Genomic DNA, 72,089 nt, shown 5'->3' on the forward strand with positions numbered 1-72,089 from the left:
GTGTGTGAAAATGAAGGCACATTAGAGCAAGGATCTGCCACCCATTTCAAATTTGAACTTTCATGTAAAGCCAAATAAAAATACAATGATTGATACAAGACGTTTGTGCAAACCACCTGCCTGTTGGATCAGATTCGAAATCAGAAGCATAATAACAGAGTAGTTTATTCAGAATTTGGCAGTGTTGGATGATCATCCTTCCTTTAAAGGCAGCAATAGTGGTCTTTCAAAATTTGCTATCATTTGATTAGTTGACTTAAGCATGCATCAAAGTTAACATCATGTCATTTCTGACTAACAACTGCAAATATTATATTAGAAACCATACAGATCTACGACCCTTTTGAGGAAGGACAAGATTAGGCTGACATCATACAAAAACTGTGATCAAGATGCCCTGTCGATTCATTTGGCGAAGTTTTGCCGACAAATAACCTTCAACTTGAAGCTTCTCTGGGTCCCATCGGTTTCCCCATAGAGCCAAAATTTCAAATTTTAAACCACAGCTAGTTGATTGATCTCAGAAATAATTTCGTGTATGTTGAGAAAAGTAATTAACTATAACTTAGTTTCACAAAGCAAAACAAAACGCGTCCATTAACCTAAGAATTTCAAGCGATACAGATGTTACAGCTGAAGCCTAACAGTGTCGTCATACATCAAAACTGGTTCTAATAATATTACAAATTTCTTCCACAATGGGTATAGTTGATATTTATAATAAACCACAATCTGAAACTCAAAATGCAGATATGAAGAGAACCCATGAGATAGATAATTGATTCCTGGAGATAAAGCAAAACAATCTAATCACCTAATTCAAGTAATAAAGTGAGATCACAACCATACTCTCAACAAGGAAAACATATTCTGCCACCTCTAAATCTGGATGGATGATTTTGATTTACGAGTCTTTAACAGCAGGAGATTGTCGCATTCTGCGCTGATGCACATCCCAGTTAAAAACACGAGCAATGGTGACCTGTTCAATGGTTGCCAAACAGTCAAGCGCAACTACTAATGTGTTTATAAAGAACACAGTAAGAAGTGAGTAATAAAACAAGCTTAAGCATGCCTAGAATTATACAAGATTATTACATTTGCCAAGTTCATAGTGAATAAAGAAATAAGTAAAACACTAATCATTCCCAGGCTCACTCCCCCATGCCTATATGCATGCAATGCCCTGAATTCAATTGTTTGTATGCCAAAAACGCAAGATGCATGGTAAACTAGTATACTTCAAAACAAGCTCTTTTTTTTATAGGTAGTATACTTCTAAACAAGCTTTAAGCCATGTAACTACCATTCAAACAGAAAGGGAACTTCATATTCACACCAATAGTACCTGAGTTATTGTCACTTGATCCCTCAAGAATTGTAGATCAGCAACAAGAACTTCTAAACTTGCTTTAGCATTATCTAAATTTTTTTGCAGAAGAGCAGTAGCCTGCAACACAAGGAGAGACAAGAATCTTTAGCATCCTTAATGCAGAAAAAAGCAACCTAAAAAACATCTAAGATTTGACAGCAACGGACCTCTTCACATGAATACTCTAACATGACGTTTGCTCCCAGCCATAAACATACTGAGTCACTATCCTCAATGCTAGCCCGGGAGTATATGCCTTCAGCTACTTCAAAATCAGCAACAAGTGCCTGCATTCAAACACCGAACCAGACAAAATTCATTAAATTAAGGAGCATAGAGTAGATAAATAATCAATCAATAATTATATGAAGCACTGAAAAAGAAAAGGGAAAACCCATGAGTTTAATGTGTGTGCATCCCACACTATTTTTTCTTTGCTTGAAAAGGAGACCATATATAAACCAAAACAAGCGAGTAATTATGAGAGTCAGATGCAGTCACTTTTCCCATGGTGGGTGGAGGGATTAAGGATTTCTCGCCAAAACAATCTAACCCGACCACTAAGATATATTTAGTTTAGGTAGTATGCATTGTTATTTTATTGGCTATTGAGATTTCTATCCTATCTTTTTTTGATGTGTACCAGCCTTATCTTTACATTGACTCTACTTTCTAGAATCTATATTCACCCTCTCTCTCTCTCTCTCTCTCTCACACACACACACCCCAATGGCCACTTTGAACCCAAGGCCAAGAGCATGACTATGCCCGCTGATCGATGTCTCACCCACCATGAACCCACAAGAGTTTTGATTTTGAGAGGTTCTACATGGGTTTGAGATATTGAGTTTGAATGTTTAATTCCAATATGTTTGACCCTTTGTTGCTAAGAAAATGAAAGAAAAGAAGAGAAAATCTTGTCTTGTTTATTTTTCTATTTTGTTTGATTTAATTTATTTCTATTTGGGGATTTTTTGTTTAGCTCCCAAAAAATGTCTAGAATATATATATGAGTTGGATTCAAGTTGCACATGATATAACTTTAAGCAATATTACACAATTCAATATTTTTTTTATTGAATGTTTGTTGGATTACATTTTCTTCTTGTACCCTTCATGATTACAAAATTTCAAGATGATTAGAGATCAACAACTCTCATCTATTAAATGTTTAAATTTCAAGTTTTGGTGCTTAAAATTATGCATAAAAGATGAGTTTATGAATCTAATAATAAATATAATATGATGGGCATGAAATTTGACAAGTATGACAAGAACATAGAGAACATATAATCTAACAATGGAATTTTCAAAATATTAATTCAGTAAAAATGTATTAGGTGGTGTAATATTGTTTAAAGTTACACCGGGTGTAACTTGATCTCGACCCTATATATATCTTTATATTTACAGACAATTTCCTCCATCTAACCCATTTCCAATCAACACATGGCTGCTCAACTGAAACAAAGCACAGGCGGATTCAACTGCTTACTCAGTCGGGAGTTGGTGAAGCAGTTCTGCAACTAAAGGTGTCCAGTTGAGTGACAGGTTAATCCTAACCTGACCTCGACTGGCCTGTGGAAACTCCTAATCTAAATGATGTGGGTGACCAAGGGAAACTTGGTGATGGAATAAAGAGGTGTGGTAGTTAAATTAAAGAGAAAGAGAGCTATAGAAGCCTATCTAGATATATAAAAAAAAATGCAGCTTATGAAAAATATAAGGTGGCAAAGAGGAAGTGAAAAAAGATGTCCAAGATAAATTAAAAGGTTTATGATGAATTATACTGTAACTTATCAAAAAATGATAAATTATACAGTAAATTGTGATGAAGAACCACGGAAGAAACTGGCATCTCAAAGCCAATTTTAATACTAAAAAAATGGGGGGGGAAAAAAGCTAATTTTAATTCCCCAACAATAATTAGCAAATGTTAGGATGATGCCAAGGGACTTGGGGAAATTTTTTATTTATTTTAATCAGTAAGAAAGTAATTAATTCATTAAAAGAAGAAAACTAAGATATGCAGTATAAAGGGAGTCTACTACTAACATAAAAACAAAGAAAAAGAAAGTGAGATTCAGCAGACAGAGATGCTATCTATCAATGACAACAATTTTTTTTTTTTGAAAAGTAAAAATCATATTATTTTTAATAATTCAATAGTTATAACGGGGAGGAAGGATTTGAACTCTAGATGTCTTAGAAATACCAAGAAGTGCCAACAAATTGGAAGCACAATCAGGGGAAATGGAGTGGGCCTGGTTCCGCGAGAGTAATGTGCCCACTAGCTGTGATTTAAGATGGAGAAACAAAGATTCTTTCATCAAAAGCACATAAATTCTTTTTTCTCCATATGATCCACATAAAACAAGAAGGAATTGGACTCCAAATAGGCAGCTTGTCCTTCTTGACTGGATGGCCAGTCCAGCAACGCAGCAAATCCAACACCCTTTTAGCATCACCCAACTCAAACCCAAAAGACACCACAGAAATTCCCCATAACTCCCTTGCCACCCGACAATATATAATACATGATCAATGATTGATAGTTACAACAAGGAGGAAGGATTTGAACTCTAGATGTCATAGAAATACCAAGAAGTGCCAACAAATTTGAAGCACAATCAGGGGAAATGGAATGGGCCTGGTTCCGCGAGAGTAATGTGCCCACTAGCTACTTATCAAAAAATGTGCCCACTAGCTGTGATTTAAGATGGAGAAACAAAGATTCTTTATCTTCAAAAACACATAAATTATTTTCTCCTTATGATCTACATTAAACAAGGAGTTGCATTCCAAACAGGCAGCTTGTCCTTCTTGACTGGAAGGCCAGTCCAGCAACGCAGCAAAGATCTACATATAATTCTATTAACCTTGAGAAAGCATATGATAGGGTACCTAGAGAGATTAGATTATGTGGTGTGTTTTAGAAAAGAAATGAGTTCCTAAAAAGTATGGTAAAATGATTAAAAATGAACATAATAGCTCAGCATGAGAACAAGTGGAGACATCACAAGTAAGGTTTGCATCAAGGATCAACATTAAATCCATATCTCTTTACACAAGTGATGGATGAACCCACTAGAACGATTCAAGATGAAATTTGTTGGTGTATGTTTTTTGCAAATGATATAATTTTAGTACATGAAATTATATGTAAAGTTAATGTCAAGTTAGAAATTTGGAAATATGCTCAAAAATCTAAAGGCTTTCAGCTAAGTCAAAGAAAATAGAAAAAATATAATGCAAGGTTATTAAAATTAGAAACGAAGATAAAGGGGTTGTGAGACTTGTGGCGTCCAACTGTGGATGGACTGGATTTTGCTTGCATTAGAGAGGATGAAAGGTTGGCCTTGGAGAGGGAGTTCTCTAAAGAAGAGGTGTCCCAGGTTTTGATGGAGATTGAGGGGGATAAAGCACTTGGACCAGATGGCTTCACCATGGCCTTTTTAAAAAAATGTTGGAGTGTGGTGGAGGTGGATGTCATGGCAGTTTTTGAGCACTTTCACAGGTATTCAGTGTTTGAAAGGTCTTTAAATGCCTCGTTTCTCACTCTAATTCCCAAGAAAAATAATGCTATTGATGTTAAGGATTTTTGGCCCATTAGTTTGGTTGGGAGTGTGTATAAGCTGTTGTCTAAGGTTATGGCAAATAGATTGAGGGTTGTGCTTGATGGTCTCATCTCTGAGTCTCAAAATGCTTTCATTGGTGGGAGACAAATTTTGGATTCAGTGCTTATCGCTAATGAGTGCCTAGATAGCAGATTGAAGAGTCATGTTCCTGGGGTGGTTTGCAAATTGGACATTGATAAAGCCTATGACCATGTAAATTGGGATGCATTGTTCTATCTGTTGGATAGGATGGGTTTTGGGGCAAAATGGAGGGGGTGGATTAAGGCTTGCATTACTACTGTTTGCTTCTCTATTATTGTGAATGGATCCCCAGTTGGATTCTTTGGAAGCTCTCGTGGGTTGAGACAAGGAGAACCGTTGTCTCCCCTTCTCTTCATCCTTATTATGGAAGTTCTAAGTAGGATGTTGAAGAAAACCGAGGATTGTGGTCTACTTTGTGGTTTTCATGTGGGGCCAACTAACTCTACAAGGGTACGTATTTCACACTTGCTGTTTGCAGATGATACCATATTGTTTTGTGATGCGTCTAGAGATCAGTTGTTGTCCATTAGGCTGGCTTTGACTTGCTTCCAAGCATTTACTGGTTTGAAAGTGAATGCGGGGAAGAGTGAGATTGTTCCAGTTGGGGAGGTTGGAAATATAGATGCTTTGGCTACCATTCTTCGGTGTAGTGTGGGTAGTTTGCCTATGAAATACTTGGGTATGCCGTTGGGCACCCCATACAAAACAGCGTCTGTGTGGAATCCTATTTTGGAGAGGATGGAGAAGAAACTTTCAGGTTAGAAGCGTCTTTATTTATCAAAGGGGGGGTAGACTTACCCTAGTGAAGAGTACTCTCTCGAGCCTTCCTACATACTATCTATCATTATTTGTCATTCCTGTAGCTGTGGCTGATATATTGGAGCGTATTTAGAGAAATTTTTTATGGGGCTCTTCAGAGGAGTGTTTCAAATATCCTTTGGTGGCTTGGGAGAAGGTGTGTTTACCGATAGATGTGGGTGGGTGTGTTTACCGATAGATGTGGGTGGTTTTGGGATCTGGAAGTTAGTACATTTTAATAAAGCCTTGTTAGGGAAATGGTTATGGAGGTTTGGGTGAGAAAGCGCTTATCTTTGGAGGAGGGTTATTGCATCTAAATATGGAGAGGGTCAAGGAGGGTGGACTACTAAAATATGTAGAAGGGCTCATGGTTATGGTCTGTGGCGGGGTATTCATGATGGTTGGGAGGGGCTCTCCAACCATGTAGCCTTAGTGATGGGTGATGGCACTTGTATTCTTTTTTGGCAGGATAAGTGGGTTGGAGATAACTCACTTAAAAGGCTCTATCCTCAGTTGTATGTGTGTTCTAATGACAAGGAAGCTTGCATTTCTGATGTATTATGCTACCAGGTAGGGGTGTGCAAAACTTCACCGGAACCGACCCAACCGACCGGCGCCAACGACACCGTCCCGACTGTTGCACCGACCGAATGAGCCGAGGCCGGCGTTCGGACTTCGTCCTCCATTCCGATGCTGGTGCGGTGAAATCACCGGATTGACAAATCCGAAACCGAGCTGTGGCCGAACCGAACCGATACAAGATCTGTTCTGTCGTTCTTTTTTTTTTTTTTAATGAAGCTGATAAATGACATCGTATGTATGGGTGTTATTAAAAAAAAAAAAAGAAGCAAAACGGTGCGTTTTATGCTAGGTTTTCAGATTCTCAGGGGTATATAAGTTCGTATGTTTCTCTCAGTATCTTTTAACTCTCCCTCTCACTCTTGCCTCTCTACTCAAGTCTCGCCTGATGCAGAACACCGGTAAGCCGTAAGCTTCTTCGTGTTTTCAGTTTTGTAGTTTGTCTTCGTGTTTTACTGTTTTTTCATTTTCATTTGTTTGGGAAAGCTGAAAGCAAGAATGATTTTATTGCCATTGCTGTGTGACTGTGTCTCTCAAAGCAAAGCTTGTGTGAGTGTGACTGTGTCTGTATTGTGTCTTTCTATTTTGTGGGGGGTCCAAGTTGGACTAATGTGAGCTGCTTACACTTCGATATATGTAAGGTTGGATGGATGTAAGCAGCCTGAAAGTTTTATCATTCACGAAGCTGGATACACAGTGTAATCATGTCCAACTCCAAGTAATATAATATTATATTAATATTATATATATATATTATATATAATACACAGTGTAAGGTTGGCTGTTACACGAAGCTGGATACACAGTGTATTCATGTCCAACTCCAAGTAATATAATATTATATTATATATTATATATAATACAGTAATACACAGTGTAAGGTTGGCTTGGCTGTTTGGATCATTATGTGATCATTATAAAATGAAAAAATACATTATTTGGCATAGGTTTCTTGAACAAGTTGATATATTGATATTGGGCTTGAAAGCCCAATTTTTTTATTATTAAAATTTTTTTTTTTTTTTAATATTTCAAACTAACCAAACCGACTAAACCGCACCACAAAAAACCGCACCGCTATAGGTCGGAAAACCGACCCTAGATAGTGTGCATCGGTTTCAATTATGAAAAAACTGATCTCTATCGGTTCGGTAATAAATTTGGAAAAAAACCGCCCTTACCGAACCGCGCACACCCCTACTACCAGGAGGGTGGTAATGATAAAATCTGGAATTTAAGATTTCATAGGGATTTTCATGAAAGGGAATTAGGGGCTGCCTGCTCTTTCCTTGAGTTAATTCAATCTCGGATCCCTAGGGGTGGTGGGAGTGACACTTCTCACTGGTGTCTCAAAGGGAATGGCAAGTTTGAAACCCGGTCCTATTACAATATCATTAAGGGGTGCAGATGCCTCCAATTTCCCGTGGAAAGGTGTTTGGAAAGCTAAGATCCCTAGCAGGGTGGCCTTTTTTGTGTGGACAGCTGTTCATGGGCAAATCCTTACATTGGATAATCTTATGCTTAGGGGGCGCACTTTGGTAAATAGGTGTTGTATGTGCCATCAGAATGAGGAAACTGTGGATCATCTTCTCCTCCACTGTCTGGTAGCTCACTCTCTATGGGTTTATATGCTTCAGATCTTTGGGACACAATGGGTCATGCCAGGCTCTGTGGAAAGCTTGGTGTATTGTTGGAGTTTTGGGTTGGGAAAATTTAATTCAGACATTTGGAATATGGTTTCTGGTTGTTTGATGTGGATTGTTTGGATGGAAAGAAATCGGCGCTCTTTTGAGGATACTGAGAAATCCTTGGTTCAATTACAAGCTCTATGCCAGAAGACATTATTTGATTGGTCTAGGTGTTGGGGCTTTTCGGATTGCTCCACTATTTTCGAGTTTATTTCTTCTCTTAGTTTAGCTCTTTTAAGTTTGTTCTTGTTCTTTGTTGCTGTTTGTGTGTTTGTTGCTTTTCCTTGTGTTCACCATCATGAACACCTTGTATTGGCTTGATTTTGTTTTCAGTTTGTTTTAATAATATTCTTATTACCTATCAAAAAAAGAAGAGTAAGGTAGATGACGTGGTGAAGTGCTCAGGAGTATTGTGCAAATATAGAATACCTATTAGCTCCTTTAAAATTTAAAGTAGGGTTTTAGTAGTAAGTAAGAGGTTAAAAAGGGGACATCTGTTTCATGCATAGTTCATTGAATGTTCTTACTAAAGCCTACTATTGGCAGAAGCTTGCTGCAAGCTTGTATAGGAGAAGTGGATAAGTGTGATTGAAGACGTCTATATCTAATGCATGACTTCAATTCTATTCCCCTACCCTTCTCCATGGAAGATTAGTTTGTTGCTACTTCACAATTTTCTTTTGATAAGTTCAAGACTTAATTTATGGGTTCACATGTAAAGTCCAATTGAAATAAAATCCTTATAGTTTTGAAGAGCTAGTTATATATGTCCTTATGTTAAAACAATTTTGAATGAGTTTTTATTAATAACTTATGGTCAATTCTTGTGAATTAAGGTTGCGTTTGAATACTTGAATTTGGATTTAGATTTGAATTTTAAATCAATAGATTTGAAATTTCTTGATTCAAATTTATAATTTTTAAAATTTCTAGTTTGGATGCATTTTATAGATAGTAAGATTTGAAATTATAAAATTTAAAGTCTATTGAAGTATAGCTAAGGATTTCTAAAATTCCACGGGGCTAGATTTTTTTTTTCAAATCAAGGTTTAAAATCATGGGTAGATTTGGCCAAATCCAAATCCTTGACCTTTTTAAACTATCCAAACAAGGAATTCCAATTTAGATTTTTGGATTTTAAATCAATAGATTTGAAATGTCTTGATTCCAAATCTATAATTTTTAAAACTCCTTGTTTGGATACATTTTATACATAGAAGGATTTGAAATTATAAAATTTAAAGTTATTGAAATATGGCTATTGGCTAAAGATTTCTAAAATTCTATGGGGTTGGATGTTATTTCAAATCAAGGTTTAAAATCGTTGGTGGATTTGGCCAAATCTAAATCCTTGACCTCTTTAAACTATCCAAACAAGGTGATTGGATTTTAATCACCCATACCCAAATCCACATGACCCAAAGCCTGCTATCCAAATGCACCATAAGGGTATTTTGGTAATATAGTCAAGTCTATAATTTTCTAGGAGATCTTAAATCTCTTAGGTTTTATTTCCTTTGAGCCCAATTTAGCCTTTTATTAGGTTTTTAGTTTACTAGTCAAACTAGGAGACCGAATACTACTAGTACAAAAAAGATGTGTGTATATATATATATATATATATAGACACACACTCAATGTACATATATGACCGACCCTAACTAATATGTTGAGGATCCATATCCAATCTCAAATGTTGGGACTAAGGCTTTGTTTGTTGTTGTTCTATTCAATATACATGAAGACACAGATTTTCTTGATGAAAAATATTGATCTTTTTGAACATTGAATCATGTTGGCCTTCGCATGTTCATTTCTCCGTATCTCTTCTCCTTTCCTTCTTCTCTTTCTTGTTCTACTGTTTGTACAGCTCCTTAACACTATCAATTTCTCTTTCTACCATCTTTCTTATAATTCCAATTGAAGCCATTCCTATAACCTTTTTTTGATGAACGCCATTCCTATAACCTATCAAAATTATAAAGCTCCACATACTTTCTCTATCAAGTAGACACGAAAAACTCATGAAACCCTAGCCTTTATTTTTTGGAATAATTAGCATAACTTTTTTGGAAAAAAGTAGCCCAAAAACATAGGCAGTATACTATGAGACCGTCACAATCAAACTCTCAACTTACAATGAAACCCAAGCCAATTTGAGCCCCAACCCACTCTTCTACAGCTTTCAATCCTAGATCCACAATTCCTCCTCAACCTTAACCCGCCATAAGTGCACACAAACAATTTCCCTACATCACACACACAAAACAAAAACATATTCAACTGGCAGGCAGCACGAATAAGGTTCACTTTTCTTTTCCATATAAAATATACCACAAGTTATTGAAAACATCCTTTAGAGCTAGTATATATATAGGTATGAACAACACTCTCCATGATAGTAATCGAATCATAAGCAACATTTCAATTCTTCATTGCCCCCATAAAGAGTGTGCTAGCATAAGAAAGAATTAACATAAATCCAGCAAAAGAATAAGCAAATTCTGGAGGTATCAGGTGCAACAAGTAATTACCATCCTAATGCCATATATCAGCTAACCTTACAACCAGGGTGTACTACATAATTAAAATTTCATTTCAAAGAGACACAACAACATGTATGAATAAAATGTTAAAAGTAAAAAAAAAAAAAAAAAAAAAAAAAAAAAAAAAACGAACCAACCTCACCAGTGCCCTTCTTAGCTTGCAAAGTTGCAACAACATCTAAGCACTTTTCAATGTCAGGGATCTTTGCCTAACAACCACAACAAACAAACAAATGTCACTCAAAATGATCACATATCTAAATTACACACAAACATGCTATACAAGTCACGAACATGAACAGAAAAACAAATTTAACCCCATAAAAAACGAAATAGAAATATAAAAAAAGATGGTATAGGACATATTTTAGAATTCATAGACAAACAACTCCGTAAGTTTGGTAATCAATATGGTGATCAAGATTCGTGCCTAAGGTTTTATGGTGCGTTGATTGATAAAAATGTCGTATCCAATGCAGAAAGGCTCCCACTTCTGCAGGGTTTGATAGAGGTAGCTGGTTGCTAAGCAACTCACAGCCTTATCCCCAATTTTTGGAAAGGCTGATTCCTACACTCAAACCCGGGACGCATTACTCAAGTAAAGGACACTTGCCATTGCACCAAGGCCCGACCTCTTCAAATCATATGTTATAGATAGAGGCACTTTGGGAGATTAAAGAAGCGTCTTTAAAACCCAAAATTCTGTTTTGCAACCACAACTCCTCGTAGCTTTTTTACAAACACTCATTTTAAACTCAAAACACAGTTTTCCAACCGCTTATACAAACGCAACCTAAAGTTATTTATCATTCTAGTTTAACACAAGCTAAAGCCTTCTGTTCCATTTTAACACTCAGTAAATAAACATGGAATAACAATAATAAAAAAACCGAAATGAAAGCTAATAATAGTATGGAACCTGAAGATCCCTTTGCTGAGCAAGAAGTTTCATCTCAACCAACTTATATTGCTGAAGTCTGCAGCAAAGAGATCATTATCACACAATGTATAAGCAAAAAATAACACACACACAAAAAAAAAAAACAAAACTCAAACAATCTTCTTATAATTTAAATTCTACATGAAAATGATCTAGGTTTAAAAAAGCCCAGGGTTTTGAGCAAACTCAATTGAAAAGTGACCTTTCTTGGAGAACAGCGAGAGCAGAGGTAACATCGAGACCTAATTGATTGAGATAGGTTTGAACGTCTTCTACGAATTGAGCTCCAGGGATTCCTCGTCGCTCTGTGATTCCTGAACCTGACGATGACGGTGATGCTATTGTTGTTGCCGATGACGAAGCCATTTTTTTGCTCAGAAGCAAATCACAGAAAGAGAGAGAGAGAGAGAGAGTATTGGAGTTGTAGAAATTTGTACTCTCTGTACTGAGTTTTTGGGGGAAGACAGAGAGTGTTGGAGAGTCGTCGCTGCGATGCGAGGGCGACGATGATTGGGAACTAGTCTCTAGTGGTGAAATGGTTGAAAAACGACGCCGTTTTCTATGTGTGTTGGGCTTGTAATGGAAGGTTGGGAATTTGATTTCTAGGCCTAACCTCGTATGGATTTGGGCCAATATGGGGCACTGATATTAATGGGCTTAGTCGAGATTAATGTATGGAGCTTTAGTGGGCCATATTATTTTTGAGATCTACTGGGCTATTTTTTAAATAGCCCAAAACATACTAGTCAAATTATAATTGAGATTTCTTGTAATTACTTATGAACTCAAGATCTTCTTAGTAAACACAAGACGTGGGACTCAGCACACATTTGTACAATTTAGGATAGCATACTACCTTTTTGCTTCTTCTATTATCCTTTATCACGTTTTAAATGATACGGATTATTTCATTGTATATTTGCAAGTTCATATGCAGTGTGAATTTGGGTCATCAATTTGAACTTCATCTTCATTTCTAGGTTTTTAGACGCAATGAGCATTCTATGGGCTATTTTTATTTTTTATTTCCACGCTTTATACCCAAAAGAGAAAAGTCAAATAATAATAATTGAGATTTCTTGTAATTGCTTATGAACTCAAGATCTTCTTAGTAAACACAAGATGGCATACATTCGCACAATATACATTTAAACAATCAAATCCAATCCAATCCAATCCAATCAAATTTGCAGAATTTAGGGTAGCACAATACCTCTTACTTCTTCTGTTGTACTTGATCACAAATGCTATGGACTATACCGCGTAGATTTGCAAGTTCATTTTCAATGTGAATCTCAATTTATAAATTTTAGCTTAATTGTGGGAATTTTTGGCTCATGATGCTCAGCTTCCCACTTTCATAGCAATACCATAATGTTTACTAATAATGATGTTGAGTCGTTGACTATCTAGCACATAATTATTTTAACTATCTAACAATTAAGAAATACGTTTGAATTTTTCTTTCTTTCTTTTCACTTTTTGGAGAAAAACTTGATTGAATGTTTTGGCCTTTATATTATTGTGTGGTTTGGAATACATTGAGTTTGAAAATTTGATTCTGCACCGTCCCTATATGATTGCGATATTTGTAAAATCAACTCTTCAATGTTATGGAAGAGTTAAAAGTGGAGAGCATCGTGGTCTCTTGCCTTTGTTTTCTTTATTGTGGTCGAGTGGAATCCACACAAAAAGCCTATTAATGTGGCACTGTCTTGATTGAATGGCGGCTTGAGCTGGGCAATATGAATTTTGCTAAGAGATATTTGTTTTCTTTCCTCAAACACCATATAGTTTTCTATGTTATCTGTAAGTCACAAACACCATATATAGTTTTGTATAATGTGAATTATCTGTAAGTCACTTTGTCTAGGGCCACTAAACCTTTTCTAATTATCTTATATATCAAAGTAATCTTCTTCTTTTTTGGAAAAGAAGAGTAATTTAATTATGTGTCCTGTTTATGTACAATAATCTTTTACGATATGGGAAAAGGGCCCCCCAGGTTTTACAACAAGAGCTTCAATTAGCTAGCTTGTGGGCTAGAAGGTGGGGGGATCAAACTGTTTTAGGCTTCAAAGTTAAAACCATTGGGTTTAAGGTTTAAGCTTTATAGGTGTTATGCTTATGAATTTATCCCTAGGCCCAACAAGAAAGTATTCTTACCAATCCAACTAGGGATACATTATTGTGTCTTTGATTTTTAAGTAAGTTCTGCTTCTATTGTCAACTCTCTTGCTAGTTGGGCATGTGTTTGTAAACTTAGAGGAATTCCTTTCATTTCCTCCATCCCTATCTGCTTGTTGGGAGTTAGTGATGGGGATGGAGGGGGGAGGACAATGTTCATAATCATTCTTTGTGGAATAATAAAAAAAGGAAAGAAAGTAAGTTTTGGTTCTAAAGGGAAGGTGAATTTTCCATTATTAAGATCCATTTTATGAGGTGTGGTTCTATGTGATTGGGAAAATTCTTAGGTATTCTCAGACAGGGATAGAACCAAGTGGGGGCCCAAGGGGGCCTGGGCCCCCCAGGTCTTTATTTATTTTTATAGTTATTATATATTTCATTTTGTAGTTGGGCCTCCCTTCTCCTCAATAAGCCTAACTAGTCTCACCCAAATAAGAAAGTATTCTTACCAATCCAACTAGGGATACATTATTGTGTCTTTGATTTTTAAGTAAGTTCTGCTTCTATTGTCAACTCTCTTACTAGTTGGGCATGTGTTTGTAAACTTAGAGGAATTCCTTTCATTTCCTCCATCCCTATCTACTTGTTGGGAGTTAGTGATGGGGATGGAGGGGGGAGGACAATGTTCATAATCACTCTTTGTAGAATAATAATAAAAAAGGAAAGAAAGTAAGTTTTGGTTCTACAGGGAAGGTGAATTTTCCATTATTAAGATCCATTTTATGAGGTGTGGTTCTTCTATGATTGGGAAAATTTTTAGGTATTCTCGGATAGGGATAGAACCAAGTGGGGGCCCAAGGGGGCCTGGGCCTCCCAAGTCTTTATTATTATTATTTTTTTTTATAGTTATTATATATTTCATTTTTGTAGTTGGGCCTCCCTTCTCCTTAATTAGCCTAACTAGCCTCACCCAAATAGCAACCATCTAACCCAAAAACAAAAAAAATATTCACAATAGTGATTGTATTTTAGCAATATATATATATATATATATATATATATTTTTTTTTTTACTACCAAAGAACCAAAAAATCATGTGTTTTTAGAGAAGCTAAAACTAAATTTTTTGCAACTATAATAAACTGGTATAAATACCAGTTGACTGTAGCAAGTTGTTAAAAATAAAATACATTATTTTATTAAGTTTATATCTCTTCCTTCAATTAAAAAACTCAAATTCTCTCTCTTCCTTTATTATTTTAATGAGTTGTTTATATTATTTTAAATAAAGTGATAAAAAAAAGAACATTTGATATTGGATGTATTATAAAGTAAAGTGGTAAAATAGAAAAAATAGCTTTTTGAAAAAAATCCTAGCTAGCCTAATATTAACAAAAACACATTATTTTGTTTTTGTTTTTGTATTTGTTGGTAAATAATTGCATCTTAATGTATTTAGAAACAACGATTTTAACTATTTATAAATTTTTAATACTATATGGATATTTATTTGGAGTTTTTTTTTCTTTATATTCTAGCCCTTACTATTTTAAAATTTTGGGTTCGTTTTTACTCTCAGATTACGGAGAAATGATATTCCCTCATCTCATATTCATGATGGACCTCACCATAAATTTAATGAATGAATCTTACCATAAATGTGAAAGGAAAGAGCACCATTCTCGGTGCTTCATGAGTTTCTAAGAATTACTCGAGTAGGTGCATTAGTGAGTTACCCTTTACATTATTGCATTTTTCCTTAAAATGCTCTCCTTGTTTTTTCCTCTCTTTTGCTACATAAACGGGGACTTTCCCCCAACAAGTGTAAGCTTTACCCAATGAAGAGAGCCTGCGCTAATGGACATAGAGATCGATTGTCTAAAATGATCTAACTGTATAGATTTTTTTCCCTTTTTGTTAGGGAGGATATGGTACTTGTGATCATGTCACGCCACACCGATCCAAATTTGAGACTGATGTTCATTCACCATATAAAGTGGCAAAAACGCATGGCTATAATTCAATGCTCCCTTAAGGATGTAGATTAATAATAACATCTATATGAATATATCCTTTCAAATAATTGAAAGTCTAGTTCTAGCGGTCGTCAAGTGCATCATCACCAAAGGAACTCTACCAACGCTATGATCATCTTGGGGACAAGGGGGAGGGGGAAGCTTAAACTATAGGTTTACAAACCAAGTTAGAAAAAATTACTCTATATTTTACAAATCTATAATTTAGGAGGATAACAAATAAAACCTTGAAATTATAAAAGATAATAAATCAAATAAATATTAAAATTTCAGAAGGTAATAGATTAAATCTCAAAATTTGAAAAAAAAAAAATATGTTAAGTTAAATTTGTTGTTTGGATAGCTTGAGTCCATGCAAGATAATATTTTCAAATTAATTGATTCGGTTCTAAAAGTGGACTAATATCATTTGTGGCTCACCTAATTAGGATTGTAAATCAACCAAGCGGTTCATAAAGAGCATAAACTCACTCATTTTTGTTTGTTTATAGACAACTCAAGCCTGAGCATTAGTTTTAGGCTTGCTTAATAAACGAGTCATATCCATAAGTAACAAATATATATATATATATATATATATATATATATATTCATGAACAGGTTCATGAACAATAAGGCTTAACAAAAAACAAGTCGAGCCCACACTCATTTATGGGCTTGAAAAATAAAACCATATCAAACTAAGCCTTTAATTAATTGAAATTTGGGATCACTCATCCAAACCAAAATGGACTTGATAATATGCTTTATATGAGCTTAATAATGTACTTGGATTTTGAGCTAAAGAGCTTGATATTGAGCTTAAGTTTAAGGCTTATGAATTAAGCCGAGTTCAAGCTTTTGAATTTTGTGACAAATTCAAGTTTAAACATTGTTTGTATTCTTGGTTCGTGTTTGAGCCAAGTTTGAACATTTTACTTTTATTGTCTAGCTAAGCTCGAATATTCAATATTTGGGCTCATGTACAACCATACACCTACCAGTGTCTAGGTGAGGTGAAACCCCTTTTCTAGTAAGAGAGAGATACATAACTTTAATTATATATATAAACACACACACACATGACGCGAGAGCCAAAAAAAATGTTATCAAAGGTTGCTTAAGGGCTCGTTTGGTAACAGTATTTAGGTATTGGTTTTTAAAATAATGTAAAAATTGTGATCTAAAAAGTGTAGTGAGAAAGTGTATTTTGAGTACTCATAATGCAAAAAAAAAATATATATATATCTTTAGTACTTTGTTTCTATTACATTTTTTCAAGTCTAGAAACACCCTTGTTTGGTATGAGTATGTATTTTTAAGGAAAAAAAATTGTGTGTTTTGTGTTGTCAATATTATGTGGGTCCACGTTTTACAAAATAGTGACACGTCTCTTTAAGCAATAATTTTGAGTAGCATTATTGTACAATAATGCTACTCAAAATTATTGCTTAAAGAGATTTATCAAAACACTGTGTTTAAATACTTTAAATTTAGAGTTGTGAGTAATTGGCAAAAAAATTTAGAATTGTGAGTTAAACACTCATCATTAAATATTGTTAATAAACACTGAAAACTATGGTTTAAACTCTAGTACCAACAAATATTCTGAATAAGAAGGACACTAATCTCTTTGTATATTTAATCACTCAATTTAAGATATAGGCATATATAGAGAGGAGGGATTAAAGACCAGTAAAGAAAAAAAATCAAATCATTTTATTTTTCCTTTTCAGTAGTGGAAACGAGTATATGTTTTGCTTTTATTTAGTAGCGGTTCTAGAAATTTTTTCCAATGTGGTCATTAAAAAACTTAAATTATTCAAAATCTAATAAAAAAAGAATTTAATATATTGACAAAAAAAAAAAAAGCACATGCAAAATATATAATGTTTTACAATTTCCTTTTATACAAGTTTTCTTATTTTGAAAGTGTTACTTGATAGTCTCATTATCAATGCTGCAAGTTAAATCTCTTTCAAAATTTTAGTTAAATAAAATTTTTAATTTCTTTTTGTTTGTAAGGGTCTAATATGCTGTTAAGGGGACCAAAGTTTAAGGATAATGACAATATTTGGCTACAAACTTAATTATAGCCTAAGGTTTCAACTTTCACTAAATAAATTAACATGACTATATATTTTGAAAATCTAATCGTTAAATTACACGTTCTTAAAATATATGTCAAATTTCATGCTAATCGAATGTTATTTAATATTATATTCATATACATATTTTTTACGTCCAATTCTAGACTACAAAAATTCAAAATTTAAACATTTAATTGATTTCATAACTATTGATTTTTAATCTTCTTGAAATTTTGCAAGTATGGAGGATTTAAAAAAAAAAATGTAATATTGAATGGAGTTGTAGCCTTAGTCTACAACCAAGTTTGTTGCCAAATTTTGTCCAAAGTTTAATTATATTAGGTCTAAAAAAATTTAGGGTGGTCACAAATTTTTTTGAGGATAAAAAAATCATAAATTTTATTACAATTTATATATAATAATAATTTTTTTTACAGGTTAGACTGGTCCTATGACTACCTTGGCTACAATGTGGACCTCCCCTGCTGCTCTTTTTCTTTTTCTTTTAGATATATTTTTTAAGGTAATCTTTTGCTTTTCATTATTTATAACAAATTTATATATATATATATATATATATATATATTGTCACAGTGCCTTTCTTTATATATTTTTCTTGAAAAAGAAAGTTTGTTATCTTGCAACAGCATCCCATATCCTACACCAAATAAACAAACAAATGCTGTCCCTAGATGTCTATGCATTGCTGGTTTTGGGTCTCTAAAGAATAAGAATGGCAAAGCTACTCGGTGAGAATAATCGAATGTGTACATTATTATTTGTTTGGTCCCCAACCGCCCTCAAATTATTAACGCATTTTAGCATCTCTTTCTTTTTCGAAAGCAGCGCCCCCCACTCTCTTCAAAATGAAAATGACACATCTTCTTCCAAAGAGACATAAATTTGTTTACAGAATTTAAAGGTGAAGATACACTTCTCTTATCATTTTTTTGGCCACCGAGCTTATTAGGTCAAATAGAATTTTGGCCTTATTTTGTGAGGGACCAAAAGGTGACCCAATTATATGCTGCCTGTAATGCTTAAGGTCCCCAAGCTTGGTCTCCCCATGACCCATCTGCATTAATTGAAATTTTGGTTTTGCGGGTAAGAAAAATATTTGTCCTATGTTTAGCCTCTGCAGCTACTTGGGATAACTATGAAGAAAACCAATCACAAGTCTCTATCAGAATGTGCTAGGTTTTTTGGCTAGTGACTATTATCTGACATTTTTGTTTTATTTATTTATTCATATTTGAATGTAAATGTTTGCAAAGAGAAAACAAAGAACTTAATAAAACTTCTTTATTTGCATACCTTTCCATTAATCAAACTTTACAATCAGTAAAAACTTTTGTACATGTTTTATCCTGTCTAATACTGCCTCTCACAAACAGATACGACAATGATCTGTAGTATTGTCCTGTTTATAGAAACATACCCCATCTTTTCATTTCATGAAAGGTCACAACTCTCCGAATAGTTGTAACATTTCATCAAAGTCATGTCTATTCACCGAGAGTCACACCGATTAATCAAAATCACTATTTTTTACGTAGACCGGATCCAACCTATGCATACTTATTTGAGTTTGCCTTAATTAGGGTTATATTTATATTCGTTTGTATAGAAAACAAGTCAAACTTAAGCCTTAAATTTAGATTTGATTATTAAACAAGCCAATCTCAAACAAAATAATATGTTCATGAACATGAGGGCTTGATTTAACTCTATACAATATTATAGTTTTATATGTATACTTGTCTAAAAATATATTTATATAGACTTGAAATAGATTGTATAAGTTTGTCAATAGGTTCATATAATATTAAATTATTATTTGTAACTTATTAATAATATAAACAATATATTCATAGTTAAAATTTATAATTATGAAGAGGTAAAACATTTTAGTTATGGTTTCCCCCTATATAGGAAAAGAATAGATTAATCAAGTAGTTGGTAATAAAGTTTGAGCTTGTTCAACAAGAAAATGAGTCACGTTTAAATATAAAATCTTATTTAAATACAAACTTGAACTTGGTTCATATTCGAAAAAAAAAAATTAAATGAACAAGTTTGAACATTTAATACTCAGCTCAAATCGGCTTGTTTACCGCCCTAGCCTTAGTCCAATATTTCCAACGGTAAAAGTTTAGTTGCGGAGATTAATCATTAAAGATTACAAATTAACTTTTTTGGATGATAAACTTTTGTAGGAAAAGACAAGCCCGGCATGTTTTTCAAGTTTCAAGTTTCAACTAGATGTAGCTTAGCTCTTCTGATCAATAATGCATCTAAGCCTAATCTATAACATATAAAGATGCTTTCAATAATAATTGGTGTTTACACTTAGGACTTTATTCAAAAATCTTCATTCTTCACCCGTGATTCAAGCAAAGGTACTCAGTTAATATTAATAATAAAACAAGACATCATTTTTTTTTTCTTTTTAAAGTTTAAACACAAGACTTGGTTAATTTAGGAAAAAAGAATTAATAATTTATGTCAAGGACCACAAGAATAGGTTAATTTGGTTCACTTTATCACCTTTAAATAATAAAAATATTAATTATAATGGGTAGATAAACTCCTCAAGGGCGCTTGATGCATTTAGGGGCCTAAGGCGAAGATTGATTATCTTGTTTTAGATGCAAAATTACTACTAATTAACATGAACTATGTAGAATTCTTTTTTTTTAATAGAAATTTTAGTAAAAGTTTGCTAACTCAACTCTTATTATTATTTTATTTTTTAAAAGTGCAACATTCACAATATTTTTCACAACAAATCCTAAGTTTTAAGTTGCTTCTTGTTTTCTATTTGAAAACACCACTATAATTATTTTCTTGTCATCAATAATAGGCGGTAACAATCTGCTACTTAGCATTTATTGTAAAAGTGTTATGAAAAATATTGTAGACTTAGCATTTTTCTCACTTTTTTGTTTTTTTTTTTTCATTTAATAAAAAAATATTATTTTATCTATTGATTATATATAACCCTATTGGTTAAAATTTGGGGGCCTTTTTTTTTACTTGGGGCCTTAAGCGACCGCATCTATTACTCTACCATTCAACCGGTCCTGAAACTCCTTAATACAAAAAAAAAAAAAAAAAAAAAAAAAAAAACAAAAAAAAAGGATCTACTAAAATATCTCTAATAATGCTAAAAGAGTCAAGCCTTTAAAAGTTATTATGATAATTAAAAAGAGGTTAGGACCACCGTAACAACTTAATCTGAACAAGGAAAATATAATAATAAAGAAAGAAAAGATCGAATATAATTTAGTGGAAATCTTAATATATGCTTTTCAATGTGAGAAGAGAGTTACTGCAAATTGAGGTAGGAAAATGTCATATCATATACTTTTGATACAAAATGTAGGAAAGCACTGAGAGGTAAATACCTATAGTTTCTTCTATAGAATCATAGATACAATTATACAAATTTTGTTCCCACAGAGAAATGATGTATTCTATTGAATATATATATATATATATATATATATATATAATGTTAGTTAGAATAAAAGTTTAGTGATTAAATTTATTATTTTCTAATAGATTAAATTATTAAAAAAAAGTGTGCTAAGTTGCTTAACTTATGGGAAAAAGTATCTTCTAAAAAAACAATTATTGAAAAAAGTAATAATATATATATATATATAAATATATATATATCTTAGAAATGTTAATTAGAATAAAAATTTAGTGATTAAATTTATTATTTTCTAATAGATTAACCTATTAAAAAAAAGTGGTGCTAGGTTGCTTAACCTATTGGAGAAAAGTATCTTCTCAAAAAAAAAAAAAAAAATTATATATATATATATATATATATATATTTATCAGTTATGATCATATACCAGCCAATTAGAAAGGAGAAGGATATGGATGAACCTCTCCATCACTACACTAGTGGTGACAATATGGGTTCCCATACACAACATGCACCTTTTAATTTCTTTTTCTCTTCTATTTTTTTTTTAGGACAGTCATGACCTCTTGTCGTGAACCTATAAAACCATAACCAAATTCTAAGCACTCATAATTTCCCAGTACTTTAACCAGGGAAGGGTATATATGGTGTCACCCTCACACTGTCACAAATGTGTGTATATTTATATATTTAAATCATTATTATATGATAGAGCTCATTCTCGTATTATTGGGCTAGTCATCCTCCTTTTTTTTTTTTTTTTTTTTTTTTTTTTTGACAATTAGTCATCCTCTTGAGACCAGGACCATCCCACAAATATATCATACTCATAGGCCAAGGTGCTGTCCTCGTCAAAATAAATTACCAAAAAAAAAAAAAAATTGATTTGACCCCACAATTTCACGAGAGAAACTAGGGATTTCAATTAATAATAACATAGAAAATTTGATATTTGTTTTTTTTTTTTTTTTTTTTTTTTTTTGAGAGTTTCAATCTATGGTTGAACAAGAATTGAACCCTAGATCTCTTATACAACAATTAGAGATTTTATCAGTTAAGCTAACTGGAACTCTTTTTTTTTTTAAATTGACCCCACAATTTCACGAGAGAAACTGGGGATTTCAATTGACTATAACATGGAAAATTTACATTTGGTTTTGTGTTTTTAAAATTAGGGACAGCACACGTTTTTAAATTTTAGTTCATGGCTTTCTCCAAAAAAAAAAAAAAAAATTTGTAGTTCATGGGATGCTTTTTTAAAAACATTTTCAAAACAAATTTGTATTTCTGCATAGTAGTTTCTTTTTTTTAGGGCAATAATATTTTGTTTTTACACTTTTTATTGAACATTTAAGAGTTCGGTTAATTGACGCCTTTACGACATTTGTTAATATACTATTTTAAGAAGGTTTTGATACAATTTTTATAGAAAATATAAAAAAAAAATTAATTACTTTTTTTTTATATAAAAAGTTTTTAAAAATTTCTTAAACCAATACCCTTAAGGTATCCGTTAACTTTTCCTAACATTTAAATATATTTCTTCATATTGTGTTTTGACATTTTTTTTTTCTTTCTTTCAAAATGTATGTTTCAAACAACTGATCCAAATGGAAAAGAAACAGCTACAAGATCTAAATCATCTTGTGTGTTATCGAAGAGAAAGCCTTCATCTACGTTGCCTCACCATGTGGGGAGGAATTCTTTTTCTTCTTGTATCTATAGAAGATGTATTTTGCTAATTGTATCTATAATGGTGTTAGGCTTATAAACACAATAATTTATAAGAGATAATTGGATCATAAATATGATTATATGAATATTCCGAAATTTTGAAGCATATTCTAAAGTGTGTGAATTTTTATATTTATTTTTTCTCGAATAGAGTAAGTGATTAGTTTCATGTATATAGATGATCAATTATCTTGAATAAGAAATATTCAATATTTTAAGAGCAATAATGCCCCGTCTCACATAAAAGTCAGATACAGACATGAAAATCATGATAGATTCAATTTTCTGTCTTGAATAATTTGTCACTACATAGCTTGATTTACTTCTAAGGATATGACTCTCAATTGGCTACAAGGTATGGCACCACATTATCCACAACCACAACGACAAGTTGCTTGATTGGACTCTCCACAAGAAAGATGAAATTTGTCTTTTATATTAGAATTTTAGATGAAGGAGGCTATGGGATTATTGAAAAATGGCGATGAATTAACCTTGCCGGAATGTTGAGTAAAAGGCTTGAAGGTCCGGTGATAACCTCTTAATTGCAATTTTTCCTTTTTGATGAAATGGACAGTCATATCATTATCACAAGATTCATAATAATTATATTATTTTATTAATTATCTCAATAACCACAATAATTTTAATAAAATTTGTAATATATTGCATTACGGAATTACACCCATTCCATTCATTTCAATAATTTGGATCTTATTCTACTAGTCTACGTTATAGTATTAGAATTGTATAGTTAAATAATTAAATTTATCATATCCCAATAGTTCAAACTGGAAACGGCTATGTGGAATTTGGTCTACTAATAACACTCAAACAGATGATATATCGACAGTGGTTGCTATGCAGCACCGCCGGGAGTAATGATCGCTTTAGGCTGGAACTGTCGGGAGCTTGGGAACCCCCAAATAGTTAATGCCCTGCGTGATATTGTGCAGAGGTGGGATCCCCAAATTGTCTTCCTATCGGAGACAAAGCTCCGAAAGAAATCTATGGAAAGAGCAAAGACAAGAGCTAGTTTTGTTTATGGTTTGGTAGTTCCTAAATCAAATAGAAGTGAAGATTTGGCAATGTTGTGGAAGAAAGAATTCAATCTAGACATCATGGGGTATGAGGGCAATTATATTGATGCCATTGTTATCGAATCAATCTTAGGCCTCAAATGAAGGATTACAGGGTTCTACAAACACCCAAAAACCCACAAGAGAAAGGAATCGTGGGATCAATTACGTGCCTTGAACAAAAAATTCCAGCTTCCATGGATGTGCTTTGGAGATTTCAATGAGGTATTGTCTATGACTGAAAAGATGGGGGGAATGCAAAGACCTCAACGCCATATAGATGAATTTCGAGCTGCAATTAATGAGTGTGGCTTCAAGGATTTAGGGTATAATGGCCCTGATTACACTTGGTGCAATATGCAAGAGAGAGAGAGGAGAATGTACCTAAGGTTGGATCCGGATTTTGCTACTTTGGATTGGATTGATCATTTTAAGGAAGCTTAAATACATTACATTGTAGATTCCACCTCTGATCACTATGCGTTACTACTGTCAGATTCTTTTGCTCCTTAACCTCCTAGAAAGCGTTGCTTTCATTTCGAAGCTATGTGGACTAGGAGAGAGGATTGTAGAGACATCATTACAGTAGCCTGGAATAGTGGTACGAATTTAAGCTCCCCAACTAGTATGGCTTCAGGTCTTAAGTAGTGTGCTGTGGAATTGTCTAGATGGAACAGACTAGTTTTTGGACAGGTCTTAAAGAAGATTCAAGAAAGAAGGAAGGCTTTATGCAATATGGTAGAAAGGGATAGAGATAGGTGTATGGGTAGAGAAATCAATGATTTACTGGATAATGAAGAAATTATGTGGCAGCAAAGATCAAGAGTTCAATGGTTGGGTCTAGGGGATCGCAATACAAGATATTTTCACTCCAAATCATCGTAAAGGAGGAAGAAGAACACAATTTTTGGCTTAAAGGATGAGAATGGAATTTGGAGTGACAATATTGAAAGTATAGCAGTTGTAGCAGTTTCTTATTTTGAAAAGTTGTATACTACATCTCTCCCAAGCCATATTTCAGAGGTTATTAACACAATTCCTACAAGAGTCACTAGTGAGATGAACCAGAATTTGATCAAAGAATTCACAAAGGAGGAAGTAGTGGCAGCCTTACAACAAATGCATCCCACAAAAGCTTTGTGCCCATACGATATGTCTGCTATTTTCTTTCAGAAGTATTGAGATATTGTTGGAAATGATGTTACTAATATGGCTCTAAATGTCTTAAATTCAAACATGTCCATGGTTGAAATTAACAGAACCAACATAGCCCTTATCCCAAAAATTAATAACCCTACAAAAATGACAGAGTTCAGGCCTATAAGCTGGCTTGCAAGCACCTCGAAATCCCAATGAGGTCCAGAAATTGACCAGGATAACTACTGCTTTGAACCGATTTATCTCCAGGTCAGCAGATAGGTGCAGACCCTTTTTCCTTTTGTTGCATAAATGGAAAGGATTTGAATGGACCGAGGAGTGTGCTGTAGCATTTCAACAGCTTAAGGAGTACTTGTCTCGCCCACCCATCATGTCCAGTCCTGAGGTGGACGAGGTTCTGTTTGCTTACTTGGCGGTAGCCTCTCATGCGGTGAGCTTTATTTTGATACGAGTTGACAGTGGCATCCAAAGACCAGTCTATTACGTAAGTAAGTCGCTTCACGAAGCCAAAGTTCGGTATTTATCACTGGAGAAGGCCATCTTGGCAGTAGCACATGCTACACGAAAACTCCCCCACTATTTTCAGGCGCACACTGGGGTTATTCTAACTCAATTACCGCTCAAGTCAATACTTCGGAGCGCAGATTATACCGGGAGGATTGCTAAATGGGGCACGATTCTAGGGGCTTTTGACATCAAGTATATGCCTCGTACCTCTGTAAAAGGCCAGGTCCTCGCCGATCTAGTAGCCAAGTTTGCTGAATTTCCTGAAAAAATAGATGTGAAGCAGCATGGCATGGATGAAAAATCAGTTGGCTTAATCTCCGCACAATATCCCTCACCCTGGAAAGTATATATGGATGAAGCAACAAACCAGTAGGGATCAGGAGTGGGACTGGTTCTGGCATCCCCTGAAAAGATCACCATTGAAAATTCCTTGAGGTTGGAATTCTCGGCTACAAACAATGAAACAGAATATGAAACTTTGTTGATGAGAATGGCGATGGTCCAGAAAATGGGTGGAAAGACAATGGAAATGTTCTCAGATTCAAGACTGATCGTAGGCTAGGTAAAAGCGGAATTGGAAGCTCGGGATACAAGAATGCAAGAATATTTGGGTCAAGTTAGGCGTATACAAACGAAATTTGAATTCTTTAACTTATCGCATATCCCCAGAAGTGGAAATACCCATGCAGACTCTTTGGCTACCCTTGCCACTTCTTCGGCACAAGATTTGCCCCGAGTGATACTTGTCGAAGACTTATGCACCCCTACCCTAACAAAGAAAGACTTGCTCCAAGTCCACCAAATCAAGTTAGGGCCGAGCTGGATGGATCCTATACTACTATTCCTTGAAAGGGATATATTGCCTGAAGAAAAGTCAGAAGCTGAGAAAATACGAAGGAAAGCTCCTCGATTTTGGTTGTTTGAGGATAAAAAGTTGTATAAACGTTCTTTTTCTGGACCATATCTGGTTTGTGTACATCCCGAGGCATCAGAGTCATTCCTAGAAGAACTACATGAAGGAATCTGCGGAAGTCACATAGGGGGAAGATCCTTATCTCACCGGGCCATTACTCAAGGATACTGGTGGCCAGGCATGCAAAAAGAAGCACAAGAATATGTTAGAAAATGTGATCAGTGTCAGAGATTCGCGCCAAACATTCACCAGCTTGGAGGAGTTCTTAATCCTCTTTCTAGCCCTTGGCTTTTTGCTCAATGGGGTTTGGATATTGTAGGTCATTTCCTTAAAGCACTAGGAAATAAAAAGTACTTGCTGGTTGACACAGATTATTTTACCAAGTGGGTCAAAACTGAACTTTTGGCTAATATCAGAAATGTGGATGTCAAAAGGTTTATCTGGAAGAATATCCTTACTCGATTCGGGGTTCACCATACCCTCATCTCAGATAATGGCCTTCAATTTGATAGCAAAGCCTTCAGGCAATACTGTTTTGATCTGGGGATAAAGAATAGATATTCCACTCCAGCCTATCCGTAAGGAAATGGACAAGCTGAAGCTGTCAATAAGGTTATAGTGAATGGACTTAAAAAGAGGTTGGACGATGCAAAGGGAAAATGGGTGGAGGAATTACCACATGTCCTTTGGACGTATTGAACAACGCCTCGAGGGTCAATAGGAAAGACTTCTTTCTCAATGACATATGGAGCCGAGGTTGTAATCCCTCTGGAAACAGGTTTCCCGACATTGAGAACAAATGCATTTACCCTAAATGGTAATGATGGGTTGCTGGAAAAAAGTCTGGACTTGATTGAAGAGCAAAGAGAGAATGCAATGGTCTAACTGGCCTACTACCAGCATAAGCTCAAGCAAGGTTATGATACCAATGTAAAGCTAAGACCATTGGCCCCAGAAGATTTGGTGTTGAGAAAAGTTTTGGGGACTACCAAGAATCCAGCTTGGGGAAAATTAGGGCCTTATTAGGAAGGGCCATACATAATCACTTCGGTGGCAGGAATAAGTGCGTACTATTTGGAGGATCTAGACGAAAAAACTGTACTTTATCCTTGGAATGTAAACAACCTAAAGAGGTATTATTATTAATAAAAATATCCCTGTTTAGTTTCTTCTTTAATTCGTTCCAACTATGTATCATGTGTTCCCCCATCTATTGAAGTATTGAACAGAAACTAAGTCATGTCAGGTTCCTCAGACCACAGACTTAGTGAAAATTAATACCCTTTGACATCTATTGAAGTATTGAACAAAAACTAAGTCATGTCAGGTTCCTCAGACCACATAATTAATGGAAATTAATACCCTTTGACATTTATTGAAGTATTGAACAGAAACTAAGTCATGTCAGGTTCTTTGGACCACAGACTTAGTGGAAATTAATACCCTGTGACATCTATTGAAGTATTGAACAGAAACTAAGTCATGTCAGGTTCCTCAGACCACAGACTTAGTGGAAATTAATACCCTTTGACATCTATTGAGGTATTGAACAGAAACTAAGTCATGTTAGGTTCCTCAGACCACAAACTTAATGGAAATTAATATCCTTTGACATCTATTGAGGAATTAAACAGAAATTAAGTCGTAGTAGGCTCCTCTGACCACAGACTTGATGGAAATTAATGCACTATGACATCTATTGAAGTATTGAACAGAAACTAAGTCATGTCAGGTTCCTCGGACCACAGACTTAGTGGAAATTAATACCCTTTAACATCTATTGAGGTATTGAACAGAAACTAAGTCATGTCAGGTTCTTCAGACCACAAACTTAATGAAAATTAATATCCTTTGACATCTATTGAGGAATTAAACAGAAATTAAGTCGTAGTAGGCTCCTCTGACCATAGACTTGATGGAAATTAATGCACTATGGTCCCTATTAGAATGCTAGTCCAACATAAACTTAAGCATTTAAAGGGAATGAACCCCTGATTCCTTTCCTCGGATCACAAGGTTCATTATCACCTAATAAATATATATCCTGCAGTAAGCCCATGAGCATCACTTAAAGTATTCAGGGGTGCCCTGGACTTAGCCTTATTTGATCAAGCATTAGAACATTTTCTTGAAGTTAAACTTGTTAGGATTGATAGATTCAAAATATGTCTTAATAGCGCTACGAGTTCAGTGGTTACAATCCACTCTTATTACCAATTACAATCCATTCTTATAATCAACTTTACGCTTTCCTGGCATATGATCATGTTCAAACAAAGGACAACCAAAATGAAAATTACTTAGAAAGAAAAATACAATATAAATAATAAAACAAAGAAAATAAAAATAAAATAAATGGCAACTCATACGAATTTGAGAAAGTAAAAATGCATATTTCATTAAAACATGTCTTGGAGAAAACAAATTCCATTACAAAATCATAATTACATTACAAAATGAGGATTCAATGTTTCAATTTTATCTAAAGCTTTTCCTTAGGGTTTTTGTTAACTGGCTTGTCCGCTTCAGTAGGAATTGCTTTCTCTTTTTCTTTGGGGGCTCCCTCAGCAGGCATAGTAATTAAAGCTAAAGCCTGTTCAAAACCTTGGGAAGCTGCCCCGTCTTGTGGAACCTCTGTGGCCTTGTCCGAGGATGTTTCCTTCGAAACTTCAGGTTCCTTTGACTGCTCCTGCTGATTGGGAGGAAGAAGATTCTGAGGTTGTGCTTCCTCGACCGGGTCAGCAACTATAGAGGCCACCTCATCTTGATTAGGAGGAAGGTCCGAGGCACGTATGGCTGAAGGGAGGTAGATGTTTTATGGCCTTCTCAGTTCAGAAGAAGTCTCAACCCTGGCTCGGTTGAGAGCTTCTTCCCAAGTCTGAGCACAGTAGGCTCGACATACGGCAGGGACCTCTGCCTGGAGGGTATCCCCTGTCTCGGCTATGCCAACATCGTAACCATGCTGTTCAGCCTCGTCTCTAGCCTTCTCGACCTCTATTTTTGCCTTCTTGGCCTCAGCTCTCAATTTTTCAGCATGATCCTTAAGCTTTTGGGCTTCTTCCAGTTTCTTCTTGAGGGCTGCTATTTGCTCCTTGTAAGAAGCCAGCTGGTCATTGGCCTCACGAAGGCCCTGCCTCTGATCCTCAGCCTGCCACTCAGCGCTCTCCAAAGCCGAGTCAGCACTCTTCCGAGCCTTCTCCTCCTCGGCCAGTTTTTTTCTTAAATCTGCACTGCTTTGATCAGCAAAGTTGAACGATTGTACAGCTGCTACATGCCTTCTCTTCTCATCGTCCAACTGCTGATAGTAAGAGTTGGTTATCTCCTCAATCCTAAAAATGGCTTGGACAGCCTGAAAGAAAAAGGTTAGTAACATGACAAACAAAAAACAAAAAAAAGGATAGCATCATACCATGCCCAAATATCACTTGAGGTTGAGGAAAACTTCATTCTTCCTGATGTTCCTCAGCTCGGCCATATCATTAGGGAGTAACAGAGCCCCTTCTAGAGCTGAGGCAATATGGCATCCAATACCCCTATTGAAATCCCTGAGTGATGCATCATCCCTCAGTGGTTCACCATTTAGCATAGGTGTTGGAGGCCAAGCCTGAGGCTCTAGAGGCTGAGTATTCCCTCTCTCCACGCCTCTATGCGAGGTCTGGCTGACCCTTTGCTGCTTCGCAGCTCTCTGGGTCTCGTCTTCATGAGCAGGATGAGACCTCCCAACATCTACCACATATTTTCCCTTATGCTCTCTCTTCCTCTTCAGATCAGCAGGACCAGGTCTGGATGGCAGAGACGGCTGAGGAGGAGGAAGGGGTGACTTGGGAGGAGGAGGAGGAAGTTTTGGCTGTGCAGATTTCCCTAGTTCACCCTTTCCGGGCTGGGATTCTATTAATTCCATCAAACTCTTTTGGGGCTTGCTCTAGATACCCATCTCGTCTGAAGTGGTGACTTCTGCTTGATGCTGGAAATTAACGTCAGCCGGTATGCCCTTGGGAGATGGAACTTGGTTGAACACTTCAAAGTCCTCTGAGGAATCTGACAAATCTATGATCCCTTCTGGACTTTTCTCTTCTTCTTCTTTTTCCTCTTCCTCTTCTTCAAGGATGGGTTGGGATGAGGATGCTCTTACTGAAGGGGTGGCTATGAAGAGTGGCCGAGTAAGGGGTGTACCTTTAAGAATGGGAATACCCTCTGGAACAACGAATCCTTCGTAGGCAAAACTGATGCAGTGGAGCCGAGGATCGTTGGCCTTTATCACATACTTGGGAGCTTGAAACGCGAGAGAAATTGGTGTGTACCCAAGGATTAAGTGCGCCGCTCGCAGTTGATCGTCGATTTCGTTTACGTACACCTCGGCCCGTAAAATCCTATCTAAGCTCTCTTTGTTAACTAAGCTGAGCTGGGGTTTAGTAGAACTCTTATCTGCAAAATCATTAAAATGGAAGAAAATTTTGTCAGAAGCAGAGATATTGGGAAGTAAAAGAGAAATATAAACCAAGACACATAAATCTATGGCTATACCCCCACCTGGTTTTCCCTCCTTAGTCGAACAGGGTAGGCCATCGTGCCATTCCCCAGAAAAGATTAAGAAGTCCTCCTTTAAGTTTTTGTTTGATGTGGGGAGGCACTAGATTAACCTTACTGCGGGATACCTCGACTTAAGGTAATATCCCTGTCTCGTCAGATGGTGTAAGTTGTATACCCAATTCACATCATGGTGGGTCAAATTTAGGTTCATTCTCTCGTTTAGAGCTTCTATACTTCCCAATACCGTAAACATATTTGGGACGCACTGTGTGGGAAATAGTTTAAAGAACCTAAGATAGTTCCTAGTAATGGGGCCCATGGGAATGGTCATCCCTCCCTCTATGAAGGCGATCATGGGGATGACCACCTCTCCTGTTTTCCTAGCATTTACCCATGCCCCTTGGGCGGTGTACCTCATGCCCACTGTTGGTGGGATTCTATACTTAGCCCTAAAACTTTCCATAACCTCCTCGGACTCAACTAAACGCTTGAACTTACCCATTTTTCTAAGAAGTTTTGAAGAAAAATTAACAAATTTGAAACAAAAACGAAGAGGATTCAAGGAAACTTACAGGTTTGAAAAGAAGGTCCTTGGACAAATTTTTAGTATTTGTAGACGCACAAGGTGAGAGAGAATGACAGGTTCAGTGTATGAGCTCTAGGACTATGTGATTGTTGAAAGTAGGGAAAGGAATTGATTTGAAAAACTATTTATAGTGGTGCAGAACTTACAAGCGGGAAAATTCCCGCTCGTAAACCTAAGACAATCCTCCACCGTTGGATTTACATCCAGCCGTTGAACGTGGGGGACAAAGGAGTCGCCAAAATTTAATGATGGCACGCTCTGGACGCCGAAGCGTCAGGAGCGTGCCTTGAGCAGGTAAAAAGGAATTTGGGAGCTCAGGAGGGTATGACCATAAAAGAGATGGGTTGAGGATATCAAAATCCTCCTTTCCTCCAAAGGAGCCGGAAAGCAAGATTTTGAGAGGCTATTTTGGGGGCCAACTATCTAGAAGGTAATATTAAAACTATATGAATTGGGCCTATGGCCCAATCCAAGGATATCAACCAATCCGAGGATGGTTAAATAAGGTTATAATGGGAATGGTATAAAAAGAAGAAATAAAGATTATATGTAATAGTCCAAAATACGTCCGAGGAGAAAATTCATTTCGGAATCGGGGATCCGAGATCAGTAAGAATGTTTTATCATCCCAGGCATCCTTCAAGGTTGCATCATAACTAAGATTCGGGCATTGGATAAGGAATGAGCAAAGGGTGGCAACAAATATTTTCAAAAGCTGCTACCTCCACATTAAATGCCTCTCAACTAACTCTCTGGTCGTATTAATGTGGAGGTGATACTTGAACAGTGATCAAGCAGCCTTACAGCTACTAGTTTTTGGTTCTGGGAGGTGTTGGATGGGACAAGAAGGAGTTCCTAGAATCCAACCTACACGTGTATGGTAAGGATGATACCAAGATTGTAGTATATAGCATGGGAAGGTGGCCTAAAGGAAAGGGGGCGAAAAAAATCAAGAAATCTTTCTAATAATACTATGAACTCTTGTAACTTTGTTCATCAACGAAACATTATAATATAAGCACCTCAAGCCATGCCGAGGATAGATTTTCTTATCTTATTTGTGCTTAATGCTCTTAAATTTCATTGTCTTTTTTCTGGAGTAGATCTAATTCTTTCATCCACGCTCTATAAATTCATTGTTTGGGTTGGTTGGGCTGAAACCCAATCCTATACTAGGTCCAATCCAAATTCAATCCTTACAATAATAATAATAATAAAGTCACAACTTTTAAGATTCTTGGCGCGCACACCCCAAAAAATAAATAATAAAAACCTTTAACAGCAATAGGAATTATAATAAGCACGATTATCTAATTTTTATTTTAAAAGTCATGGAATTATATATATATATATAAGATATGATTTATTATGCAATGTTAGGTGGCATTATTGTAATGAAGACTGTGAGTTTAAAGAGAACTACTTGATCTGTAACAAAACCAACAATATATAGCACCATGAAAAGATTTTTTTTCCCGTAATTTCATAAATTTTTTAAAAAGCATGTAAGAACTAGTTGTTAAGTGCAATTTAAAATTTTTGTTCAAAAAGTAAATTATCAGCATTTAAAAAAAAAAAAAAATAATTCAATAGTTCCAATGGGGGAAGGGATTTGAATTCTTAACTCTAAACATAACGGTGTCCATGGATTGAATTGTAGGATTTTTTCAACCTAACCCAAGCTTGTCGGGTTGAGGAATTCTCAACCCAACCTACGTGGGTCGGATTGGATTAGGTTAATGAATTATGCTTGTATGTTTATGAATTGTAAAAATATAGACTTTCATTAATTATTTTATTATTTTTTAAATAAATTATTAAAATTTATATAATATGCCTAAATTATATTATAAATTTCCAATTTCATTACAACAAATTCTTAAATACCAAAAAACAACACTTAAAATTTTTTCTCGCCCTAGTTTCTCTCTAAGACACTAGAACGTAGAATTCTCCTTATCTTCCCCGGAATGATAAACCCTCCCCTCTGTTAATTCTACACAGCAGTAGGGTCCCCTTTGACCTCCGTCTCCTGTACACATGGTCTATTCTCTCCTCTCTCTACCCTTTCTATACCGCCTAAACCCCATGGAAGAAATTTTATACGACTGGAAAAAATTATCGTTGACAGACGAGGAAGATGTCAAGCTTAGTCTTCCAAGATCTAAAAATCTACGAAGCAAGGAGTACGTGTTGGCTGCCAAATTCCTAACAAAAAGAGCTCTTAACATGGAAGCAATTGGTCGCACGTTCAAACCCCTATGGAGAGCCAAAAAGGATTTCAAAGTTCGCGAAGCGGGAGATCATGTTCTTCTATTCGTCTTCGAACTTGAAGCAGATGCAGAACGGGTTCTTGCCAATGAACCCTAGACTTTCGACAAACACGTAGTCCTCCTACAGAGGTTTGATGGCTTAATGCCGCTAAGGTACTTGAGGTTCACAAAAGTGAAATTTTGGGTGCAAATATACGGTCTGCTGATACGTATGTTGGATGCAGAGACGGCAATCGAACTAGGAGAAACTCTCGGCCAGGTAATACCATGTGAAAATCCTAATGAGTTGGTGGGGGGTGATTTTTTACGTGTTCATGTGGAGATTGATGTCTCCAAGCCACTTTGTCGTGGGCGAAGAGTTGTGCTAGACAAAAATGAAGAGATTTGGATTTCATTTAAGTACGAAAAACTATCAAATTTTTGTTATTGGTGTGTTCTCATTTCACACGATGGGAAGGATTGCGACATCAGGTTAGCAAGGAAAGACACAAGGAACATTGAACCTCACCAGTACGGACCATGGCTGAGAGCAATGCCATTCAATCCAGGGAAAATCCCTTTCACAGTGGTTTCCGGTATGGGCGATGGCTTGGGAGGAGTCTCAAAACCATCAAAAACGCCAACTGAAATGGCGGTCCGATCAACGGTAACAAACATGGCTAAGAACGATCTCGGTGAGAAGGACGGGGCTGAACAAGTGCAAGCTTCAAATATGGAAACTGTTGAAACAGTGGCGCAGATCACGCCAAAATCCCATAATAATAGCACCATATTTAATGAGGTAATTTCTTCTAATCAGAATTTATCCACTTGCCATATTAATTCCACTGATTTTGATGTGCAGATTCAGGAAATAGACGTTGCCCTTGGAAAATATGACAACTGTGAAAATTACATGGCCCCCAATTTAATTGATACCTCACTCACTTCAGCAAATAATGTAGCCACGATAATACCTTCCTAGCCAGCTCATATTCTAATTACTCATGAACAAGTTCCCCATGTGGCAGAGACTTCATTCAATCCAGCAAAGAGAACCCTGCGCACATGGAAAAAATTAGCACATGAGAGCACTATGGAGAGTGAAACTTCTCAAGGACCTACGACCACAAAAAGAAACAGAGAAAAGGATTTGGAATTACTTCCCGAGTTACCTACAAAGAAGCTACAGGTTTCAACGGAAGTGGGTCAACAAAACACAATGGCGGAGGCTGCTCAGCAGCCCCGCCAAGCATAATGAGTCTCTTAGTATGGAACTGCCGTGGGCTTGGGAACTTGCGTACAAGGAAGGAGCTTGAAGTACTAATTCGGGCTAAAGATCCCTCTGTCGTTTTTTCAGCCGAAACATGGGCAGATGAAACTAGGCTAAAAGAAGTTCAAAGAAATATCAAGTTTGATAATCTGTTCTACGTGGAAAGAAATCACAAAGGGGGTGGGGGTTTGGCTCTATACTGGAAGAACTCCATTGATGTCCATGTAGACTCTTTTTCCAAGTATCACATAGACTCTATAATCAATAAAGGCAATGATGAAGCTTGGAGATTCACAGGTTTTTATGGAGAGCTAGCAACACACAAGAGAACCGAAGTATGGAACAAACATCGGTTACTCAACACAAAACACAACCTCCCTTGGCTCTGTGCTGGAGACTTTAATGAAATTACAAGACACTCAGAAAAATTGGGAGGCAATAACAGGAGCCAAGCTTAGATGCAACTTTTTAGGGATGTCATAGACGAGTGTGGTTTCCTTGACCTCGGATATGTGGGAGACCAATTTACATGGAGAAAGCATTTTGCTAATGGTCACTCACTGTGGGAAAGATTAGACCGAGGGTTGGCCAACCATGATTGGTTCATGAAATTTTCGAGTTCCAAAATTCATCATTTGCATTCAGACTCCTCTGATCACTCGCCACTATGGATCACCTTGGATGGACTGGATATCCCTTCTTTCTCTAAACCATTCAGGTTTGAAGAAATGTGGCTCTCGGATCGTGGATGCTCGGATATTGTTGAAGCAGTGTGGTTATCAAAGGAAGATGGAGAGGTTCAGGATCATGTCATTCGTAAAATAGACAAATGTGGTAAAGAATTAAGAGCATGGAACCGGAATTGTTTTGGCAATGTCAGAATGGTGTTAAGTCGAAAGAGAAAGGAGTTAAAAGAGGCTGAAAAAGTAGCCATGAGATCCGGAAATAATCAACAGGTCAGAGAATTGAAAAAGGAAATAGTCGAGTTGGTTGATAAGGAAAATAGACTATGGTTTCAGAGATCTAAAATCATGTGGGCAAAATTTGGAGACAGAAACTCAAAGTTTTTTCACAGCCAAGCTTCACAAAGGAAGAGGAAAAATCTTATCCGAAATCTGAAAGACTCCAATGGCCTTATGATTGAGGATAATGAGGGGATAGCTGAATGTCTAGTGCAATACTATCAGAACCTCCTCAATTCAGAAAACCAGCAATTTTGTGCATCGGCTATAGATTCAATTCAGATAGTGATTACTGAGGAGATGAACTCCAAACTGTCTTCTGAGTTCACTCATCTGGAGGTAAAGCAAGCCATTAACCAAATGGCCCCACTAAAGGCTCCTGGGTCAGACGGTATGCCTCCTATCTTTTATCAACACCATTGGAATTTAATTGGCGATGATATATCTAATACTGTGTTGCATTACCTTAATTCTGCCACACTTCCTGAACACCTCAATCACACTTTTGTTACACTTATCCCTAAAAAGAAAAATCCTGAATGTGCATCTGAATTTAGACCTATAAGTTTGTGCAATGTTTTGTATAAAATTTTCTCTAAAGTTCTAGCAAATAGACTTAAGAAAATTTTGCCTAATATTATCACTGAGAATCAGAGTGCTTTCACTAAAAGTCGCCTTATTTCTGACAACATTCTGGTAGCTTTTGAGTCTTTACACAATATGCAAAGACACACAAGGAAGGATGGATACATGGCCATCAAGCTAGATATGAGCAAAGCGTACAACAGAGTAGAGTGGGCTTATTTACATTCAGTCATGGAAAAAATGGGGTTCACAGATCACTGGATCAATCTCATGATGCTATGTGTCAAGACGGTGACCTATTCAATATTGGTGAATGGGAAACCCAAAGGCATGATCAAACCAACAAGAGGCATCAGAAAAGGCGATCTCCTCTCTCCTTTTCTTTTCTTACTTTGCACTGAAGGTCTCAATGGGATTCTCAACAAAGCAGCTCACCAAGGACATATAAAAGGATACTCTCTTTGTAGAAATAGCCCACGTCTAACACACCTTTTGTTTGTAGATGATAGCTTACTGTTTTGCAAGTCCACCATTGAGGAGTGCCATCGAGTCTTGGACATTTTGGATGTGTATGGGAAATGCTCAGGCCAACAGATTAACCGAAGCAAGACGACAATCTTCTTTAGTAAATCTACGAAGGTTAATTCTAGAAAGCAAATTAAGCTGGCCTTGGGAGTCCCAGAAATTATTCAATATGAAAAATACTTAGGGTCACCTTCTTTAGTGGGTAGAAACAAAAAAGCAAGCTTCAATTATATAAAGGAACGTGTTTGGAAAAAATTACAGGGGTGGAAGGAAAAACTCCTTTCACAAGCTAGAAGAGAGATTTTAATCAAAGCAGTTGTTCAGGCTATTCCAACCTACACCATGAGCTGCTTCAAACTCCCAGTAGGGCTTTGTTATGAAATCGAGAGCCTAGTAAGAAGGTTTTGGTGGGGGCAGAAAGGTGAACGGAGGAAAGTTCACTAGGTAAAATGGAACACACTTTGTCTTCCAAAATATGAAGGCGGTATGGGTTTCAAGGATCTAGCCAATTTCAATGATGCTCTTTTGGCTAAGCAAGCATGGAGATTACTTCATAATAAGGATTCTCTATTTTATAGAGTCTTCAAAATGAAATTCTTTCCAAACTGTAGCGTATGGGAAGCTCAAGACACTGGCTCTGGTTCACATGCTTGGCATAGCATTCTTAAAGGAAAGGATGTCCTAATTAAGGGTGCAAGATGGAGGGATGGGTGTGGAGAGGCCATTAGTATTTGGAATGATGCATGGCTACCATCACAGGAGCACCCACAGATTCTTTCAGGTATTGTACCAGGGTTTGAAGATGGTAAAGTTTCTGATCTCATCAACTCGAGTACAAGAACATGGGATGCACATTTAGTACATGGTTTGTTTTCACCTGAAGAAGTTGCAATGGTCCTCAGCATTCCATTGAGTCGTACCCCAATGGAGGACAAAATCATTTGGCCCTTCACCCCCTCAGGTAATTATGCGGTAAACTCGGGTTCAAAGTTCTTAGCCAAACTAAACTCTATGTTTGTTCCTGCAGGTAATCCGCAGCAACAAAATGAGATTTGGAAGCGGATTTGGGGGCTCAATGTTCCTAGCAAGGTGCGGAATTTCTTGTGGCAGGCTTGCAAAGAAGCCATACCAGCCAAACATAACCTGTTGAAAAGAAAGATTCTAAATGAGGACAGATGTGAACAATGTGGGGTGGAGTCCGAAACAACTGCCCATGCACTTTGGACTTGCCCCACATTGAGCGAAATTTGGGAGAGCACTCCAGGCTTTGAAGACCAAAGTCAACTCGGCGCTTCAAACCTCAAGGACCTGATCAACCTGATTCATGAGAAAAGGAAGAATGTGGACCTCCTGGCTATGATGATGTGGACAATACGGCATCGGCGAAATCAACTCCGGGTAAGCTCCAATGTCTACCCCAAAACCCAGGTCCTTCAGCAAGCTACGTAAGCCCTTGCAACGTTCCAACAGTGCCAGCAATCCCTCACCAATCACGCAGCAGATACGAGACCACAACAACGTACTCAGTGGCGGCCTCCTCAGGAAAATTGCATCAAACTGAATTTCGACGGTGCCATTTTCCCGGAGTTGGGCAAAGCTGGTTTGGGTGTTGTGGTCCACAACTGTCAAGGAAATGCCATTGCCTCTCTGTTTGAACAAGCTCCCTTACCGTTTTCACCAGTCATTGTGGAAGCCATGGCTGCTGCACGAGCGTTAACCTTCGCACAGGAACTTGGTATTAATGAGTTTATGATAGACAGAGATTCGGAAGCTGTTATCAACACTTTCCAAAGCACAGAAGCCTCACTGACAACTTATGGCCATCTTCTTGAGTCTGCTAAATCCACTCTTGTTACCAGTAAATGCATAGCTTTCACCCATATTTGTAGAAGTGGCAGTGCCGGCTCAATAGGTGAGCTAAATAGGCAATCGCCTAAGGCCCCCAATGAAAAAAGGCCCCTAAATTTTTACCAATAGAGATATTCCTGTACCAATAGAAGTATTAATTAAGCCCTAAATATTCACCAATAAATAAAAAGTAGTTGTTTTTTATCAAAGAAAAACTAATTAAAGAAAATATTTTCATTGGATGGGTCAATCATTTAATCTCTCACACATAAATGTTAAAAGAACTCATTAATCTTACACTAGTAAATAAATTTATACTCATATTCTATTTAGAAATATCAAATATATAACTTTATTAAAATTTTCAATCATAATTTTTTAGTATTTGGTTACTTCATTCAATGAATAGTGTTTATTTTAGTTGTATAGTCATTGAATAATGTGATGAGTTCATTTTAATTTGTAATTTTTTTCTAAAAAAATAGATTTTAAATGAAAAAAAAAAAAGTTAAATAAACATTCTATTAATATTCAAAGTATAAGAATAGACCTCACTTGAAGTTGTCGCCTTAGGCCTCACAATACCTTGAGCCAGTCCTGAGAAGTGGTAATAGAGTTGCACACAACTTAGCTAAACATGCTAGACATGTTAGAGGTTTGTCGGTGTGGGTGGAGGATATTCCACCACACCTCTATGATGTACTCTTTGCTGATCCCGGATGATGTTTTAATAAAATAGTAGTCTTCATTCTCAAAAAATAAATAAAATAAAATAAATAAATAAATAAATAATTAAAATAAAGGTAATAAAATCAATTTTTATATATGGCGGGTTAGGTTGGGTCAAATAGATATAAATAACTATCAATTCAAACCCAACCATACTCGAGACTCGAAACAAAATTTCAACCCAACCCACCAACCAACAAAAACTAATTCAAGACATTGGGTTGGTGGTGAATGCACGTTTCTATCTAGACATCTTCATTAAAAACATTCAAAAATGACCATTATCAACCTAATTTGATAGCACTTCTGCAAGTAACGCTTCTAGTGGGAATGTTGACATAGACTTTTCAGTACCACCACTATGCAATAGCACGTTTAACAAGCAATGCAAATGGCCCCCGGAAACTGATAACTAAATATAGCTTACTTGTTCTATTAACATCATATTAAAAAGTATATTGTCAACATAATTTGACAGCACCTATAATACAAGTAAGCGAGTAAAAACACCTCCAAGTGGAGATGTTTCAGTACCACCACCATATATTAAAAAAAAAAAACACACACACACACACAATTTTGGCAACAATTCTCCATATTATTTATTGTGATTTAATTTGCAGAGAAAAAGTGGTGATTTATATAAGGCCAAACTTCACATTTTTTCATTTCAGTCCTCTAAATTTAATTCATTTTCAATTGAGTCATCCGTTAGTGTTTTATTAATTGTTGCCATACACTTAACAAAACGACACCGTTTTGGATATTATTATTATTTCTTAATTTCAAGAAAATTGAAAAACGTTAATTTAAAATAAAATAAAAAACCTAAACTCAGGGGAACGATGTCGTTCCCTAGCCCACTGAATAACAAAAATAATCCCCACCCCCACCAATCCCACTATCTCTCGCTTCTGCACAGTTGTAGTAATTTGAAGCAACTTATACGCCAAAGTTGATTTTCCATGGTCAATATGCACAATGATGCAGAAATTCCTTATACTAGACACTGGAACCTGCAACTTCCAAACCAAAACAAAAAATCAAGTAGCAAAGCAAATAAGCCAGAGTCGATGGAAAAAGACTGGCAAAGAACTGGCCGAGAAGAAGGAGAGACTATGGTCCCCGAGTTTTTTTTTTTTTTTTTTAAATTTAAAATTTATTTTAAATTAAAGTTTTCAGTTTTTTTAATTAAGAAATAATAATAATAATAATAACATCCAAAACCGCGTTGATTTGGAAAATGGACTGCGGCAGCAACTAACAGAACAGTAATAGATAATTCAATTGGGAAAGGAATGAAATTTAAAAGACTAAAATGACAAAACTCAAACTTAGAAGACTGAAGTAAAAAAAATGTAAAACTTTTTTTATTTGACTGAAAGAGGTAGAAAAAAAAAATGTGAAACTTAAAGTGTAAGTTTTGCATTTTGACTTTTGTATAAAATTGACAAACGGCCAATCACAAACTCACCATTTAACTCACCATTTATCCGATAGGAGAATTGTGGTAAAAGTTGTGAGTTTACACGTAGCAGAAGAACTCCCATATATGAAGGCCATAACCATCAGCCAAATCACGTCAGACAAGTTAACGCATCGCCACCACTTCAGTTCTGCAGACATGGTGAAAATCAAATTATTCAACTCATGGCCCCCCCTTACGCTCCAATTTTCTGGGCACCACTCCCAACTTGCAAGACAAAGGGACCCTCATATGCCATACAAGTTTATGGAGCAACATACGGCCAGCTATTCTTGCTCAGTCGTGATTTCTTTGTACAAAAATTTAAGAAGAAAAAAAAAATTCACCTTAACAAGCCTATCTATCTTCTTGATCTGATTGTGACTCTTTTTTTAAGGCTATTTTTAACGTTAGAGAGATGACGGGGACACCATTTTAACTAACAATTTAAACAAGTTTGTTTCAATTCAACAATGTATTTATATATATATATATATATATATATATATTTTTGTGGGTAAAAGAGGATAAATGGAATTAAAAGACAATAAGTCTATTACAAAATGCTCCCCTTCTGTCAAGTGTACATAGTTGATCCACTACAGGCAGTAGATCTTGAAAACAAAACAAAAGCTCCATTGCTAGTATTGTCTATCTTTACCAAAGCATCCGCAACACTGGTTTGCTTTCCATCAAGTGTGCTCAATCTGCATGTTGGGAAATTATTTCAAAAGATACTGCAATCAATGAATAAAGGCTCTAATGAAAATTTTGCGTTAGAGTTTTTCATAAGATGTACTTCAATTACTCACTTTATTTACTTTTCTTTTGACGTGACAATCAATCATACCATACGCACTCACAACGCATAAGTGAGCATGACGTATAGGCAAAATGTTTTCTTATCATACTAATCTATTTATAGTTTTATTCACAATAATGGCATAGATAATAAACTCTTATAGGGGAAAAGATGAGTGACAACTAGTTTAAATTCCCTTTTATCTAAAATATTATTTTAGTTTCTACATTTTAGGATTACGGTTAATTTGATTGATATATTTTGGTAGTAGTTAATTCGGTTTATATTATTTTTAACTTTTGGTAATTTGGTCCATACCATCAACTCACTAACAAAAATGGACTGCAAGTTAAAAATAGCATAAAGAGAGGTCTCGAAACCCATAGAGAAATAACGACTCACACGTGTAAGTGAAGTTTTACACTTAAAAATAATAACAAGCGTAAGCATTTAATATAACATAGTTGGGCCAAAATTCACCGACTTAAACTTTTGAGTTAAGTGGTGCCCTAATATGTTATATTGATTGCTCAATTGGAGTCTCCCCAAAGTATCCTCTACCCAACACATAATAAAGTATAGTGTCTTGTATTTTATTGAATTAATTGGTTCTTCCTATGAAAAGAATTTGAATCCCTCATTCCTCATTCCTTATTTGTTGTAAAGGGGAAAAACATAGTAATATAAGGACTTGATAATTAGCATAATTATTTCACACACCGTCTTGATATACTTTTCTAAGTTTTGAAAATAAACTTCAAAAGTTTTATAGTTTGACTGGTTATCACCATTTGATATTTCTAAAAAGACATTTATGATTTAAATTATCCTCTCCTTTGTTACATATTGGTTGCCCTTGTTTATGCACATGAAAATCTTATTGTCCCCTTGCTTTAAAAGGCTATATACATACTAGACTGTAACTCGTATTAATTATGAAGGGAAACATTCAAACAATAGTGATGATGAGGTGGTTTCACCGTCTCACTCAAGCGTGTGAGCTAGTTATCTTAATTTTTGCATTGAATATTATGAATAAGTCATTTAGCACCAAAATTTTATAAAATAAAAAATTGGACGCATGGCATAAAATTGGCTAACGTCTTATTACCTTGCAACTCTGAAGCTTTTGAGTGATAATAAATTGGATCCTCATTATCGCCCTTGTTTAAGGATCCTCAGAATTCACAAAATAATTGTAATTAAAGAATTAAACACTTTTACTAAAAAAAAAAAAAAGTATTAAACACGTACCAAAAAAAAAGAGAAAATCTTCATTTAGAATATTGTGATTTAGGTCAAATAATGGTGTCATATCATATATAAGCTTTCGTACAAAAGTTTGAATGAAGGACATGAGTCTGGAATACCTACCTAAGAACCCTAATATTTCATTCAATATATAGGTACAAAAGTTGTCACCTTTGAAGAGGACGAGCAAAATGTGCCACAGTAACCCAGTTGGGAATATCAAATATGATATGAATGAATGAATGAAACGAACTTCTCAATCACTAGCTAGTGGTGACCATATGGGGGTTCCCATCTACACCACCTTTTCTTTCTCTCTTTTTACTTTAATTTTCCTTTGGAGTTTAAGGGACAAGCCCATGACCCCTCCATGTGGTTTTGAAACTTTTACGTTAAATTATACAATTTTTCTTTTTCTTTTTTCTTTAAATGCATGTCCTTTTCTTTTACTTGGCTTTTGTTTGTATCCACATGGTGCAGACCCTTATGAAAAAAAAGCTTATAAATCAAGGGGCTTACTTGGCCAAAAAGTGTATTGCAAATTTGCAATATCTATGGTGTTGGGGCTTGCCATGACATATCACATGTAGCTAATGATTTTCCTCATGTGTGCAAGCATGTTCTAAGAATCTTTGTTAAATTTGCACCCTCTTTTTTCTTTTTATTTTTTTTTCCAATATATCCAAGATCAACAAGAAGAAAGGAACCCTAAGAGAATATGAAATAGAAGTTTATAAGTTAGAGTGCATATTCAAGATCAATTGGCTCTAACAAAGAGTTGCTTTAGAATTTTATATTTTATCTCAAGCTAAGTAAAGTCATCTAGACAATTTAATTGATCGAATTCGTGATACTTTTTCAAAACCTAATAGTAGCTATAGGTTCCTAATAGAAGTATCCAAAAAAATATAAAGTAGGTACGTGTCCTTTGATTTAGATGGGTATGTACTTCTCCAAGCATTACACATGATATTTCGCTATCAACCTTATCTTTTTTTTTTATCATTTAAAATTTTAAGTAATGTGATTGGAGTAATTATGATTGAAGGTGGTAAGTTATGAATGAAGTAATACTAATACGGCAATATCCCAATTTCATATGAGTCAACTATTAATACCACTTTTGTTATGTACTAATTACAACATATTATCTTAGCAGTTATGATTAAAAAAAAAAAAGTATTATCAGACTAATACCATTGCATGAAACCATTTTCACTGTTAATAAAGATTAATAAAAATTAAAAACATAGGATACTTTTATTTCTCCTCAAACCTTTCTTTTGAGAGAGAGAGAGAGAGAGATAATATAGCAAAAGGTAGAGAAGGATGGGTGGATTCTTGATGTTTCAGTTATCAGGGGCAAGGATTTGTGCAACTCATTTATTTTTTGGTAAGTGATTTGTGCAAGTCATCTACGCTAGGTAGCTCAAGACCATTGATAATTGATTATGATTAAAGAAAAGAGAAATGCAAGTTATTCTGTGATGATGATAAAAGTATTGCTTAATTTTAGAACAATATTGTTATTGTTATACCTAAAGCCAAACCTCGTTTATTCTTTCAAGCTAAAATGCAGTGATAACAAGCACAAACAAACACATGGGGTTGATGGTAAGTAGCAGCAACTATTATTTTTTTTTTATTATTATTTTTTTTTGAGAATATCAGCAACTGTTAATAACCACCTGTTGCATGCCACATGCAAAGCACTAATAATGATTTGATGCCCCTTCAAGCCGACACCTTTCATTTTATGACTAGATTTCTTAGCGTTTGGGCTAAGTGGGTTTAGGACATTTCATTTTTTTGTGTCCACATCTTTTGTTAACAACATTATTAACCTAGGCACCTAGTTTCATGTGACTATTCATCCCCTTTTGAGACAGATAAAATTTACGATTCAAATTAAATATTACAAATTTAGAAGTTGATCTGATTTTGTGTTACTTAAAATTTTAAATAATGTGATTTTTATACACTATTAAATCTATAAAAAGAACCATCGTACATTTTTTATGTGATTGTCACTCTACGAATATAAGTATTTGTATGGTGTGGGGGCAAATGCCAAGTTTCAAATCTCCAGGAGAAAACTTCATACATATATACATTTAGATTAAGTTAGAGTATAATTTCTATATTGTAAAAAAAAAAAAAAAAAATCTATAAAAAGAAGTTCATTTCAAGTAAAAATAGAGAGGATCTAATTATTTCAGTCAACATGTGCTAATTGCCTTTCATTTCGAAATTACTTTATGTGATTTTCTTTGGTAATGAAGCAATTATTTTTGATAATTAAGCATACCATGCTAGTTGTTATCGAATAATATGATAGATAATGATAGTAGTGGGGTGGATGATTGAAACTTTTGAACTCTCTCTCCTTTCGGGTACACAGAGGGTATGGGCAACTTTTAAACTTTTCTATACAGAGGAAGCTTGTTGCTGAATATCGAATTGATTAGCATCTTACTTAGCTCACAATATTGGTTTTACACAACTTTTTTAGATCAAAGCAGTTGATGGCATTCAGATATTTATAATGGAGTGCATGGTAAAGCATAAATGAAGCTATTAAGGATTTATCTACAAAACAAAATAATAAAAATTACAATTTATCTTCATGTTGAAGTTTAAAACTATCATAATTTAGTCCACAAATTTCCTATAGTTATACTTTGACCCTCTAAAGTTTGGATTTAAATGAAGTAGTTAGTTTCATCCAAAATATCTCAAATCATATTAATTTAAGAGTTAGGAAGTCAAAATGTAAGAAAAAAAAAAATGCTTGTGAGACTAAATTGTGATTGGACCAAACTATAAGATGTAATTTGTTTGTCTTAAAAATACAAAAAACTGTTAATTTGGAACAAAACCTAACAATGTTTTTAATCCAAATTTTAGGAGATCAATTGTAACAATTAAAAGTTTGTGGACTAAATTATGATAGAGTCAAAAAAGATAAAAAAGAAAAAAAAAAAAAACTATTTAGAAAGTTGTATTTTCTACTAATAAAATTTATAAAAATTTAAAGTTCAAGTGATAGTCTAATAATAATGACATCTTTTAAAGTATTCTTTATTTATGATTTGAAGTTCAAGTCATCTCTCTATTCCACCTTCTGCGTATCAATCCCAAAAAGAAAGAAAAAAAACCCATAAAGATCTCAATTTTTTCCCCTCTTAGAATTAATTGGGAGAAAAGGTATTTAATCATAGTAAAAGCATGACAATACCACTAACCAGCACCTCAATATATCTTAATCACATCCATTTAAAAGCTAAATATATCTTAATCACATCCTTTTAAAAGATAAATATATCTTAATCACTTCAATAATGTGATACTTTGAACTAAAGCGGGGGGGTCATAAAACAAAGGGAATAATATATAGTCGCTGCGTGCATTCCACCCGTTGTTTTTGATTTTACGAACTTCTTTGCTGTGACTAACATGTGCTTGAAAGTTGGTGTCACGAGTTTCAATAAGCTAAGGCCTACAAAGGAGGTATAGCCCTCCTTCAAAAAATTGCTCACGCCTTGTCATTTTGATCCCAATAATTGGAGCTAGAGATTGATGTGACATATAAACAGTTTTCCCAATTCCCCTTTTTTTTCTTCTTTCTTTTTCTTTTTTAAATAATAAACCAAACTCTGATTTCTCGAACTCAAATGCTTCTTTTCAGGGAATAAGTTGAATGATACAAACCCTTTTTTTATTATAATTTTGCCACATTTTTGTTATTTGGTGATTTGCGAACTGTAGAAATAAAATAATGAATTTATATGGCCCTATCATTTTATTATTCACATATCATTACGTAGCAAACTTATAGTAAAATTGTGAAAAAATTTGTAGGACTAATCTTACTCTTTTTTACCTGCATCCCAATGCTCAGATCCCACTGACACTGATTGGCTGATTCATGTAAAACTTTAAATGTGGGTTTTAAATAAGTCACATGGATGCATTTGCATTCTACTGTTTGTATCCTGATTGAAATGAATGCCACCATGTGCTCTTTGACAACTTATGTAGATTTTTCCTATAATTACTCCTGCTTTTTGCACCCTTAAAGAAAATCAGAGCCAGAGAAAATTACGTTATAAACCTTATATTTTAAGAGTATTTTCAAATTAAACCTTAAAATTAAAGACATATATAAAGTAACCTTATAGAAGTCATAGTTTCATTTGCTTCAGATTATCATAAACTTTAGAAATCATATCAATCTCTTTTTCTTTTTTTTGTAAAGAAACAAACTCACACATATAATATAAGGGAGGGAGAAATGAATTTTTATACAAAAACACACCACAACTCCACTCAAAAACCATAATAAAATCATATCAATCTAAATTTGGACTTTTTTGGTTTAGTATGAGATTTGATTAGGGTTTTAAATTGATACAATTTTAAAAGTTCAAGATTCAATTTGAAACTCTTGAATTTATGGGTGTTACTAATATATATCCTTAGAGTATCTATTTTAGGAATTTTTTATGAAAAAAAAAATGACTAACTTTTTTAAAAATTTATTTTCAATTTTTTTATAAAATATTTCCTAATTTAGTTAATTAGAGTTTCTTAAGGTCATGCATTAAGTGAACTCTTTAAAAATATTTTGAAGAGAGTGAGAGGGAGAGGGGCCTATTGGGGCAAAACAAGTGGTCCTTTTTTTAACCCCACCATGTATGCCTCTATTTAGCGTAACCCATTTTTAACCCATTTCAAGCCAATCCAACTGACAGTGATGAAACTTAGTAAGAAGTATCCGTGTGCCTCAAGAGGTGGTATTATTATACAGTGGAAAACAATAGTTCGAGACAAAGGGGAAACAGGTGTCGATCGAACCCACTAGTCCTTTTTTTTTTTGAGAGTGACTCTCATAACTAGGCCTGGGTTGTCTAGGGGACCCTGTGTCTAAAACCATTCTTTCATCCATTCATTTTAGACTTTAGGAGCAGTAGGGCAGGTGAACCTAGATTGAAATTTTTTTTTTTTTTTTTGGTAAATAGCCTAGATTGAAACTGTTGAATAGTGTTTCAGATAACTCTCACATGCGACCAAATACTTTGGGTTTCGGGGAGTGTCAAAAAAAAAAAAAAAAAAGCACTATTTAACGTGGGGACAAAGAAGCCATGTGACATGTAACAAAGCTTGTCTCATAAATTGTTTTGGCGCTTTCGGCAACTTTTGGGCAGTGGAGTTAGCTATTCAAGACACTCCCACATGTTCTTCTCTGCTCACTTTAACTCTCTGATCACTATAATCACCATCTACTTCTCTCTCTCTCTCTGTCTCTCTCTCTCTCTCTCTCTCTCACGGTCACCACCATGGTAAACTCATACTACTACATGTGTGCCCCATTTTGACTTCCATACAAAGCAAATCCCAGTTAATGCAAATCACAAAGTTGTCTTTGTCAAAATTTTTTTTTTCTTCTCATTGCCTGTAATAAGTGATTAATTATACCAAACGAAATGACACTATTCGACAATTTTGTGCTTTGCTTGCGTTGCTTTTACCAAACTTACGCCATCATTGAATTTTAGTCCATCTTTGTCGGTGAACATGGTATTGAAAGTATTGTAAATAAAAATAAAAATAAAAATGGATTGAAATAATATCGTAAGACTTATAAATAATATAAAAAAATATAGTAAAACTCATAAATTGTAACAAAAATAAACTGAATAATAAAATAAACTAGCGAAAATAATCAATGTCAAACGCACATCCATTCTAATTAACCAATAATATAGACCACCGGTTGAAAAAGAAAAAAAAGAGAAGGAAATTCGTGTAAGATTTTGTTTTCTCTTATAATTATGTCACAATGAATTTTGTTCACCAAATACAATGAGAATGTCGTGACATAGTAATTAAGCTATTGAAACAATGAATTTACCTCATTTCGTCCGAAACAATGAACCTAAGTGGCACTTATGTCGAATTATGATTCATATACATGAAGGAGCATAGTAAGGTAAGAATAAGATTGTCACAATTGGTCCCCCACCACCTTTGCAAAAATAACCCATAAAAATTGGAACCATTATTAATAAATTATGTGTCGGAATAAAAGAGTTTTTTATTTATTTTTGGGATGAATAATTTTCATATTATTTTAAATGAGAATGTTATACAAGTTTCCTTTTTAAGAAAAAAAATATCATCCAATCATATATTAGCACAATGTTGAATAAGAAATTAATAAATGGGCACAACATACCCTGCCTACCATCCAATAATAACAAATAAAAAAACCAGGCAAGTATGTCTGTCTGATACCATAATACTCTTACCCATGTTATCGCCATGAAAGATCTTGTAAAGAGGCACGCTTTGAATGCCCTTTACATCACTGAATTAAATGCGCACAAAAACAAGCCCTGAATTTTATTATTATTTCCAAAAAATAAACCTTTAAATTCATCACTTTCAAAACACATAAATTAGAACTAGAAGCAAAGTACAAAAACAAAATATTTCCGAATAATTCTTCTTCGCCTATTTTTCTTAAGAAAATAGGCCAATTAAGCCCTATTGCCTAAATACTTTTTGTTTTCCTTTTTAAATTTATGCATTACAATAAAATTTGGAAAAAAACTACCATGATAATAATTGTTTTTAACATCACATTCATTCATTCATAACCTTACCCTTTATCTTTTCTCAAAAATAACAAAAAACTTACACTTTATCAATAGTACCCACTAAAATCGCTACCAAATTAATAGTCGGTAACAAAAGATTAGATCCTAGGCTATGTTGTCACAAAATTAAATTAAGAAATAGATTTGGATTTGCCAGTATCTCCGTGAACATTTTCTAATATTTTCAATGAAAATATTTAATATTTAATTTCTCATGTCTAATTAATTATAGCAAAACGAAAAATTAAAAAAAAAAAAAATTTATTTCAAGGTAGTATGAAAAGATTTTTAATTTTACTTGCAAGAGAAAGGAGCAACATCGTATTTAACAGAGAATTAATAGAGATATTTGAGAGGGGAGGAGAAAAGAGAAAAAAAAGAAAAAAAGAAAGAAAGAAAAAAAAAAAAGGGAGAGAGATAATGGAAAGGACACGTGGCAGTAGAGAACAGTGTGATCAGCTAGTCGGCGGCCCGGAGCTAGAGCTGGAGGAGGAGGAGGAGGAGGAGGAGGAGGTGGAGCCGGAGAGAAGGTTGGCAAGGGTTGTCATGGCTCTGACTTGCATCTCAAGTGCGGCTATATAATCGGTAGCTTCTTCTAGAATCACCGGCAAGGGTTGCTTCCGGCAACCGGGGACTAACCGGCCCAGAACACGCACTTTCCTCTGCACAGCCGGTAAGCTCTTCCCCTTTAGCCTCAAAACGCTCACTTTAGGCTTCTTGGGCGACCGGCTAGTCCCGGTGGCACTCACCACTCTTGGCTGCTTCCTATGCTTCTTTTGAAATTTGAGCTTGAGCCGGTTCGTTAAGATGGCACGGCTCCACCGTGTTTTTCCCTTAGCCGCCACAGCCAAGACTCTATCAGCGGCTTCGCGCACGACTCGACCGCGCCGCGTAGCCGTAGCCGTAGCCGAAGGAGGAGGAGGGCTGAGGTGGACTTGGCTGAGAGTTTGAAGGAGCTTGGAAGAGTAGATTTGTTGTTGAGTTTCCGATTTCCACTTGTTGTGGTTTTTATCATCTTCTTGTTGTTGTAGCTGTTGATCTCTGGCTTGGGTTTTCTTCTTCTTTTTCTTTCGTGAACGATCAGTGTTGGCAACAACGTTGTTTGAGATCAGCGTTGACGCCATCAGAGTAACCAAAATTTTTTGGTATCGAAATCTAATAAATTTGATTCGAAAACGTGTAAGACTATCTATATATATATATATAAGGATATATGGTTTACAAACCAAAATAAAGAAAGGTAAGAGAAACTATATACCTTTGAGAGAATGATAGTACTCTATTTTCACATAGGCTCGGATCCAACTGTTTCTGTTTGTGTTTGTGTTTGGGTTTGGGTTTGTGTGCGAGAGAGAGAGCGAGAGAGAGAAAATAAGGAACGGAACGGTGCGAAATGTGAAGGGAGTGAGTTATAAAGGAATCAAAAGATTGCACGAGTCGGCTCACAAATTTTATTTTTATTTTTTAAAATTTTAATTTTGCTTTGCGTTGTTGTGTTGTGTTTGTGTTTTGTGATGTTGTGCCTCCCACCCATCACCCCCTACTTTAACGTTTTGTTGCTTATTTTGCTAGTCTTTGGTGGTTGGTTAGGTCAGGGTTCAAATTATTAGAGATTGTATAGTACATGTATAATGTATTTGCATTAAGCATTATAATGCTCCAGTGGTACTGGCACTTTATACACATGGATTTTTTTGTTAATTTGTGAGGGGGGGCTTTATTATATGTAAGAATGAGTCAGTCAGTGGCATGAGATAATAAGCACCTTTGTAAATTATTACAAAGAAGTTTGGTCTTTTAACCTTTCTATTTTATTTTGACAAAGCCTTTAAAGGACAGGATTTTATATATTTTTATCTCAACTCACATTCATGAAATATGAGAGGTCAAAGATCCTCTCAAAGTATACCTAATGCAACACTATAAGTGACAATTTTGAAGTTTCTATCTTGGTTTTCTTTCATGGTAATCATTGAGATTCATTTTATGATGTAGTAGATATATAATAGAAAATGTTTGGGTAAAAATTCAAACATAGTAGGTAAAAAAAAACAAGAGGCTCGGCTTGTTTTTTTCGTTTAATTTTTCAAACATTTGTTAAATTTAACTTATATATATATATTCTGCAATGTGTCACTGGGCCAGTGGGCCTTAACTTAATTAGCATTGGAGTGGAATAAAATTTCCCACAAAAAAGAAAACTGTTCCAAGAAAATATGAGAAATATGGGCAATCTCCAGCTGTCATCTAATTTTTCTCAAAAAAACTCTAACTAACAATCTCTACCTCACTACATTAACTAACATTTGTCTTATATTGCTTGCCATATACTATCCTTTTCAAATCTTTTTTTCCTTCTTGAGAAACAGCGTTTAATATTATCGACAATTTCATTGACTTTTTTTTTTTTTCCACTCTAAAATATAAACGAATTCCCTCTCTAAAGCAAAATTTCTGGAATTATGGTCACAATCACAAAGTGAACTTGTTAAAGGTAATTCAGCATCTGAATTAAATAACATAAAATCACAACCCAAGGAAATTCAAAGAGCTTACCAACATTTTTCAAGAAATTAAGAGGCAGGCTCTACTCTCCTCCTTAATTACTAAGAAAAAACAACGTACGAAATAGCTAAAAAGGCATACTAGCAAGTGTTGGTGTGGGATCAATAGTAGTGAGTAATCACAATCACAATAACACAACGGGTTTAAATGCTCTCATTGAACATGTTTAATCTAAATTTGAAAATTAACAAGTTTAGCTACAAAATTTGTTGTAATCTAAGATTACAATCTTACTCAATATCATTAAAATTATTAAATATTTTGAAAATCTAATTGTTGGATTGCATTTTCCTTACACTCTTAATACATATGTCAAATTTTGTGATAATCAAATATTATTTACTATATGATCTATAAGATTATATTTTATGCATAATTTTAAACGACAAAAACTTGTCATTTAAACTATTTATTGATGACATAACTATTGATATTTAATTTTCTAGAAAATTTGCATGCATGAAAGATATAAGAAGAAGATGTAATCCAATAGTAGATTTGTCAAGATTCACATCCAATAAAAAAATACTGAATAATGTTATAGTTCTAGGCTATAACCAATTTAATAACTAAGCTTTGTCCATTTGGGAATATGACTACCGAAAAAAGAAAAGAAATAAAGTCACATCTAAAGTTCAAACCTAGCAAACACCAAAAATCAAATGGTGTTTTAGATATTTAGACTTGATGATAAAGAATAATCATTCGGAAAAAGTGACTACTTAATATTAATTTTTTAAATATGTAGTCAAACAACCCCCTTTTCAAATTATGTAACAAAAATACATTTGTTTTGAAACTTGATATTGCTAATGTCAAAGTTCTAATTGAAACTCAATATTAGCAATGTCAAGTTCTATGTATATTTTTAAGTGGAACTCGATATTAGTTATGCGCAAAATTTTCAAAAAAATTTAAGTGGTAAAATACACAAAACTCAAGTTTCAAAATAAGAATATTTTGCTACATAATTTGAAAATCGACTGATAGACTACATAGTTCAAAAATTAATGCTAAACAAAATTAATGCTAAACCGTCATTTTACCGTTGAAATTTGCAAAGTTTAATAATGTAAAAATAAGAAAATGAAAAAAAAAAGTATATGTATTGTTGACGTGTCAAAGCATAATTGGGTGGTTCTGTGGTGTTGGCTTCCACTAGTTGACTGGACCGAGGGTCCCGCATAAATATTTGTTTTCATTCCGTGCAATGATTATGGGGGGATGATGATCCACAAAAGAAATGATAAACAAACGAAATGCATGTGCAATGTGGGTTGTTTCTCTGGCACTTCTCTATCTCCGGCCTTTTGTTTTGTATTGGTTAGAATTTTGGAATTTTCCTCCTTTTATGAGGTGTGGACAGTTAAGCTCCACATTTCCAGCAATGGGGTCCCTGCTCCTTAGTGGACCAGATATTTTATCCGATGCAATCACTAATTATTATATCATAATCATAATTATCAAGATAGGAACCCCATTAACCTGTGAATGCTTTTTCCCCACTTGACATTTATGATAACTATCACGCTCGAAGCACTCGATGAAAAATTCAAAGGCCCAATGGCTCTCTTTCATTGGACAAAACTCAGAGACCACCAAGGAAAGTTTCAAGCAAAACAATTATTATTTAATTTTAAATATACAAACAAAGTTAACACAAATAAAAGGTTAACAACCAGACTTTGAGATAAAGAAAAAGTTCTAAATGGCAGTATAATTTTTTATTTAATTTGTCTAAAATTTTGATTAATCATGAACCTAATCCTTATTCTCATCAAAATCATGGTACCATGTGAATATTAGTAGGGACATTTTACTGAGAAACCTTAAAATATTCTTGGAGAAACTGGAACATTACTGGGCAAGTGGGCATTATTGATGCTCAAGTGACATTGCCTCCCTTGTGTGAGACACAATAAAACAACAGTATCAAAAAGTGATACAACATTAAAGAGCACCAGAAAGTATACTATTTATTGTAGACGGATGTTGAAGGTTGATTGAAGATGATTCAGAAAACCTGCATTCCATAAATCTGAATGATACCTTACTATGGTCGTAGTTGTGTACTGTCTGAAGTGAGGAATCATTGCTGGATATCCTCATATCCTATGAGATAGCCATAGTAATACTCAAGTTTTCTGAAGGATCGAAGCTCAAACCAGGATCAAAATGTTTTCTTTTTATAAACCAGAACAAATCCCTATTTAGAGATCAGAATATGACAGCAGGAATCAACTTCAGAAAAATTCAACCCACAATCATCTACTTTTTAGCTAAGCATCTATATTTTTTTTTTCCAAACCTTTCATTTAACTCATCTGGAGTATAATTAGTCTGTGGGCTGCCTTTCACAGGATAAGCATTACAGCATATGCAGCATCCAAAGTCACATATATTCTTAAAAGAGTGACGCTACAATTATTATAGTTTTTACTGCATAAATCTTACAAATTGATACGTCAACTTTTAAATCACAAAGCAAAAGGTAATTAAGAAATTTATCTAATATATAGTTAATGTGGCACCAATTCATTACCAGTTCAATTTGTAAGCTTTTTGTAGTAAAGTTAGTAGAGTAGCTTTGGCATTTTCCTTCTTAAAATCGTAATGATAGCCCTATACTAAGTCACAGCATGTATATAAACACCCTCAAATAACGGTAGAAAAAAGGAGCACTGTATGCTTCTTATGTGCTTTCTAGGTGATACTGAGCTGGCAAGACAATTTACTAGCAATATAATTTAAGTGGGGAAGGTAGAACAATTACATCTTCACAGCATGCTTTCCAAAACTATCATGAAGAATTGAAGATAATGCAATTTTCATAACCTTCCAAGGACCACAGGATTTTATTCTCAAATTCAAATGCATGCTGATGCTTTAATGAGTTAAATGTCAAGGCAAGATGGTATATAAGCATCATAATAATCAATGTGTCTGTGACTAAGCATGCCCTAAACATATCTCGAAATACCCAGCTAAGTGCTTCCAAAGGATTTGTTTATTGTAATAAATACACACACACACACAGATGGTACTCTCAAAGTATTCTATATTTTTCCCAAGAGAATATGTAAATACATGAATAAAATTTTTCTTTGACGTTACATGTTTCTGTAAAGGTCTGCAAATTACTCTAAAAACCAATTTAGGATGTTTAGAACTTCAGATCATGGATGTGTTCACTGCTAATCTGCCTATTTCAGACTTAGAAAAGCTATGTTGTAGATTCTATAATTGACGCATAAATTTCAAAAGCCATGCTTCCAAATTTTACCTATTTTCATTTCCACTCATGAATTTGTGCCTTCAAATGTTACAGAAACATAGTTGAGCAAATTCATTTTTATTAGGCACTAGGAAATGGTTTATTCCATTTACTTTTCATTGGGAAGACATTTTATTTATCATTACCATCTTTCATGTACCAAAGATTGTATTAGAAGCCCACATAATAGCTTTACTTTCCTGGATTATACAAAACCATTATTCTAGTTATCTAACTCACGCACCATGAAGGATTAGAACCTGCAACATCATACCCACCATCCCATTTCTAGGGGTGTTGGAAGTGCCATTTGGGTTACAGCCCATTGGCCTCTACTCATCTCTCTCAAATACACAATACACAGGTTTTAGAATCTCATTCAACAGTTCAAATTTGGTGGATTACACCAAATCCTTACCTTTAAGGCTTTAAGTACAGCTAGATCTTGTTTTACTCTCTTATTTATTAACTTAAATATTATTGTGGATTACACTAAATCATTAGCTTTTAACTGCAGCTACCCCACCACCCACCCTCTCTCTGATTCCTACTAGTGTGTTTCATAGCTTCTTTTATTGACCCATCAAGTTTTTAACTGTCAAATTAGATTCTTATCTGTCCCTTCAAAAAATCACTTTCCGAGAAAGAGAGCCTATAAAATTTCTCCTGGTGTGTATAACTGTTTATCCATTCAGATTCTTTCTCATCCCCATCAAGTAAGTTTTAACTACTTCCATAAAGGAACCTACAAAGGTCATGCTTGGTGCCCTTTTACATCATTAAAAACAAGGTAATTAACTACAGGGATAAACCATGTGGCAGCTACTGAGTTTTTTAAGGACTGGGACGATGCATCTGAAAGACCACCATTAGCTTTTCTTAGCACATTTTTCCCTACCATAAACTAGGATAAGGAATCCTTTCTCTAGTTTATTCTTTACTTTCGAAAGCCTTTTTTGACTGCTTCTGTTTGACTGGTTTTACTTGAACCCTCCATATCATGTCCCTAGCTACCAGTCTACCACTATGATTTCTTTACAGTAACATTTATCATGTATGGATGATGTGTCTGCTTGGATCATATACTTCTCATATTGAAGATATCATTTCGATCATATATTTTTGAAGGCATCATCTTGGTTGAACCTCTCTCTCTCTCTCTCTCTCATTACATTGAAGCATCTGCACCTATAACCAGGGTCAATCAGCTGATCATTTTTATAGAGACTGTCACAGACAAATTGGACAAGTCACACTTCAACTACTAAATGACATTTTAAATGACAAAATAGACAATCAAATTAGTAGAGAGATAATCCTGGGTGCTCAAGAATTTTGGTGAATTATCACAAACATTAATTTTCTAACTTATTAGTAATAGTATATAGTTATCCTCGTGGTATAACTTCAAATGCAAACATATTTAACTGTGTGTGGGCATAAGTCAGTGTTTAAAACAGCTTTATGTTTGTAATTCTCTGTGGACGGTTTATGTCATAAATAGTCCTCTTCAGAAAACAAAGCTGTTCCTGGACAACAAACAACACCACTCATCATAGACTATTGACTAGACTGCGATCATCAAATCAGTGAAGGACAAATGGAATGTGGAGGACATGCCTTTGCCAGCAGACCTCTCCGAGTTATCCCCGGACTGAATACATCTTCACATTTCCTTAAGAAATCATGTGTTAAAAGGCCACTTTGGCAAAGTGGATGTTATCATTGTTACATGTAAGCATCAGATATTCAGATTAGACTGGTCGGACACATGTTAAGATGGAAGCATTCCACTATCCCTGCTGGATGTCAGTAACTAATGAAGTCACTTCAACTTCGGCTAGGTCTATTGACTTAGGCCCGATCCAGTCTACATACTACATGAACCTATTGTGGCCCAACAAACCAGGATTGATATACATTAAGCATATTTATGGTTACCTACAATCTAGTTAGAGTAGCGACTTAAAAAAGCTGTTTCAGTTCAATATGACAGACATGTCATAAAAGGAACGCAAAGAAACTTTAGAGTGCAGTTTCCAGAACACTATGCAGAGGGATAAATGTTATGTGTTTCAGTTGGAGCCTTTACTGATTTAATGCAGAACAATTAGACTTTTGAGTTATGTTAAATTTCTATTGTTATCTGTTCCTTTCTTTTAAGATTAGTAGTTGATTTTGTTTCAGATTTTTCAATATGTAAACATTATGTGAACATTGGAAAAGCTGCATAATATCAAGCATTAATAAAATCAAGCTCCCTTAAAGTAGAGTAGCGCAGATATTTGTTCAATATTATCTACCATCTGTCAAAAGAGGGAACAACAATCCATTGTACAATGCATAAGAGCTGCTTGGGTATGGACCAAAGGTGGAGCACTTAATCACACTGTGAGCTATTTGTTTACAGGTCAACAACAGATTCTCGAGCGCATATCAAAGCTTTTTCCTAAGATTAACACTAAGCAAGAATCAGACAAAGCAACAAGACAGGTGACACAACATTCTTATGTCCCCAAAATGGCTAAAATCTACTTCCTTTGCTTCAATGGCGAGGAAGACCCCACAAGTCTGCTTTGTTGAGCAAAGCAGTTCTTACAGCTCCACGCCATTGAAGACCAAGTTGCTCTAGTATCCTTTCATTTAGAAGGGGGTGCTCAACTTCAGTTTCAAATGATTAAACAAGATATGGGTACGATTTCTTAGGGTGGATTTAAAGATGGACCTCTCAGTTACAATCCAACACAATATGTAGATTATTTTGGATGGTTAACCAAATTGAAGCATAGTGGCACAATCAAGGACTATCAAACACAGTTCTAAAAACTGTTGGCTAAATTTGTCCATCTCCCCACAAGGACAGCAGGTGAGCTGTTTTACCAATGGACTGAAGAACACCATTGAAGTAGACATTCTCGCAGGAAGGCCTACCACGTTAACCCAAGTCATTGGGTTGGCCAGGTTACATGAGGCTACAAACATGTCTCAATGATAGAATTTCCAAACCATTGTGACAACTAATGCCACTCAAGAAAAAGGAGGTCCGTCCGCATGACCAACCCTGCCCATAAGGCGAATGACTTTCATCAAGTTGCAGAAAATAAGGGAGAAAGGGCTATGTTTCAACTGCAATGAAAGTATAACCCAAGCCACCTAGGCAAAAGGTTGTTCTTGATTGAAGCATGTTCCAAGGAAGACAATCAAGAGGTGGATATGGAAATTGAGATGGGAAGTGAAGAGGTGGTGCCTGGGATTTCTCTTCACACAATAAGTGGAGCTCTTGCACCAAACATCATGCAGTTTCAAGGACAACACAAGCACATGACACCCTTGGTGTTTGGTTGATTCTAGCAGCACTCAGAACTTTGTGAGTGAGAATTTGGCCAATAAAACCAAATTGACACCAAACACAAAAGGAAGGCTTAAGGTACTGGTAGCTTCCAAGGAGGAATTGAAAAGTGAAGGTCAGTGGAAGTGTGTGCTGTTAAAATTTCATGGTTTTATTACCCATGCAGATTTCTTAATGTGTGCCATTAAAATTATATGGATTTACTACCCATGTAGATTTCTTTATTCTTCCCTTAGAAGGCTAAAACATAGTCTTGAGACTACAGTGGCTACAATCTATAGGTGAGATTTTGTGAGACTTTTCAAGACTGTGGATGAAGTTCAACATCAATGGAAGAGAGATTGTACTAAAAGGATAATCTCAAGTAGTAGACAGAATTGTGAAGGAACTGCACCTCTGCTAGGTTACAGAAAATTAGAGGCATGGGGTTTTGCTTCAAATAGAGGGCAGTCCTCAAAATTCTTCCCCCTCCAGTTTGCTGAGGATTACATCTGTTATTGGAAAAGTTCCAGGTTGCCTCAAGCTCCAAGTGCCCTAACCCCTCCCCAAAAGTCATGATCATAAAATTTCCATGCAGCCTGGTAGTGGACCAGTAAGTGTGCAGCCGTACTGGTACCCATAGTGGCAGAAGACCGAGATCAGGCATCTAGTAAAGGAGATGCTGACTTCTGGCATAATCAAACTCAGTAATAGCCCCAACTTGTCACCAGTAATCCTCATTGAAAAACATGACGGCTCATGGTGTATGTGTGTGGATTACAGATCATTGAACAAGCTAACCATCAAAGACAAATTTCTCATTCCAATCATTAATAAGTTGATGAATTGCATTGGACACAACATTCTTCAAAGCTCTGGTCTATGAAGTGAGTACCATCCAGGTCGTGTTTTTGTCTAGACAATGTTCCAAAAACAGCTTTTAAAATTTAGCATAGGCATTTCAAGTTCCTAGTGACGCCTTTGGCCTCATTGATGTACCCTCCACTTTCCAAGCCCTCACGGATGAAGTATTTTAAGCACGCTTAAACAGATTCATCCTAATTTTCTTTGACAACACAATAGCTTTTAGTAAATCAAGGAATGACCATTTTAGCTCATTTAAAAGAAAAACTTTCACCTTTCTTTAGTCACATCAACTGTTAGTTAAGAAGAAATGTCAATTTGTGTGGACTGAAGTGAAATACTAGGGACATATCATTTCAAGAGGAGTAGCTGTCAGCCCTCAAAATGTCTCGGCCATGTTAGAATGGCCAATACCTAAAACTACCACCACCGTGTAAGGGTTCCTTGGGGTGAAGGGCTACCATCAGAAGTTTATCCAAAATTATAGCAAGATCACAGCTCCATTAAACAAAATTCTATAATAAAAAATTCATTTACATGAAGTCTTGCGGCTGATCAAGCTTTCCAACAACTCATAGAGGCCATGACTACAACACCTGTTCTTGCCTTACCTAATTTCAACAAAAAGTTCACTGTAAAATGTGACGCATCTAGGTCTGCGATAGGGTCTGTCTTAATGCAAGAGCAACCCATAGCCTTTTTGGTCATGCTCTTAGTGAAAAACATCCCTTGATGTCAACATATGAGATGGAACTCCTTACCTTAGTGTTAGATGTACAAAAATGGCCTCCCTACTTATTGGGACGATAATTTATAATCTGAATGGATCAAAAGAACCTCAAATATCTATAGACGCAAAGGATTGCCAACCGTGCACAGCAAACATGGATGTAGCTAGTGAGGTTTGATTTTACTAATAATTATAAAAAAGAGAGTGAGAATAAGGGTGTGAATGAATGACTTGTCACAAAGACAGGAGGGAGACATTGCGGAGCTAGCAACCTTATCTCATCCAACCCCTAGCTGGTTGGACACCATTAAAGAAGAAAATTCTTCCAACCCCAATCTAAAGAAGCTAGTTCACCTCACTCAAGAAGGTGAAGCCGTGGGCCTTTGTGAGTATAAAAAATGGAGTTTTATTCTTTAAGGAAAAGATCAATCTTAAACACGAATCATCTCTAATCCAAGACATCATCAGGCAGTTTCATGTAAGCACTTACAAAGGCTATCAAAAACACTACACCATGTTAGGTCCAAATTTTATAGGAAATACATAAGAGAACATGTCAAAGACTACATACGGCAGTAAGCAATTTATCAATAGCATAAGGTGGAGCAACTCAACCCAGTAGGTCTTTTCAACCATTAACAACTCCTACTTAGGTATGGGAAGATATCTCCATGGATTTTATTGATGGTCTACCCATATCCAAAGGTAAGTCCACTATCTTGGTAGTAGTGGATAGACGATAGACTATCAAAGTATGCTCATTTATCTGCATTAGCGATCCTTACATGGCTACAGGGTCAAATTTCTTCCCTTTTTTTAATTTTTTTATTTTGATAAGACGGTCAAATTTCTTTGATCATTTTTTTTTTTGATAAGTAAGAAGAATATATTATTAATAAAGGAATAGCATGAAAAAACAAAGAGTTCACGGTAGTAAACAAGCAGCCACTAAGCTATTCTAATAGACGAAAGGAAATCCATAAGGGTAAAACAATCCGAGAGACCCCAACACCGAGACCAATTAAAGAGGGTCCGTTGGCATAAATCTAATAACTAAACCACAATTTTCCCTTATCCTCAAAAGAACGCTAATTTTGTTCAGTCCAAATAGTCCACATTGAATAACCTGGAACCAAATTCCAAATATCAGAGCTACGCTTCCCAAGCCAATGATACCTGCAAAATAATAAGTCCACTACTGAACCTGGCATGACCCAATTGATCCCAAACAACCGAAGCATGTACATTGGTGATCATATATTTAAGCTCCATGCAGTACCCCGCATTATTGTTGGTGATCACAATCTTACCTTTACAAGCTTGTGTTGGACTAAACTGTTTTATTTGAACAGGACTGATTTTAACTTCAGCTCTACTAACCATCTACAAACCAATGGATGAAAAGAGGTTGTTAATAAGACATAAAAAATGTAATTGAAATATTTCACTAGTTATCAACCCGAGGACTGGGCAAAATGGCTGACTTATGTAGAGCACTACCATAACATCCTTCGAAGTGGTATATGGCCAACCACCTCCCAATTTTCTCACTTATGTCACTGGCACGGTATGCATAAAGGCAGTGGAACAAGAACTATTGAACTAGGATCAACTCCTCACAACCCTTAAGACCAGTCTCAAAGATTCTCATATTCATATGGAAAGGGTGTATAATAAGCACCACCAAGAAAAGGAATAATAAGCTGTGGATTGGATGTATTTGTGATTGTAGCCATAAAGGCAACTTAGTGTTGTTACAAGCCAATCGAAAGCTTGCACCAAGGAATTATGGACCCTATGAAAATATGAAAATTATTAGAGCTATAGCTTATAATTGGAGTTACCTGCTAGTTCTCAGACTCATGTAGTTTCTCACGTTTCATTGCTCAAGGAGAAACTTAGGAAGAATGTTTTTTCTCAATCACAGTTGCCCTAGATTAGAGCAGGGAAGGTTAGTCCCATGACCCCAAGCAATGCTGGATTGAAGACCAAAGGAAGGAAGGTTGAAATTCAAATTTATCGGCACGGATTGTCTCCAACAGATGCCACATGGGAAGATGCTGAATAAGCCTAACAAAGATATCCAGAGTTTTTTTTTCCTAGAGGACAAGGGATGTATTTAAAGGGGAAGGGAGATGTTATGTGTGAAAAAATTCCTCCGGACAGCTGGAGCCTTTACTTTTTTAAATGGAAAAACAATTAGACTTTGAGTTTGAGTTAAATTTCTGTTGTTATTTGTTTCTTTCTTTTAGGATTAGTTTTTATTTTTTTTATGTAAATATTATGTGTACATTGAAAAAGCTGTATTAAATCAAGAAAGCTCAATCAATTGAAAACAACTTACCCTCTTGTGCCGGAGGACTCGAGTCAGGCTACCTTGAAGTAGCCCAAATATTCGTTCAATATTATCTTCCATCTGTCAAAAAGAGGCAAATACAACCTGTTGTACTTAAGCATTAATTTGGGATGTTTTAGACTAAGTTCAATTGAGTCTTATTTTATTTATTTATTGCTGGATCAATTTTAATTAAGTTTTACCATAACAAGGCCAAGCTGGTAATTTTTTTTTTTTTTTGGAATGGGTTCTCCTTAGCTATACCAAAGCCCATGAGTCTTATTTTGTATTTTTGAGTCATTTTGTTTTTTGGCTTAGAAGTTCTTGCATACTTTTTCTTTATTATCAGTAGTCCTAGTCTTTTTAGGAATATTATATTTAGAGTTCTAGTCTTTTTTTTTTTTTTTTCTGAATAAGTAACATTCTTATTGATGAAAAGACCAAGTAGTAGTACACAGGGAGTAGTTCTAGTCCTTCTAAGTTTTAAAAAATTCAAACAGCTTATGTTAAGCTTTTAGGGTGTGATTGTCTTCTCCTATACTTAAGTGGGATTGTTCAAGAAAACCTAGACATGATTGATTAGTGTTTATCTTTCTTTATTTCTCATTGTATCTATTTTTTTTAATTATCAAAAAAAATATATTTATTGTTTTTAACACCAAACAACCATCAAGCATATTCAAGATCCAACATTTTTATTACCTAAACCCTATTCAAGAACCATTCAAGTGCATCAAGAAATCAAACTCCATGCTAAAATCCTAAAGATCCTACATTAAATTGCCTTTTTAAGGCTTTGTCCTGCATCACAGTGACTTCTTAGTGAGCGTGTAGTATAATTTTTCATCCTTTTCTGAGTATTGGTACTAACCTACAGATTTTTCAACACCATATATACATCAGATGCATTAAAGACAAAAACATAGCTATTTCCCTAAAACTTAGAGAAGGTCATTGCCAGTCTATGTCACCATCGAGACCAAGGCATTAGAGCTCGAATTTTTACATGCCATACAGGCAGTTTATAGAGCTTACTGTCTATATAAAATTAAAAATTAACAGTTCATATGACGAGATAAATTCTTTTCTCCCGATCACATAGAGGCACATTATGCTAATCAATTATGTTAAATCTAATTCAACCAAATCAACTCCATTTAAAAGTTTCGTGCATAATCAATTGAACTTCAAAGCAACTATGATTATCAGAGGGGAATGAAAATGCAAAGCATATAATCTCATGAAGTAAATAAATAAATAAACCTGCTAAGCCAAACAGTAAAGGCCCTTACCTCTTGTACCTCTTGTGCTTGTTAGATTAATCAGTGCATCCAGAAGCTTCTTAGATTAATGATCTGTATCCACTGAGTTCAAGACCTGAGAAATAGCCAGATTCGCAAATTTAAAAATGAAACAAATTATTCAAAAAACTCAAAAACAGAATGATTAATCAATCAGACTACGTTATGTGAAAATTTTACTTTAGTTTGATTTTCTAAATTTTATCATTAACCAAATGCTTTCAAATTAATCATTAACCAGCGCAATTATCAAGCTAATCATAAAATTGCAAGTACAGCATTTGTACAATTGTGCTTGCTTTATCGTAGATAATTTAGAGAAATCAAAACAAAATATCACATAAAAATGACAAAGGGCGATAAATACAGAACGAGGTTGGATTCAAATCCAAACTTACTTTTGTCGATTTCTCCATTGTGATTAGAGCCAGAGATCTCAGAAATCGAAGATGAATCCACCGAGTACTCTCAAAGATTCACATGCATCTTCGGAAACGGATGTGAATGCAGAATTCAAGCTTTTTCTTCACGATCTAGAACAAGAAGAAGAGCGAGTGAGAAATTGAATTCGAATTGCGACGGAGGTGAACCCGCATAGGTGAGAAAATTTAGGGATTTGAAATTGTGCATTTTGGAACTAATTTGACAATGAGTGCTTGGATCTCCGATTCGCGATCTCTGATGGACGAGTCTGGTGCTTCTATGGAGTTTGGCGCTTTTTCATTTCGCTTTTGTTTAGCGGGACGATTTTGAATGTCGTAATTGAAGAGTATTTATATATATACACTAATGTGTGTGATGAGATGGATTAGAGATGATTAAATTAGAAGAAAATTAACATTATAGTGTCTATTCGATCAAATTAGTAAATTACTATTTTTAAAATTTTCCTTTTGGTCTAAATAAAGCATTCGTTTTCTTTTTCTTTTTTTAGATAGGATAAAATTTCTACAATGAGGCCAAATTCCTTATTTAATGATGTGCGGGTCGTGCTTCGATCTCCCGAGGGCCCAAATACTAGGGGCTTGGGCTTGGGGTACCAGCCCACTTCAATTAATTGTTTAGAGATGGGAATAGTAGACCAACTCTTGGATTCCTAGCCTTATGGTCTGTTTGGATGTTAAAATAAAAAGGGGAGTAGAGTAGAGGGAAGGAGAGTAATTCATTTACTTTGTTTGGAAGTTTTTTAAGGAAGAAGGGGGAGGGATTTGGAGGGGTTTGGAGGGGTTTCAACTACCTCCAACCCCTCATTTTTAATTCCCCCAAATTGGAGAAATTTGGAGGGAGAGTAAAGCACATAAATTATTAAATATGTAAATTACCTAATCTACCCTTATTATATTAAAAAAATTACAAGGCATTTTAACGTTAAAAAAAAAAAAACACTGTAACCCTCAAGGTCTCAGTTCTCTCAAGCTCTCTGTGTTCTCTGTGTTCTCTCAAGCTCTCTCGGTGCTCAAGCTCTCTTGGCTCTCTCAGCTTACACTGGCTCTCTCTCTCTCTCACAACTTCTTCATTGTTCTCTCTCATGCCTACCATTCTCTCACAAAGGTAAACTCTATTTTTAATTTCTGTTTCATGGGTTTCTTTTAAGTTGAATCAAATAACTGTGTTCTTAAAATTGTGATTTTATTGGGTAATTTCTTATTAATTGTGATTTTATGGGGTAATAACATGTTATTTGTGGGTGGGTTTCGGATTTGAGGGCCTTTTTTTTAAATTTTAAAGTTTCAAAGTATTGCTCATAACGTGTTTGATAAAGTGCTTGAGTGAGTCTAGATTGTGAACTTGCATAAATAATAGCTTAGTGTTTATAGCTTAGTGTATCCGAATATGACCAAGAAGTACAAGATCAAGTTCCCTGGGTGTGGGTGCAATGGAATCATCAATCACCAAACTGGTTTCGTGAGAGCTGGGTCTTTCTTGGTCTTTGCTTTCTTGCTTTGGCTTTTGCAGTAATAGAACAAAAATCGATTGCATTTTCTTGATGCTGATTCTTGTAAAGATGAGACAATTCTTTGTGTCTATAATCAGAATCTGGTTTTAGGGTTAAAGTGTTTGATAAAAAGAATTCAATGAAAATACAGGTTTATGTTTCACAGAAAAAGGTTTGTTAATGATTTGTTGAGTGTATATGGTCATATGGTTGAGTTTGGCTACCCAAAGATTTGAATGGTTCTGTCTAATATTTGGTCTCTGGCACATTTGTTCTAATGCATGTGATATTTGATTTGATAAGTGTGTGTGTGTGTGTGAGATTAGCATTTCAACAAACCAATTATGGTAATCCAAAATTCCAATTATCCAGGCTTTCAACTGTTATTGCGTGCTTATATTGGGAATAGTAAATCCTAAAGATCAGATTGAAATGAAAGCTATGAGCATGAGGTGCATATAACCATTAACAGTACTCATAAAATGGGAAGCTCCTTATTTGTAGTTTTCTGCCCAAATTGCTAGTTTGTGAGCTGCAAAATTTCCATCATGGTGACTTGAAGGAACTTTGCCATTAGTAAAATGTTATGTCTCAAATCTGATACCAACTATGTGCCTTTTATAAGTAATTTAGTGAGCCAGTGATGAAACAGAAGTAGAGGAGCTATTGAATGCTCTTACAGGAGTCTTCAAGGTCACTGTCAGAGTGTCAGTCTAGCTCCTAAACTTCCTTCTCAAACAGTCCATGAGTTTGATGTTAATTCAATGTTTTTGTTTGCATTTTATAAAAAAAAAAAAGTGTTTGTTTGCAATTTCAGAACAATTGTATTATGCTGAAAGATTTGTGTACGTGTATGGTTTTGTGTTGGTATTGTGATTGTGAGCCTTTTTTATGATTTTTTTTTTTTTTTTTGGTTGTTGATAATGTATTGAAATTATTTTTTCTTTTTGAAATTTCTTGTCCCGAAACCAGAAAGAAAAAAAAAAATAGTGGCAAGAATTGGTATTGGTGGACCAAGTTTGGATACACAGCTTGTCAATTTGAAAACTTTGTCTGCTTACATTGTCATAGCTCATTGTAACAGTGTTTTTGTTAATTCAATGTTTTTGTTTGCATTTTATAAAAAAAAAATATGGTCATAGCTCATTGTAACAGTGTCCTTTTTTCAGTGGCTTGAAAACTTTGTCTGCTTACATTCATTTTTATGCTTTTCACTTCTTAGTTGTCAGGCATGATACAATGTCATATGAGGCCTTTGATTCAAAAATTGGCTGTACTGCCAATGCTCACAATCTCTTGAGCTTGCCTTCATTATTGCTGAGCGCCTAAGGAGGAGGATCACATCACCGCAAGCTCTTGCCCTCTAGGCTTCTACAGTGAGGCTTTAAGAGCCCACCAATGTGCTCTTTTTCTTACGTTAATAGCAATTATATTAGCATTAGCACTATTGGATTTTCAGTTATTTATGTTGTGTATTGTGTGTATACTAAAAGGAAGAGTGATGATTTGAGACACTATGAAAACACAGGGGAATAAATGGATAACAATTTATTTATTCCATAAGAATATAAGATATGATTGCATTTTATTCTTGGTTGTGTGGTCCAGATAGTACAGTTAAAAGTAATTTCAAAGCTTATTATTTCAGATTTTTCTTATTTGAGATACCATTCAATTGATTCTAAAAATAAAGAATAGATATTTTTTATTAACCAAAACTCTTATGCTTCAATGTCATTGTAAGCCCTTGCCGTAATATTCAACCTGGGGGGATGTCTGTGATTATTGAAATAGTCAAAATTCAATATTTTGTTGATTTTTTCAGTAAACAAACAAACCAAACATTTTTTTTCTTATTTTAATTATTATCAATTAAAGATGGTTTTTTTTTAATATAATAAAAAAGTAGAAAAAATATTTAATCATATACTAATGTTGATTATTTAATTCACATAAAAAAATTATCAAAAAAAAAATATACTAACAAATTAATCATAAATCAATGTTGCAAGTTCATTTTCAAATAGGGGTAAATTTGTCTATTTTAATCATTTCCTCTCCTCTCCATCCTAATTTTTAAAACATCCAAATAAGGGGAATGACTAATTATTCTCTTTCCCCTTACTAATTTTAAAAACATCCAAACAAGGTGGAGGGGAATCATTCCCCTCTACTCTCCTCCCCACTACTCTCCTCCCCCTCTACTCCCCTCTACTCTCCTTCCTCTCAAAACTTCCAAACAGGCCATTAGAGTCTAACGTGGGGTAAGTGGGCCTAGCACAAAGATGAAAAAGTGGAACAACAAGCCAAAAGATTAAGGGAAAGGAAAGTTTCGCGTTAACATTCCCCTGACTGACCGAGGAAGTTATTCCAAAGCTAACAATAACACAAGTCTGAGCAATTCTCTGTCTCTCTCTCTCTCTCATCCCCTTTTAATGGGGTTCTCCCTTCCTTTTATGGTAGTTTGCACTTAATCTTGACCCTCCAGCTGTAGGGTGACGGATGCCCATCTAATACTTGTCTCATTCCTCCTTTGGGGGAAGTGCAAAGGAGAGCTATAGGTTATCTAGACATTGTTCAGGTGTAATGTCTTTCATTAATGCGACTGCCCTAGTTTGTACAATGAATTTAATGCGAAAGTCTTCCTCAACACGCCTCCCTTTCTCTCCCTTCCAATGCCTTCCCTTGGCTGTCTACCTCGGCCTAAAACCTTTGGCATGGTGATTGTTCATTTACATCTAACAATTATAAAAATAAAAAATCATAAAAAATAACACATATCTCTCTTAAATTTAAAAATAACAATTTTTTAGGAAATATAATTGTATGAGTAAGAAATTTCCAAAAATAAATGTTAAGTTTCATTCTAATGTTATAACTCACAACCAAACTAATGAATATGTTTAGTTATTACATTACAACACATTTTATTCCTAGTAATAAATATTACAATTTTTGTTGTAATTCTCATTCAATGTACCAAACGGACCCTTAAAATAGTGTGGTATGGATGGTCAAGAGTAGAGCCTATTTAAGCTTACTCATGAGCCTAGGAAGTAGATTTTGTCTAGTGGTCAGAAAACACTTGCAAAATCTATGGACCCATGAGCAAGCTCATGTAGTTATGTGTAGGCCATAAACTCATAAAAGCACACTTGAGTAACATATTGTATACACTCGAAATTTCGGTCTAATCACCTCAAGCCATGAAAGGCATTCTGACCTCATGTAATTAATGTTAGCTGACGAGATTTCGCAAATTTGGCAGGTTCTTTAGGAATCGTTTTCCCTTCAAAATAATAGGAGAAACAAGTTTAGCTAACTAAAATATCCAAAATTGGTAACAAGCTAGAATGTTGTAATATGAAAGAAAATTTAAAAAAAAAAATTAAAATTAAAAGCTAATTCTCAATGTTGCCATTCTTGCTAAAATCCAACTACCAAAAGCTCCAATTATTATTATTTAAAGACAGATATTAGACATGCCTCTGGTTTATCATAAAGTCATATTCCAAGCCAAGCATTAATCAAACTTCATCTACCGTTCCAATTATATTTACATTTATGATTTAGGCCAGAGCAACATATTTCAAAGAGTATACCTTCAATCAAGAGCTAGCGTAAATGGGCTAATTTACGCCATCAATAAATGAATGTCACGTCATATTTGTATTGAAAAACCAATACACTTTAACACACACAATTATATCTCAATTAAACTCAAAATCCTCAAACATGTATCAGGAGATTCAGACCTAAAGAACAGCTCCAATGCCTAAACCCATTCCATCTTCTCCTCTCCTCTGAGCTCTAGAGCTCCACCCCACCACTAGTGCCGCCGCACACGTCGTCAGGAGCAAGCACCGCCGCACCACCTCAAGGTTTGTTCTTTTATGATTTGTTTTTATTGTTTGATTAGTTATTTCCCCAAACTTTAGGTTTCAAAATTTTGATGGGTTTGGGTTATTTTTTAGATTTCAATCTATTCATATTGGTATGGGTTTTGTTGTTTTGGTATGATTTTCTGTTTTGATTGGATTAGTTCAAACCTAAAAAAAAAAAAAAAAATTAACTGTGGGTTTTTTTTTTTTTTTTTTTTTTTTCTAGCTAGCCTAGGTTCTTATGGTTTTTATTTATGCTCCAAATCATGATTATTGTGTGCTTCCTTTTTAGATTATGATTTTTTTTGAGGTTTTCTATGTAATTGGATCCCCTGTATTGCTTCGCTTGTTGTTTTGGAGTAAATACATAAAATTGAGTTTTTAGCATTGGGCTTCTTTTGTAACTAATGGTGTTAGACGATATGTGATGAATTTTTTAGTGAGATTTGGGATTCTGGGCATGTCAGAAAACTATAGAACTTTTTGGTGGTGTTTTGAGTATGTTAATTTGTTGAATTTATTTGGGTAACCTGGTGCTTTGCAATTTGTGTATATGAGAATTTTGCCTTTAGGGTAATTAAAAGTTTTTATTGATTGAATTTAATTTCTTTTGTAATGTTTTCGTGTGAAAATGCTTGTGAATATCATGTGAAATGTTATTTCAATGGCTATACTCATATAGTGTACAAACTAAAGATGGTCCAGTAAGCACTTTCATGCTTGGAAATTATATGGTATAGTCTATACCACTCACAGTGCCAGGAACTTTTCCGTCGCTGTAATGAGTAATCTGCCCTCACTTGTTAATATATATTTTTTTATTATTGCTTGCTTCATCCTTTTTCTTTTTTTCTTAATGTCATCTAGATCTGAACTATTGTTATGCTAAACGCCTCCCCACAATTATTTTTATGGTGAATGTTGTCTAATGAATTGATGAATGTTGAACCTTAGATTCATGAGATGTACCATTTGTAGGCTGCATTTGTTAATAAATATTGTTGTTTGAGTATTATTTTTGTGTGATTATACTGTCATTGGATGCAACTAACTATTTGTAGGTTGCCCCGTTGTGATTATACTGTCATATTTATTTAATTTTTAGTTTGTGTTTCTTTTTTTTAAACCTTGACTTAAATTTTTGGATTTGTTTTCTTGGGAGCTTGTTCAATTAGGAATCCAACACTAAAATGAATTTAATTGAATGAGAATCTTGTTTTTTTCTTACAGATGCCTTTTCGACAAGTTTTTTTACTATGGTTGTTGAATTCTCCACCATCAACCTAGGCCTCTGGGACACAGCTGGTATCATTTATTTGATAGCTATTATAATATTTTTAGCTTCAAATATAATTTTCTACTACTTGCAATGTCAATTTTCTCCTACTTGTAATTGAAGATGTAGTTGGAGCTGTTTTATGTAGAGTTTATTGAGTTGTTGAGCAGTGTGTTCAAATGTACCCTGCCTTTGTTGTGCTTATGTGGAATTAATTTGAATTTCTAAAAATTCAAATTGGTTGTTCGGTTTTGTATTATTAACTTGTATCCTAAAACAAGTTTGCCAAATTGGGCAAGTTTGGTATTGTAATAGCACACAATTTGAATTTATTCTCAATTGTTGCTTATGAATTTTTTTTTTTTTTTTTATAGGTTATTTTGAAATTTAAAATTACTTGAATTGAAATATGAGTGCAAGCAATGAAGAACCTGAAACAATCTCACTTTATGATATGGTGGAAGACTTAGTACATGATGAGTCAG

At 35.0% G+C, this 72,089-nt stretch overlaps 3 protein-coding genes and 2 long non-coding RNA genes across 8 annotated transcripts; 1 reads left to right on the forward strand and 4 right to left on the reverse strand.

Annotated features, from left to right (window-relative positions):
• Positions 1-554: 554 nt before the first annotated feature.
• On the reverse strand, positions 555-12,114 carry LOC126688885 (prefoldin subunit 3). The gene is made up of 6 exons (XM_050383788.1): positions 11,785-12,114; positions 11,562-11,619; positions 10,780-10,851; positions 1,540-1,659; positions 1,349-1,450; positions 555-982 (listed from the first exon to the last, which is right to left on the reverse strand). Exons 1-6 carry the CDS (start codon positions 11,946-11,948, stop codon positions 905-907), a joined length of 594 nt encoding a protein of 197 aa, XP_050239745.1. The 5' UTR covers positions 11,949-12,114; the 3' UTR covers positions 555-904.
• A 17,012-nt stretch (positions 12,115-29,126) lies between these two features.
• On the reverse strand, positions 29,127-30,545 carry LOC126690230 (chromatin-remodeling ATPase INO80-like). The gene is made up of 3 exons (XM_050385352.1): positions 30,087-30,545; positions 29,531-29,993; positions 29,127-29,440 (listed from the first exon to the last, which is right to left on the reverse strand). The coding sequence occupies exons 1-3, from the start codon at positions 30,543-30,545 to the stop codon at positions 29,127-29,129; spliced, it is 1,236 nt and encodes a 411-aa protein (XP_050241309.1).
• A 19,841-nt stretch (positions 30,546-50,386) lies between these two features.
• On the reverse strand, positions 50,387-51,534 carry LOC126688886 (transcription factor bHLH148). The gene is made up of 2 exons (XM_050383789.1): positions 51,373-51,534; positions 50,387-51,269 (listed from the first exon to the last, which is right to left on the reverse strand). The coding sequence occupies exon 2, from the start codon at positions 51,236-51,238 to the stop codon at positions 50,570-50,572; it is 669 nt and encodes a 222-aa protein (XP_050239746.1). The 5' UTR covers positions 51,239-51,269; positions 51,373-51,534; the 3' UTR covers positions 50,387-50,569.
• A 2,753-nt stretch (positions 51,535-54,287) lies between these two features.
• On the reverse strand, positions 54,288-65,319 carry LOC126688887 (uncharacterized). 4 transcript variants are annotated; one of them, XR_007644360.1, is made up of 5 exons: positions 64,910-65,319; positions 64,503-64,587; positions 63,220-63,291; positions 62,186-62,258; positions 54,288-62,051 (listed from the first exon to the last, which is right to left on the reverse strand). It is a non-coding gene; the product is annotated as an uncharacterized LOC126688887 (long non-coding RNA). The 4 variants fall into 4 exon arrangements; XR_007644361.1 differs by having other exon boundaries at positions 62,186-63,291; XR_007644359.1 differs by having other exon boundaries at positions 54,288-62,258; positions 63,220-63,315.
• Positions 65,320-65,669: 350 nt separating this feature from the next.
• LOC126689727 (uncharacterized) lies at positions 65,670-68,037 on the forward strand. The gene is made up of 2 exons (XR_007644595.1): positions 65,670-66,062; positions 67,670-68,037. It is a non-coding gene; the product is annotated as an uncharacterized LOC126689727 (long non-coding RNA).
• Positions 68,038-72,089: the final 4,052 nt, after the last annotated feature.

The sequence above is a fragment of the Quercus robur genome, chromosome 6 (genome assembly GCF_932294415.1).
Source record: "Quercus robur chromosome 6, dhQueRobu3.1, whole genome shotgun sequence".
NCBI classification, from domain to species: Eukaryota; Viridiplantae; Streptophyta; class Magnoliopsida; order Fagales; family Fagaceae; genus Quercus; species Quercus robur.

What these genes read in the sequence shown, in the direction of transcription:
- LOC126688885 (XM_050383788.1), bottom strand. Translation starts at nt 11,948, where the DNA reads ATGGCTTCGTCATCGGCAACAACAATAGCATCACCGTCATCGTCAGGT. An exon ending in CTCAGCAAAGGGATCTTCAG is followed by an intron (nt 10,852 to 11,561) that starts GTTCCATACTAT and finishes TGTGGTTGTTAG; the next exon opens with GCAAAGATCCCTGACATTGA. An exon ending in CTAAGAAGGGCACTGGTGAG is followed by an intron (nt 1,660 to 10,779) that starts GTTGGTTCGTTT and finishes GTTTGAATGCAG; the next exon opens with GCACTTGTTGCTGATTTTGA.
- LOC126690230 (XM_050385352.1), bottom strand. Translation starts at nt 30,545, where the DNA reads ATGGAATTAATAGAATCCCAGCCCGGAAAGGGTGAACTAGGGAAATCT. An exon ending in GGAACATCAGGAAGAATGAA is followed by an intron (nt 29,994 to 30,086) that starts GTTTTCCTCAAC and finishes TTTTTCTTTCAG; the next exon opens with GCTGTCCAAGCCATTTTTAG. An exon ending in TGCCGTATGTCGAGCCTACT is followed by an intron (nt 29,441 to 29,530) that starts GTGCTCAGACTT and finishes ACCTCCCTTCAG; the next exon opens with CCATACGTGCCTCGGACCTT.
- LOC126688886 (XM_050383789.1), bottom strand. Translation starts at nt 51,238, where the DNA reads ATGGCGTCAACGCTGATCTCAAACAACGTTGTTGCCAACACTGATCGT.